Source organism: Serinus canaria, chromosome 14 (genome assembly GCF_022539315.1).
Source record: "Serinus canaria isolate serCan28SL12 chromosome 14, serCan2020, whole genome shotgun sequence".
In the NCBI taxonomy this organism is placed as follows: domain Eukaryota; kingdom Metazoa; phylum Chordata; class Aves; order Passeriformes; family Fringillidae; genus Serinus; species Serinus canaria.
The window spans coordinates 411,306-476,525 of NC_066328.1; the positions used below are offsets into that span (position 1 = coordinate 411,306).

At 50.3% G+C, this 65,220-nt stretch overlaps 2 protein-coding genes across 6 annotated transcripts; both read right to left on the minus strand.

Annotated features, from left to right (window-relative positions):
• Positions 1-15,892: 15,892 nt before the first annotated feature.
• AMDHD2 (amidohydrolase domain containing 2) lies at positions 15,893-34,281 on the minus strand. 5 transcript variants are annotated; one of them, XM_050979885.1, is made up of 15 exons: positions 33,851-34,281; positions 33,122-33,258; positions 32,316-32,455; positions 31,914-31,968; positions 31,296-31,508; positions 30,175-30,263; positions 29,074-29,218; positions 28,715-28,822; positions 27,949-28,017; positions 27,404-27,505; positions 21,403-21,543; positions 20,541-21,214; positions 18,977-19,064; positions 18,720-18,866; positions 15,893-18,596 (listed from the first exon to the last, which is right to left on the minus strand). In XM_050979885.1, the coding sequence occupies exons 1-15, from the start codon at positions 33,931-33,933 to the stop codon at positions 18,409-18,411; spliced, it is 2,379 nt and encodes a 792-aa protein (XP_050835842.1). In that variant the 5' UTR covers positions 33,934-34,281; the 3' UTR covers positions 15,893-18,408. The 5 variants fall into 5 exon arrangements, with proteins under 5 accessions (XP_050835842.1, XP_050835841.1, XP_050835843.1 ...); XM_050979884.1 differs by having other exon boundaries at positions 18,977-19,067; XM_050979886.1 differs by lacking the exons at positions 31,296-31,508; positions 31,914-31,968; positions 32,316-32,455; positions 33,122-33,258; positions 33,851-34,281 and adding an exon at positions 30,755-30,770 and having other exon boundaries at positions 18,977-19,067.
• Positions 34,282-39,776: 5,495 nt separating this feature from the next.
• ATP6V0C (ATPase H+ transporting V0 subunit c) lies at positions 39,777-50,925 on the minus strand. Its single transcript, XM_030229581.2, has 3 exons — positions 50,611-50,925; positions 41,680-41,863; positions 39,777-40,607 (listed from the first exon to the last, which is right to left on the minus strand). The coding sequence occupies exons 1-3, from the start codon at positions 50,684-50,686 to the stop codon at positions 40,403-40,405; spliced, it is 465 nt and encodes a 154-aa protein (XP_030085441.2). The 5' UTR covers positions 50,687-50,925; the 3' UTR covers positions 39,777-40,402.
• Positions 50,926-65,220: the final 14,295 nt, after the last annotated feature.

Here is a 65,220-nt window from a genome sequence, read left to right on the forward strand (position 1 = left end):
GCAGGAAAAGGCACACGTTGTGACTTCAACCCATCAGGAGATATGGTGCAAGGCAAAACACAGCCGGAGGTTCAGAGAATTCACAGAATCACAGAATTACTGGGTTGGAAGAGACCTTTGAGATCATTGAGTCCAACCCAACCCCAACACCTCAATTAAACCCTGGCACCCAGTGCCACATCCAGGCTTTTTTTAAACACATCCAGGGATGATGGTGACTCCACCACCCCCCTGGGCAGAAAATTCCAGAACTTTATCACTCTTTCCATAGAAAACTTTTTCCTAATATCCAACCTGTATTTCCCTTGGTGCAGCTTGAGACTGTGTCCTCTGGTTCTGTCAGTTGCTGCCTGGTGAAGGAGACCAACCCCCGCCTGAATACAGCCACCTTTCAGGAGCTGTGCAGAGTGATAAGGTCACCCCTGAGTCTCCTTTTCTCCAGGCTGAGCACCCCCAGCTCCCTCAGTGTTTCCTCACAGGGTTTGTGTTCCCAGCCCCTCAGCAGCCTCGTTGCCCTCCTCTGGATGCGCTCAAGCCTCTCAACGTCCTTCCCAAACTGAGGGGCCAGAACTGGACACAGCACTCAAGGTGTGGCCTCACCAGTGCCAAATACAGGGGAAGAATGACCTCCCTGCTCCTGCAGGCCACACCATTCCTGACACAGGCTATTGATACAGGATGATATGTTCTTGGTACAGGATGCAGTTGGCCTTTTTTGGCCACCCGGGCACACTGCTGGCTCGTGTTCAGCTGGCTGCCAACCAGAACCCCCAGGATGTCAGGCCAGCTCTTGTGCTCTGCAGTTCCTTGACCCATGGGACATGACAGATGGACAGAACTCTCAGCAGACAGGTGTCACAGGCTGTGGCCAATTCGCCCCTTCAGCCAATGCAGTCATTTATAACAGACAGTGTGTGCTGGGGGGGACATTTACCAGCCACAGCTTTAAGCAGTGTCAGTCTGTAAGACATGGTCTGAAGTTTCCCTCATTTGCCTCATGACCGTCCCAAGGACAGAGACTCAGACCCTGAAGACCCTGACTGGAGTTCTGGCCTGGTTGAGGTGGATGCTTCCCAGGTGACTGTTTGTAGCTGTGCTTGCTGTGTCACCATGGTCTTACACCTGCTTCACAATCCCCACTCCTCTCAACAGCCCAGGAATTTCCCCATCTCCTGGCCAAATGCCACCCGCTTTAGAGAAAGTTTGATTTTCTGGGGTAACTTTAGTGATCCCCCATGGAAAAACCCTCATCTGCCTCATGAAGCTCCCCCCCCAACCCCCCACCAAGAACTGAGACTGAGACCTTTATAATTCTAACACAGGGGTGCTGGCCTGACTGAAATGGGATGTCTGTCAAGTACTGCCTGCAGGTGTGTTCGCTGGACCAAGACTGGTTTCCCATGGGAACCAGTCCTGACACAATGGGTCCTGCTCACTGCTGGGACTGGTTTGTCCTGTTCAGAACTGGACTGTCTGTACTTGTTCTCAATGGACTTATCCTGCACTGTCCTGTGCCCGCTCCCTCGATGTACAGTCCTGCTCCTCTCCCAGTGGAAGAATTAACCTGAGTTAACCAAAGACTTTGAGATCCTCCCCAACATGACCACATGGATCTATTGGCTGGACCACGAGGATTTTGTCTCTCTGTTGGTAGCTATGTTTCCCCCCCACCCCTTTCTCTCTCTCTCTCTCTCTCTCTCTCTCTCTCCTTTATTCCTTTCCAATCCTTCTATTGCATTTGCTGTGGTCATTCAATAAAAGGTGCATTTGTTTTGATTAATACTGAAATCCCCTCTGTGTTGTTTTTTTTGCATTCTGAGGTCAGTTAAGGAACCATCATGACCCCCGCTTGTGCTGGGGATTGTGACACAGTCTCAGGCTGAACATCTGCTTCAGGCCTGAAAGAAGAGAACCAAAGCCAAACCAGTCAGTGAGTGGGGGATAATAGCTGCAAACTGAAGAAAGGAAAAACTACAGTGGTGCCACCCTTGGAGAGAAGTACACTGTCACCAGTGGTCTCACCTTGGTGTTCATGGGCTGAGGATGCAGCAGTTCAGCCCACCCAAGGCCTAGGGAGCACAGAATAGCTTTGGGACAAACTAGTCACAGAGTTCTTTGCTCACTTACAGCTCCAGCTGAAATGCCCATCTTGTCACTGGTGCAAAGTCCAAAGCCTTCAGTCCCCCAAGCTGAACCTTGCAGCAGTGAGCTGTGACAGCACAGTGAGCTGCTGTGAACAAGCAGCAGCCGCAACAGAGCATCTGTCAATGCCCTTTCCAGCATGCAGGGCTCAGTGCCCACTCCTGAGGGACTTCCCAGCTGTGAAAGGCTGAGCCTGTCCAGTGAGTGCTTGAACAGACTCCAAAGGGGATTGACACATGCACAGAACCCTTGGCACCAGGAAGCATGAGGAGTTCTTGTTTTCTGCTGCATGTGGCCCTGACAGAAAAGGACACCTCCCTCTCTGCTCAGCAGCTCCTGGGAGATAGACTTCCAGAATATACTTCCCTACTCTACTCTGGGCTAAAGCAGACAGGAGGGTGCCTGAGCATCTGCACCTGGACACCAGCTGAGAATGGAGTAGCAGGGCTGGGCCCTGGCTCCCTGTTGAGACTCAGGACATGGCTTTGCCAGCAGCAGTACTCTGGGGAAGCAGGTCCCATTGATCCACCTTCTTCCTGATGTGGTGGACAGGGGCTGACATGATTCACCAGGGTCCCATGTCCAAAAGTCTGGTGCATCCCTCCTCCCTGCTCCCCATTTTCCTCTGAACTTCAGCCTGCCAAGGAGAGGGTTCCAATTATACATCAGCAGATGTTTTGGATGCCTGAGGGAGGTTATTTCAGCTGCCAACATAACCTGATGCTTGGAGACTGGGTCAAGTCTAAATTGCTATGACAGAGCATTGGTGTGACCTCCCTGGCAGAGCCAAAGCAAGGTTTAACCATGTCAGTACATAGAGGTAACAGTATATAATAATATACATGTATACAGTATCCTAATGCACTATATGCAGCTAATGTATATACATATATTTGCGATATATAGGGGATACCTAAATATAAGTGTGTTTCTTCAACTGTGCTTACTTCCTTGAACTCATCACAAGTGTTAAACCTGTGCTGGAGAAGGTGGGAGAGGATGCTCTAGCTAAACACACACACACAGATCTATATGTGAGCAAACATTCCTCGATGCACTGTTCATCATACTGGGCACACAGCACTACTACAAGGTGTGAAACCATCTCCCCCAAGCTCTGGATTACAGGACATTCTCAGACTGTATGAGCATTCCCCACTGAAACAAAAAAGAAATAAAATCCCAAGGAAAAGCTTTTTAATGGCTGAAGAACATAACAAACATTCTTTCTTTTTCTATAAGCCCTATATCTCCCTTGCCCTTCTCCTTTTTTTCTCTTCTTGCTTGGCAGTAGGAGCCCACACTGGGTTTCCATAAGTGCCATTTCTTCCTTTCCTGTCACTTAGATCACTCAGGAGTCTCTGGTGATTGTGGGTCAGGATGAGGACTGCCACCCCCTCTTTTTTGCATGTGGCCCCACATGCAGCCAGAGCCCACCCCCGGGCACACGACATGTGCTGTGTGCCAAACGTGCCAGCCACAGAGCCACATGATTCCAGGGTTATCTGTCATGCCACTGACCATCCTACTGAACCATCCCTTGGCATTGAGCCTCATTAAACCAACGCCCAAAGACAGCTCTTTGGTTTGCTGTAGGTTTGCTTCCTTCAAAAACAAATGGGCCACAGGGAAATGTCCACTTGCCTGATGGATAGTGCAAGCACTTAGAGCTGGACTCTGGATGCTAAGAAGGACCCTGAATACTTGGTATGCAGATATTCATGCATAAGATGACAAAGCTAGGAGCAGTGCCCATCACTCTTGGCTGAAGTAGCAGAAGCAAATGCCTACATGGGAGAAGATTTCAGCAGCCACAATCTTGTTTGTTTTGACTCTCCAATCTCTTCCACAATATTCTCAGTGTTTCCAGAAGGAGTGTTTTTTCCTGCTCAAAAACAAAACAAGAAAGGAATAACCCATCAAGAGCCCCTTGACCTGCCCCGTGGATCTGAGAGAGGAAGAAGAAAAGAAAGACACTGAGGTGCTCAAACATGTTCCGAGAAGGGAACAGAGCTGGGGGAGACTCTGGAGCGCAGTTCTGATGAGGAGCAGCTGAGGTAGATGGGTGGGGCTCAGCCTGGAGAAAAGGAGGCTCTGGGGGAACCTTCTGGCTCTGCACAACTCCCTGACTGGAGGGTGTAGCCAGAGGGAGTTCAGGCTCTGTTCCCAGGGGACAAGGGGAAACAGCCTCAAATTGTGCCAGGGACATTTAGGTTGCATATTGGGAAAACTTCTTCACAGAAAGGGCTGTAAAGCACAGGCTGCCCAGGGCAGTAGTGGAGTCACTGTCTCTGGGGAGTGTAGAAGACCTAGTGGATTTGGTACCTGGGGACATAGGTTAGGGCAAGCAGTGCTGAGTTAATGGTTGACTTGATGATCTTAAAGGTCTTTTCCAACCTTAATGATATCATGTTCTGTGAATCTATGGTTCTGTGAAGCAGTGGGGCTTTCCTGGTCATAGCTCTGATTAACACCAACACCATGGGGACTGAACTGTCACCCTCCTGCTCTCAGCACCATTGTGACTGTTTTCAGACACCCCACCCAGCAGTGTGGTTGCCAACCCACCCAGTCCAAGGCCTTCAGTTATGCTGCCGTGAAATCACATGAAGAGCTAAGTTATTCTTCAGAGGGTGTTTTTTTTCCTTAAAACAGATAACTTTCCTTAAAAGATAACTGTACAAATTGGCACTGTTTCCTCCAGAGTTTGGAAAAAAGAGCAAGAAAACACAGTTCAGTCTTCTGATAAACACCACTAATGTGACTGACATGTGCACAGAGAACAGTGCTGCCCCCAAACCAACAGAGTTATTGTGAGTGATTTGTTTCAAATAAGCAAATACTAGAGATTTCTGTAAAACAAAGGAGTAAACTCTGAAAACATACAACTGTTGGCACTCAAACCCATCTAAACACACACTGTCCTCCTGCAGCTGCATCAGAGCTGCCTGCAGTCCAAGTCTTCAGGAGCTGGATCTCACCCTCCTGCACTGAAAGAACAGATCAAGAAACCTGCTCACTTGGACCTGTAATGCCTGATGAAGCTTTCCTAAGTCCAGCTGAATGATAAATGCAAATACCTCAAAATGTAGATGTCATTTTCTAATCAATTCAACTCAGCAGCCACAGTATATCTGGAAAAAAGGTGAATTTGGAAAGGAAATGGGTAAAATGATCCTACAAATTTCCTCAGGGGTTGAGTTTATCAATGGCAAGACTGATTACATTGATCCGACAGGTGCTGCAGGATTTGATGCTTTGTTACTTGGGATAACAAAGGAAATCACAACACAGAGTTCATAAGGTGGCAGCAAATTTTAAACATTAAGTAAAAAATTAATTCAGAGAGAGAAAAATTAAGAACCTTTCAAAAATCATAATAAAGAACCCTTTTTGTGATCATAAGGGGGAAATAAAAAAACTGTGACTTGATTTAATTTAGATGAAACCTATCACCTGTAGTCCAGTGCTATGTCAAATCCCTGCTGGCACTACCTTTTGTGCCCTCTGCTGTTGGTAGTTTCTTGCTGGGCCCTTTTTTCCATCAGTTTGGGTGCTCACTGTTCTTTCCCTGCCCCCCACAGTATCCAGCTCAGAAAATCTCATGTCTTTGGTAGGAAAAAATCTGAATGCAGTGCACAAATCTAATTTTAATTAATCACAAGCTCCCTACTAGAGCCATACCTAAAGCTCCCTACTTTCCACGTTGTCTCACATGTCCTATACCTAACCTGGTAAAAGAGGATGAGTGAGGGAAGAGAGCTGAGCTGGAGCATGATCCAAGCACTGGGAGTAGGTTTGCAGGTCCAAGGGCTGAAGTTTGCTTTGCTCCTCCTCAGTGACTGCAGGTAGCACTGACAGCATTCAGCAGTCTGTCCACAGAGCAGAGCTACACACCAGGAACTGTACACAAGTGACTTTGGAGCTCTCATGCTAAGGTTGTATGGGAGCATCCATGTTAAGGTGGTTTTTGATTGTTTTGCTTGTTTTGATTATACAGAATGGGCTGAGTTCAGACTGCAGGTTAGAGAAGGGGATTCCCCTCCTCTACACTGCCCTTGTGAGATCCCAACTGCAGAGCTGCCTTCAGCTCTGGGGTCCTCAGCACGAGAAGTGCCCCAGTTCTAACATGTCCGGAGGGACCATGGAGGCGCTTCAAAGGCTGGAGCCCCTCTGCTTTGGAGCCAGGCTGGGAGAACTGGGGCTGAGAAGGCTCCAGAAGACCTTAGAGTCCCTTCCAGTACCTAAAGGGGGAGTATAAAAGAGAGGCAGGGCAATTTTTTACATAGGCAAACAGTGATAGGACAAAGGGAATGTATTTAAACTAAGCTGGGAAAGATTTAGAATGGGTATTAGGAGGCAATTGCTCCTTGTGAGAGTAGTGAGGCCCCTGCACAAGTTGCCCAGAGAGGCTTTGGTTGCCTCATCTCTGGAAGTGTTCAGATTGGATCAGGCTTGGAGCAACCACATCCCATGTGGCAGGACCCTACGGCGTCATGGAACAAGATGAGCTTTTAAGGTCCTTTCCAACCCAAACTCTTTTGTGTTCTGTGATTCTACACCCTGGCACTGGTACTGCAAACAGCTGACAGTATTTTGGGTCACAGACAGGCTTTCCTGTGAGCAGGTACCTTTTAGGGACCACTCTTTGTATGCCTGAGAAATTACTCTTTCTGAACTCAGAGGAGCTCCTGGAGGTCACCAGGTTTCTTTGTACGTGAGCTGGTGCAAGATCTGTGCTTACTGGAACAGCCAGTCTGAGCAGCTGAACAGACCTGACCCTTGAGCTGCAAGAACTCCTGTTCAGCATGCAGACCTCCCTGAAGGCAATGCTTGCTGGGGGCCTGCTATGTGGCCTGTTTGCTGAGCACTGCCTTACCTCCAGAGCGGTATTTGAACTTTACCACCCATCCAAGGGCTTTAAATCAACCAAACAGACCCCCTGAACTACCCCAGGGAAAGGTTGGCTCATCTGGGCTTCACTCTCACTGTCCAGCATCCAAACCCTGATGTTCCTTGAGCAGGTGAGAGGGAACAAACAAACAAATGGAAAAATACAGAACAGATGGGAAAAATCATATCCAGTTAGCTTCCAGACTGCACTTTCCTTCTGGCAAAGGTGTGCTGTGCTTAAAGGACTGCCAAGGACTGCTGCTTTCAGCTGGGGTATCTGAACGGGTCATACTGGCACAGTCCTGCATTCCTGCAGGGGCCTGACTGTAACTCAACACTGCCTGTGTCAGACTGTCCATACCCTGCAGCAGCCTGCCTTTGGAAGCAGGATCCAGGTCATGGCAGATCCAGGTGCCCCAGGAATGGCCCCTTGGAGGGGGCAGGAGCAGCAGCCTGAGGGCATTGCTTAGACAGAGACAGGTTGTAAAAAACAGACAGGTTTTCCAAGATTTTTCCAAATGAGAGCTGTGGGTTTCCTGGGAACACCATTCAGTGGAGATGCCCACAACTTGAGGCCAGAAGCTGAACAGGAGCAGATAGGAATGAAGCCAGAGAGATGCTCTGAGGGCTGGAGTCCCTCTGCTCTGGAGACAGGCTGGGAGAGCTGGGGGTGTTCATCTGGAGAAAAGAAGGCTCCTGGGAGATTTTAGATCCCCCTCAATGCCTTAAAGGAGCTCCAAAAGAGCTGGAGAGGGACTTTGGACAAGGGCCTGGAGTGACAGGACAAGGGGTGCTGGCTTTAAGCTGAAAAAGGGTGACTAGAGATTGGGTACTAGGAAGAAATTCTTGGTTGCGTGTGTGGTGAGGCCGTGGCTCAGGCTGCCCAGAGCAGCTGTGGCTGCCCCTGGATCCCTGGAAGAGTCCAAGGCCAGGCTGGACAGGGCTTGGAGCAACCAAGTGTAAGTGGTGATTTGCTCCATCCTTCCTCAGACTTACTCCAAGGGATCAACACACTGCACCTGAATGCTCCACCAGCAGCTAAGCCAAGAGAAAACAGTTCCTGGGGGTCACCAGGGAGGGGATTGTCCTGCTCTACTCTGCACTGGGGTGGCCTCACCTCAAGTCTTGTTTGCAATATTAAAAAGACATGAAGCCATTGGAGAGCATCCAAAGGAGGCCATGAGGATGGGGAAGGGTCTGGAGGGGCCATATGAGGAGCAGCTGAGGGTACTTGGTGTGTTGAGTGTGGAGGAGAACTGAGGGGAGACCTCCTTGAGCTCTTCAACATCCTCCTGAGAGGCAGCAAAGGGGAAGCTCAGGGTTTGCACATCTAATTTCTAGGTGCCTATGTTTGCACACAGGAATTTTCCTCCCACGTATGTCTTGCATTAGACAAATTAAAGGTTAAGGGTCATCTCTTTAAAGCACTTGCAGGCTGTTCAGTGTTGAAGACTTACTCCTGAGCTGCACATCTACACTCACAACTCTTCCAGTGGCAATGCCATGGCTTGTTGGAATGGTGCAGGCTAGGGGCCAGCTAATGGAAGGGAGTTGGTGTATGGTTAATTAATTGAGGTCATTTTAGGAATTTTACTTTTGCTCCGACCTTCAGTGCTCCAAACCACACCTCTCTCCCAGTGCACCTACATTTAATGTCTGCACTAGGTAGTGTGAATATGCCTGAGGCCACTTCTTCTCACCATACGAGGTTGGCAGGGATACAGCTCCTGATACTTGGAGCAGAGTACAGAGAACACAGTGATCAAAATTCCCTCACAGTTAAACAGATTCCAATTTGCCAAGGGCTGGGATACTGTCACTGTGGAGCAGAGCTTGGACGACAAACTGCTGACATGAGAACTAGCAGGGCACACTGGTGGGCATGACCAGCTATAAGGATGAAACCAGGCTGTTTTTGTGTATAGTAAGAGGTCACTTGCTTGTTTATGGTCATTTTCTCCTGCTGCTCTTAACTCCTTTTGGGGGGGGTCTCTAAAGCACACTATAAAGTCCTATTTAACAATCAGAGTCAAAGACAGGAGCACTGAAATGATCCCCAGATTTGACATGGCAAATGTGACACAGATGCTATGACCTTCCTAACCCCAGCTGGGAAAGAATAAACAGGTTGTGCCATGACTGGTAGTACCATAAGGGGTGGAAAAACTTTAGGTGACAGCTCAGCACTAGCTTAGTTGCAGGGGATGTGCATTAACACTGCCTGATTCAAACAGCCAGGAAAGGAAACAAGAGCTGGCAAGACTCTTCCAATGAACTCTTTTTTATTATTTCTGCTAAAATAACATCAACTTTTTCCACTCTTTTCCCCAAAGAAAAGACCATCTTCTTGAATAGATATGTTCTCTCTCTCTTCCTTCTCTTTGACTCACCCAGGTCTCTGAGCACATGCCACATGATTAAAAACACCTTAGCACAAAGCCCCACAGTGATACCAAATGGGCAACATATGCAGCAATACAGTCAGCTTATGAATAACTTGGAGGTTGAAACTTATTTACACAATGTCCTTGAACAAATAAAATCAAGGGGGCAGAGCTCTTGGAGCCTTTTGAGAGCTAAGGTCCACAGAGGGCTGTAAATATCCATCCTTTGCCATTTCAATATTTCTACTAATTTGTGACTTTATACCCTTAAAATTTGTGACTTTATCTCCCTTAACCTGAATCCTATGTTCACTCTGAAATGGGAAATCAATTCAACAAGGCTAAAAATGGAAATGTGCATAGGATGCCAATATTGACTCACTTATTCTCTGAATATTCTTTTATCAAGTCTTGAAAGCAAGTCCACAAAAACCTCCCACATGCTGCCTAACAAAGCACAAACAATCAAGTGCTCCTCTCAGTTTATCAGTCCTTCTCTCTGAATGCATCAGGTGCATCCACACACAGATCACTGAGTGCTGGCTCACATTACAGACTGCAGGGACAAGCTGGGTCCTTACAGAGCTTCTGAATCACACAAAAACTGTGACACAATTAACTGTTCAGCCAACTGGAAGCTAAATCTTTCAAGTAAAAGAAATCTTAATCTTCTAGACTACAAATATAGCTGTTACTTAAGTGCCACCAGCTGCTAAGGTGGGAGAGATTGAAGGAGAAGGAAATTCTGGCACTTGAAATAAATGCTTGTTACTTGCGATGGGCTCCAAACCTATTGAACCTCTGATTATTTTGCTGGAAGGCTCTAGGTTTTCTCACCAGCAAGAAAAAAGAGGGTAGAAATGTCTCCTCATGTTAAAAGAGACAATTAGAAGCTCATTCTGCTTGGAATATATTTGATTAAAAGTCAGGGTTGAGGCACTAACGTGAAACTATTTTCCAGATACACATCCTGCTATCTGCCTAAATTACTTCTCTGAGATTAGTGTGTGCTAGAGGGCTAAAGAGAGTGGGAAACATCTAGATGCAATACAGAGTTGGAAGACTTGAGGAGAAGCAGAGACTTCAGAAGAAACAGTGTGTTGTTTTTCCTGCACAAATGCTCAATTTTTCTTATGTTAAAGAACATCCAGTATCCAGATAGAGATACTAAAAATCTGACTGGATGTAGCCCTGGGCAAAAATGCTCTAGCTGACTGTGCATTGGTCAGGGGGGCTTGAGTAGCTGATCTCACCCTTCCCACCTCATTCCCCTCTGTAGTTTTACAAGAGACAACATGGGACAAAGCTGTGCCAGGGGAGGGTCAGGTTGGATATCAGGAAAGGTTCTTCTCCCAGAGGGTGCTTGGCACTGCCCAGGCTCCCCAGGGAATGGGCATGGGCCCGAGGCTGCCAGAGCTCCAGGAGTGCTTGGACAGCACTGTCAGGGATGTCCAGGGTGGGATTGTTGGGGTGTTTGTGCAGGGCCAGGTGCTGGGCTGGATGATCCCTGTGGGTCTCTTCCAGCTCAGGATGTTCTATTATACATAGATCAGAGGCACCCTGAAACACTCATGTGGCAGACAGATGATCTTTCCTGAGAGCAAATGGTACCTTTCAGGCAGAGAAGCTGCACAGGTGTAGTGAGAGATATCCTCTCTCTACAAACCTCTCTGCTTTGCAACACAACAGCTGTAACACAGACCTTCCAGAGTAGTGGGATGGCAGAGCTTGAGAGGATTACAGAAACATCCTAACTATTACCTCAGGCAATGTCATTTAAGGTGTCTATCACTGCACCAAGAGATCCACAGAGATTTAGTCACATGACTGTCTTAATCATCCACATAGTTTTCAGGGCCTATGATGGGCTGAGGAAGTGGACTGGATCAGGTGATGGACTGAAGGTGCAGAGGCTCTTGCAACATAAAGAAAACCACACAAAATCCGCCAGGGAACTGCAACAGGAATGAACTGCAGAAAGTTTGCTGCTCTTGTAAGACCTGGAGAAGTGAGAAGGCCCAGTACTACACAATAGCAGTGAACCTAGTGCAGGTGAATAATCTTTTTTTTCCTCACAACCCTGTCCATTCTGCTGTGCTCACATGAATCTGTGCTGATACTCACCATGAGGATTCCCATGGATACAACTCAAAGAAGCTGTGGCTGCCCCATTCCTAGAAGTGTTCGAGGCCAGGTTGGATGGGGCTGAGAGGAACCTGGTTTAGTGGAAGGTGCTCCTGCCCATGGCAGGGGTTTGGAACAAGATGGGCTTTAAGGTCCCTTCAGCACTGGAGATTGCTGACTATGAGACACTTCCTGCAGAGGCTGACCCATGTCAAACTCTGCATATACAATTACAGGCCCATCAGAGCTGGGCAAGCCACCATTAACTTACCCAGTGGGTATTTCCCAGTCCCTGATGACACACACTCCAGGCAGGCATGCTTCTGTTGAACTCCAGTTCTTGCTGTGACAGGACACAGACCCTTTGGAAATGACTCCCGACTGGGGAATTGCACAGACCTCCTGTTCTTGTGGGGCTCAAAACTGGCACTGTGGGTTTTCTAAATCCATGGCTATGTAAAGGGTTCCACTCTTGCCTTGTCCCAGCGGGCACATGTGCTCTGCCACCCATAGCATGTGCTGCAGACTGGCAGGCAATCTATTTTTCCAGCATGTGGGAGGCCCATGCCTCTCTGCCATCTGCCACCATTCCTTTCTTGTTACTTCTGAAGCAACCTGAAGCAGGAAACCCTCTGAGTAAATTTATTTCCCAAATAATCCGCTTACTGCTCTATCACTCTTGCTGTGTGTGACAGACACCCATCTTATCCCTCCTGCACTTCTGAATCCATTCATTTGTTTCTGTTTTGGCTCTAATGAGTGGACTACCCAGTTTCCACAAGAACAGGCAGGAAGTGGGAGTGTGGAGGGGAATCTAGAAAGGATTTTTAGATCATAAGGTATAGCAACAAATAGGAATTCTTAAGAAAAGATGAATTCTAGCCTACTAGGCAAAAGCTTAGAAATTAATGACAAAAAAAGTCCCTGTCTGTCCCTGTCTGCAGGGAGGGCTCCGAGCAGGGACCAGGCTCTGCTCCAGGGCCCAGCACTGGGACAGGAGGCAAAGGCAGAAACTGATGCACAGGAAGTTTCACCTGAACATGAGGAAAAACTTTCCTGTGCACTGACCAAGCACTGAAGAGGCTGCCCAGAGAGGGGGTGGACTCTCCCTCACTGGAGATATTGCAGAACCATCTGGATAGAATCCTGTGTCAGTGTTCTCCGGGATGACCCTGCTTCAGCAGGGAGGTGGGACCAGATGAGCCACTGTGGGCCCTTCCAATGTGAACTGTACTGTGATTTGTGTTTGAAAACTTCCTTTTTCTAAGCAAGTGAATGTTCCCTGAAGCTAGCTAGCACTAGATTAAACTGTGTGAAAAGTGATCACAGCACCTTTTCTCCCCAGTCTGTATTCTGGAAACATCTTTAACCATAGCAGAAAAATAAGCCAACACTGTTACTTTGCAACATGATCCATTTCTACAATGAAAAATCCTTGCTATTTTTTCATCTGTAGCAGATCTAATAAAATAGCATTTTCTTCAGTAAATTAAACTGGCTGCTAAATAAATTTGAATTACTAAGTAAACTTGAATTACTCTTCCTGCCTATGTGCATTGAAAAACAGGCACATATTTTGTGTATCTGTCCCTCTGCCTTCAACGGGCTGTACTAATCCCCTCAGATAGCTCAGGCAACTCTGGAGGATTTAGGAAGTTACAACGTCCTAGCTCACTGCAAAGGCTGTTCACATCTGTCCCTTAATTCTTGAGCAGGCCACCATTATTGACAGCAAGGTCTCCTCTGCACTGAAGGCTTCATGGTGGCACTCCCACGTGGACCCAGGAGGTGCTCCATGACACAGTGGGGCACTGGCACTAAGGGATCCATGTCTCAGGAATGAAGAAGAGAAACAGCTGCTGGATGGGGAGAAAGTGGGAGAAAGCTGCTGGCATAAAGTGCCACAGCCTCATGGAGCTGCCATGAAAACTGTCATCTCAAGGGCAAAATCCGATATGTTGCAATGAACCTAATAATAAAAATACAGAGACCCGCATTGTTCCAGCCCCTAAAAAAGGGCTTTGGTCAAGGCAAAAAGAATTTTTCAGGTTCCCAATAGTGCCTTTCATGTTTACAGAGTACCCTGCATGATCATTATGCACAGAAGAAAAATCCCTGAAGTATTTCCTATGGCTCAGTACCATGCAGTGGCCTCTAGATAAATGTCTGCAGAGCTCCTGTACTGTACCGGGCCAGACCCTTAGCTGGAAAAACTGGCAAAACACTGCCATGTGAGGCGAAAGTGGGAGATTTGTAACAGCTGAAGAGCTGCACAATAATTTCTTGAAGTAAGAAATTATGCCTGTTTCTGTGGGAAGGAGTAATTTACATAATAGTTACACGCACATGCATAGATGCTAATGCCAACATTTACATCTTTCACGTGTAACATACACACCACACGAGTCACAGAACTCTCACTGGAAGATGGCATAATGTTGAAATAAGCAGTGCAAAAATAGGAATGCATTACCTTCAAAATAACAAGACCTTCTCCCACCTCTTCCCCCTCCAAGTTCATGGACTATGCATTTCATCAGGATTCACTGTAGGATGAACGACCCTAGCCAGGAGCTCTACCTTGGGTTGAGTCTGAGAGTCATTTTAAGACTCCTACCTGAACTTTTGTGTAGCCTGTGAGATGCTGAGTGTCCCACCTCCTTTCCTGACTGTTCCTTAGTTTCTGGCACAACATCAGCACTTCTGTGATAGAGGGACTTCTGATCATATTGGCCATCCCTTTTTCTGGCTTCTGTGTCAAAGAAGACATGGTTTAGCTTCTCCAGATACTTATCCAGCTCTTCTTGAGTACACTCCTGTTGTTTACAAACATTACTGGGGAAGAAGAGGGTGGCAGGGACAGTTTGCTTTTCCTCTCCTTTCTGGCTTCTTCCACATCTGGGTTTTGTTTCATTAGAATAAGCATGATGGTAATGGGAGATACACAACCCAGACTTCTTCCATTATGGAGGTGAGATATCAGGAGCTGGTCATGCCTGTTGATGTACTCACAGGGAAGAAGCCAAAAGGACCAAACACTGCCAGAGGTCAGAACTCACCAGCTACCAGCAGGCACAGGAGGACTGGTGTCAGGAATCAAGCCAATGGGGATGTCACAGCTGGATTTTCTAAAGCAGCATGTCTTACAAACCTTCCACAGTTCTAAAGATGAAAGCAGCAGAAACAGTGAGGAGCAGAAAAACTTTAGGCAGCAGAAAGATACAAGATCATCTGGCACAGTTCTGTATGGTCTTAAAATAGCAGCATCTCTCCCCTTTTTTTGTTATGGAGCTGCAAGTTAATTGATCTTTAACTCTCCTTCTGTTAGAATTTTCCAGTTTCCTGAAGTGGTAATTTCCTCCTCTTTCTAATTCAAAGAAAAGTTAGGATTTCCCTCCCCAAATGAAGATAATGTGTTACCCTTTAGGAGTGATTGAATGCTAAGTCCACAGCCTCAGCATCTAGAAAACTGAAGTGAGACAAGGTAACATCAGTCACCTGAAACACAGGATCAGCAGGACCAATGTTGGCTTCTTTCTGGTCTTGGGAGAGGAAGTCTCTGCTGGGATTCTGAAAAAAATTCCAGCTGCACTCTGTAGAGATGCCTTGGAGATTCTTTGTGGGCTCTTCCTTGGTGACCCTGCCCCCTGGTTACTCAGAGATGGGCAGCCCAAGGACCAATAAATGTATTTCTACTGACCAAGCTCACGAGAAGGGGTAGTGTCCAGGGTAGCAGCCAAAATGCCAACTGGGACCGGGGCCAGCCCGGGGCGGGCAGGCCATGCCTTGAAGGCAGAGTCTGCCTGGAATGGAATTGCATTTCCTAACCTTTTCTCAGGGGATCTGTTTACAGAGGAGGGTGCAAGCCTAAAAGGAGCAGAGATCACACCCAGATTTGTGCTGCCTCTGTGTGCATTTTTGGCCTCACCCTGCCACAGAAATAACCCTAAAATTCTTCACTTTGCTCTTGAAAGTGAGACATTTCTCCTGTTTTGCTACAGTGAATGGTCTGAAACAAGTCACAGTGTCCCTGTAGCCCCCTATTCTCTTTAGAAATTGATCCTCAGCTTTTAGTTCTCAAAGACTGATGCCGTGAAGCAAGTTTAGCTCTAGAAGCACTGTGGTACTTCCCATCCCTTTTTGCCTTGTCTTTAATTCATTCCTGAGCCCACAGCTGTGCTGGATACTTCTGTAAACGGTTTGCTGCCTACAAGCCTGGGCCTGGCACTGCTGCTCTACATTTAGGTGGCCAGTCAGCAAAGAGATACAGTATTCCCAGTCCAGTCACCCTAGTGAGTGGAGGCAGGCACAAAGTTGAGGAGAGGATGCAGAAACAGGCAGATCAGAACTGAGCTCAACTTTTTATCAAAACTGAGATGCATTCCTTAAAGCAAGAACAGTGGGTCAGAGATGTCCAGGTAGATCAGAATATCTCCCTTCTCCCTCACTGCTATACATCCTTAATGCCTTGGGGCATTGACCACACCTCCAACCACAGGTATTACAGTTACTAGTAGAGCAAAGCCCTGATCCAAACCTGACATTGCTGTAGTAAGAGACATCACCGAAACCCTAAATAGCACTAAAATCCTAAAGAAAGAAATGCTAAAAGGGGAAAACACAGCATTTAAAAAACATCAGTAACACTGCACCGGGGCCCCTCTAAAAGGGGAAAGGATGGATGGAGCAGCCATGGAATTTCCTAACTTCTAATATCATTGCTTGCTTCCTTTCAAACAAATATAATACAGCAAAGCTTAAAAGTGAAGTACAAACTGCTGTAGTTTCAGACACCTCTTCAAGATACAATCACTAATGAAGTGACTTGGGCACATCTATCAAAAACTCAGGAGGCACCACCTTGACTATAAAAGATTCCAAGATTCCATGGCTGACTCTTGGAACCAAGCCGACAGGACACGCAGGAACATGATGTATCACACTGATGAACCTCTGCCTTCCTAAGTCCTCCAGTAATGGAGGAACAGAAAAAGGAAACAAACTGGTTTTACAGGTCAGCACTATTCAGACCTCTGGAAAACCACAGGAGTTCTTCTCATATTAGAATGGAGTTTTCTCTGACCCCTTTGAAGATAACTGATGGATCGAGTTACACCAAATGTCCACCTCACTGGTATCTTTAGTTTAATTGTGATTGCCTGATGAACAGCATGAACATGAGGTAATCATGTAAGAATGCTTTCCAGAATACTTCTGCATCCTTCTGCAGCTGTAGCTTTACCTGACACATGACAAGGAAAAAAAATAACTATTTCCCAGACATCTCCTGCATAATCAGCCAGGGAAGCAAACAGCTGTAGCTCCAAGGTCATGTAGATGATGCTCTTGAATCTCAGTAAACAGCATGAAAACATGAAAAGCATGACAGGGACACAGTTTTGTATGTTGAATGTAAAATCCTGGAAATAAAAAAAAAATACTGTCTAAGATTGTTCTATACATTCAAAGTAACAGCTGTGCTCCTTGGCAAATAAAGTGTGCCTACCTCGATTTACAGTTTTCATCTACTGACTTCCAAAAGACAAATTCATTTCTACATGTTCCTCTTCATCATATATGTTACCCAGGTTCAGTTTCTTATTATGCCCAGACAGGAATTCTTTAAAATATTCTTTTAAAATATTTAAAATTTAAAAGAAATAAAAAAGTATTGCAGATGCAACTGCCTGCCATCAGAGCATAGTAATAAAATTAATTTTTTAGAGCCACAATCAGGTTTTTAGTGTTTCACAGCCAATGTCTTTCACCATCACTCAGCTGCTCTCAGCATTCCCTGGAATCTGGCTACACTCACATTTCCCACTTTTCACACAGGCTGACTGGACTATAAAAGGCAGGAAAGCACTGCTCCCTAGGGACACCTGATACCATGTAGCCTTTCACAGCACTTCTCTTCCTTCAGCATTTTATATGCTCGGTGGGAAGATCTTCTGCATGAACTTAAGAGATGGCTTCAGTGACTCAAGCAGTATTGACTGGAGACACACATTCAAAAAGCCAAAATTTAATACAAATCAAATGGAAGAGAGTCTTTGGGCTGTGACAGTTTATTTTACCACCACCCAAGGCTGGTATGCAGCTAATTTTCCCTCTGAGGCACTAGTGGTTGTAACTGAGCTACTAATAAAGTAAACTTTATTTAAGAGTTGACTGTACATCCTTCCTAGCTGTCCAGAACCTGGCTTCAGCAACAAAAATTTTCCCTGTTTTCCTGAAAACAGCTGTCCTTACATCTCTAGGCTGGATTAAATCATGATGTGCAGTTTTATTCTAGGTCTGTACCTGTCAGTGAAAGAGATGAATGAGCAAAAACAGGTCTCACTCACTTCTCCCCAAAGACCCTGAGCTCGTGCTCCTCCATGTCAGGGATGACACACTGCTGGTATTTGCTGGATGCCAGAAGCTGCATTCACACAGACTCGGGGAGTGGAAGTACCCAGCTACCCACTGCTCTAGATCTTGATTCCACAACATTCCCTGTTGTACGCATTGCCACCTCAGTTGCTAGAAAGGCTCTGCTCTATTTAAAAGCAATGGATGTGTCTTCTATACCATTCTCATGGTATTGAAGACAGATTCTACAGTTAATGTCAATTCTACAGGAAAGAAAGCAGATCCTTCCACACTGCTGACCCTTTCAATGGTGCCTCTCTCCAGTGTGAGCACACTTATGTAGGCTGAATTTTGGGGTCATATGCATAGTAGACAGATCTGGTTTAAACTTCTAGATAAGGCACGCTGGAAGAAGATCCAGAGATTCACACATGACATTTCCTACTGCACAGCACCTTTCCACCATTCTTCAGTTTGCAGATCTGACACAGTTTTAGTCAAAGTGACTTTTCTAGAAGAAATTAAAGTGAAATTCTTGGGGAGTTGTGAAACTGAATAAGCCTGTGTTAAGTGTCTTGTGTGCCTCTGATTCTGCTGAACCTTGGCTTTTCCTGCAAGCTCCCAAGCACTTCCGGATGAACTGGCCATTCTTCTTGAGGATGCTTCCCTTCAACTCCACGATCCTGGCAGACTGTGCAGCTTAAAGAGGGGAGGAAAAGTAAGAGACGTTCAGTCATCTCTTATAGTGAGGCCCCAGCCTGTAAAGCATAGGGCAGGATTGAACCCGTTTCTTCTCCTCCTCACCATGCAAAGTTCTCCTACCTGTTTCCATATGCTTCAGCTCTCTGCACAGCTCGTCCTGCATCTTCTTCCTGTAGTCTCCAAACATGGATCTCATGAGCTGACGCTTCTTCACCAGTGGAGCCTTGTCACTGCGCAGCGTCCTGATTGCCCTGAGAGCCTCCTCAGCTGCAGCAAAGGAGAAACAACACACAGGTTAAGGCTCCCTGCTGGCTCTGCCCCTGCATTTCTGCCAATGCTGCCCCCAGGAGAGAGCTCTTCTTTACTTCAATACTAACCCTGCTTTGGAGTGGGTTTCTGTGTCTTCAAGCCGAGTTCCAGCTGGCTCACACACCAGTCCACCTCTTTCCACAGCTGCTCATCTGACTGCTACCAACATGAGACACAGTGAGCAAGAGGAAGTAAATCACCCAAAAATTACAGCAGCAGTTGCTACACAGGATGAAAGGGAACTCCATAAAGTCAGGACTATTCCAAATATTACGTTCTGGTGATCACTTAATAGACTTCATGACATTTTCCCTCTAGTGTTTTTCATCAGATAAACTAAAAGCACTGTGCAAATGTTTAGTTGCAACTCACTGTCTCTATTAGATGGATTTAATGTGTGGCTGCCATTCAGAAGGTGCTATTTTCTGGAAAGCTGTTCAGCTTTCAAAGAAACTCACAGATGGGAGAAATAGACATTAACAACAAAAAGCCCCTATCCTCAAACCTGCACAAAATCAAAAAAACAAACAACGGACAAAATCAGAGTTGAGTCTTTCTTCTCAGCTCCTCTGAGCTTGCTCAACCAGAAATGCATGAGGGACAAGGAAGATGAAGCCCATGAAGATGAAGGAAGCCAAGTGCATTGAGCAAAGCCAGCCAGCTAACTCAGTAGTGGAAAAGGGAAAAAGGGCTCACCATGGGACTGAAGCAATTCTTAACTTTTATGTACATGTAAATACAAATGCCCTCACACTGTCTCCTTTTACCTACAACAGTGTGCTTCCAAAGGACTGCAAGAGCTTTTCCTGACCTTCAACTCTTCCTATGTCTCTGTTGCTCAGCAGTGTTTATTAGTAGGACTGCAGGTGAAGCAGACTTTTGGATGAAATGTTCCAGAGGCAGGTGAACACTCAGTGCAATTTCCTTGTAAAATATCAAGAAAATGAAGGTTTTGTGCAATCTTGTGTTACAGTATGGATCAGCTGGCACTGCTTGTTAGTAAAACCTACACCAGTGCTGGAAAGTAAAATAAAATTAAGACCTTGACCTTAGCAGAACAGAGACCTCAGAGTGTGCCTTAATGTTGTGTTTACATGTAACTTGCAATTTCAGTTGATTTCTGGGCCATGCCCTACAGAGGAACCTTCTCAGAAGCACCCTTGAGCTCTACCACAGGTCCTTGGCTAAACCAGGTGGCAGTTCTGTGCCTTGGTTTTTCCTCCTCGTACTACGAAAGCAATTCATCCTGCAACACACACATCAGAGCTACAGGGCCTGGCTCAGCACCCACAGGCACCAGCTTGGCACCAACTGAAGACAGTTACCTCCATTTCCTATTTTTATTTTCTTAAAAAAAACATGGCATCCAGCTCCCCAGTATTAGCTGTCACAAACCTAAGCATGAAATCTTTCAGCACAAATCTGAAGGAACATTAACTTCCTTTGCTCTGGTCAGGCTCCTCAGCCATGTAGAAGAGAAAGCAAACAGCTGCTGGAACATGTAAGCAGCAAATGTAGTCTTTCAGCTTCCATCTCAGGGCAGTATGCTAATTGTTCATCTGTGCAAAGAGATAAAGTGTCTCTTTAGCTCAAGGGTTTATAAATAATGAGATCCCATCAGTGTTTCATTACCTGAGAGGTCTTCTCATCCTGATGGGAAGTATCTGTATTTTGACAGTTGTTAGCTTCTGCCTTTGCCTTCTTGCTGGTCTCAGTTTCTTCTGTTTTGTTTTTACTAACAGATGCTTTTTGTTTCTTCTTTTTCTTCTTCTGGGCAGCTCCACCACCTGTTGATTTCTCTGTCACTGCCGCATCTGCAGGCATTGTCTCTCTCTGGGGGATCTTTGATGTGACATGGTTTCTATCTTCTTTGGGTGCATTCCCTGTCATTTGAGTCACTTCAGGCTTCTGCAAGGCTGCAGCCTGTGGTAGAGTTGCTGATTGAGCAGGCAGTGAAGAATCTGCTGTGTCCCCTTTATGCTGGCTCGCTGGAAGTAACTGAAGATGAGGACAGTCTTCATCTGGGATGGCAAAGTTGAAAGCAAACTTGGGTTCTTGTCCAGAGGCAGCAAACCTCAAGGGACCATTCCAGTTCTCCTGCCTGGTGGCTCTGGCATTGTTTTGTACCTGCTTAGCACCACTGTCACCAGCGTCAGCTTCTGGGTAGGTCTTGGAAAGCGTAAAATCAAATTGGAAGCTGCTGCCAGATGACGTGAACAACTCTGGCTTTGCCTCAGGGGTTGGGTTCACACAATCTGCAGCCTGCCCTTTGCTTGGCTGTACGTCCACAACATCAGGGATCATGCCTAGAAAAGACAAAGAATATTGTTTCAATACTGGTGCTCTCAATGAACCAGTTTCCTACCATGCGGGCACCACTGCAGCTTCCACTCTAAGGCACTGCCCAGAGAAGTGACTTAATTAATGCTGCAACCTAGGAATCTACAGAAAAGAACCAAAACTCACCATCCCCCGAGAGACAGCCCAAGCTCACCTTTCTCCATGCTCTTCTGACCCTCATTCATCTTGAGATGACAATCACAATTCCCAAACTCATTGCTCATCACTTGTTGCTTATCTGCGAGAGGAGTCTCAGGGGAGTGCAGGACTTTGAAAATGTTTTGGGTCTCTTCTGCTGCACTCAGAAAACACCAAGAGAGACAAGAAGCAGTTTATGGTGGGCCTTAAAATCCCCTTCTCTTAATGTGCTCTGTGTTCACACCACCTCTAACTAATACATAACTAGCATTCAATTAAAAGGGAACTCCAAGTGCTTCCAGAAGCTCAAATACTGTGAGATGTTTCTAAGTGGGGGGGAGTGGGGGAATCTTAACTGCTTATTACTTACAGTCAGACTCTTACACTGCAGTAAGTGCACTGCTAATGGCACAGAAGCTACAGAGGGCTTAGCAATCTTTCCCTCAAGTGAAGACAAATCCCAGAACCTAACTCAGTCTCTTCTCTGGAAAACATCAAAATATATCCTGAAAAGCAGGACTCTTGCTCTTACTTACAAACCAGCCTGAACACAACAAGAATCCAAAGCTTTGGTGTTAGAACAAATTCTCTAAAAAACAGAGTTGTTCTGTGACAGTGGTCCTCAAGACCTCAATTTGGAAACACTAAATATAGTCTTGTAGTGTTTGTTCCACTTATTTTAGGCCACAGAACAACCTGAGAGTAGTACTGTGGAATAGAAACATCCCACCTCTCCCAGCTGCAGTGCCCGACCATCCTCTCAGGAAAGAACCTCTCCCTAACATCCAGCCTAATAATCACCCCCTAACACAGCTCCGGCCATTCCCTCAGGGTCTCTGTCCCTGGTCACAGAGCAGAGATCAGAGCTGCCCCTCTAATCCTCCTCAGGAGGAGCTGCAGCCCCAGTGAGCTCTGTGCTCCATCTCCTCTCCTCCAGCTGAACAGGCCAAGTGCCTCAGCTGCTCCTCCTATGGCTCCCCCTTGAGACCCTTCCCCATCCTCATATCCCTCTCCTTGGAGACTCTCTAACAGTCACAGACCCTTCTGATATTGTGCTGCCCCAAAGTGCCCCCAGCACTGGAGCTGGAGGTGAGGCTGCCCCAGGGCAGGGCAGGGCAGGACAATCCCTCCCTGTTTCAGTCAATGATGCTGGGCCTGATGCACCCCTGTGGTGGGACAGAAGTGAGATGTACCTTCACAGCATCTGGGTGTCAGGGTCCTGACTCCACAAACTCTTATTTCAAGGGGTTTGGCTAGCTGCAATCTAGGCGAGTTAAAAAGAAGAGCTAGAGAAAGCTCCAGGGAGTTGCTTCCCTCCCTCACTTGGGAGTTACTCTAAGCTGAGTACCTCATGCATACAGTGCTACAGCCAAACAACTCATTGATCCACACTCTGAATTCCTGGCTAGATGTTGGATCTGCCTCCTCACCAGACTTCTCCAGCAACTGGGACTCCAGGCAGAGCCTGGGTACCATCAGCAGCACTGCTCAGCTCTTCTGGCTCAAGCACTGTGCAAAAGGGTTCTTTTCTGGCCACGGCACTGCTTCTGCTGCCTCTTTCCTGTGCTCAGCTCCTGCTTCCCCTCCAGGAGCTGCCCTCCTTCCTGCTGGGCACTGGGGACCAGCACAGGACTAAATTCTAACAAAATGGTCTGATCACAGAATAGCTTGGGCAGAAACTTTTAAGCTCATCCACTCCTGTCATGGGCAGGGACACCTCCCACTGTCCCAGGTTGTTCCAAGACCTGTCCAACCTGGCCTTGGACACTTCCAGCAATCCAGGGGCAGCCACAGCTTCTCTGGGCACCCTGTGCCAGGGCCTACCCACCCTCACAGGGAAGAATTCCTTCCTTCCTGTATCTGATCTAAGCATTATCTCCAGGAGTGAGAAGCCATTTCCTTTTGTCCTGTCCCTCCATTCCTTGTCCCAAGTCCCTCTCCAGCTCTCCTGGAGCCCCTTTAGGCACTGGAAGGGGCTCTGAAGTCTCCCCAGAGCCTTGTCTTCTCCAGGATGAACAATCACAACCCTCTCCCAAAAGTCTTAATTCTTCTTGGAGCCTGATGCTCAAGCACAAGGTGTAGGCATCTATCAGTCACTGCTCCATCCTCATGTGGATCACCAAACACTCACCTGAGCATCTCACATAGGGTTCACAGTCCTCTGCCAAGGTTAGGTACTGATCAGCAACAGGACAAGTGTCTGCAGCTCTACAAATTGGACTAACGAGATCAAACTATGACCTTACAGATTTTTATCTTCCATGTAATTTTTCCCTGGAACAGGCTTCACAAAAATAAACCTACTGGTGTTTGAGGACCAGACATGCTGGCACAATATTTCCTTAAGATGAAAAACAAAGGCAGAGCTGTAGCAGAACCAAACAAGTCATTATACAGGGAAAAAAAGAACATGACAAAGAATAAAGAAAACAGGGAGAACAGACACTAAAAGAAGGAAAGAACTGCTTGCAGAAACAAAGTCCTTAAAGCCCAGTGTTGTCCTGTGTTTAGAACAAATCCCAAGTAACACAAGAACAGGTAATATAAAGGAGAGAAGAAACAGAAAAACAGCCATATCTGCTAAATCACACCCAAGGCCAGAATATGGGGGGGGGGTGGGATGCTAAAGAGGAACATACCTAGTTGGGGTGTGGAGTGAGATGGAGCTCTGCCTCCACTTGTGAAATGCACCACACCAGCTCCTCCTGGAACACACCTTGGGGAGCCTTGGACATTGTGTGGGGAAGGCAGAATGATTAGAAGCACAAATCTCTCACCTCCAAAACTGATTCCAAAACTGAGCTTTCTGAGGCCTCCTCCCCTCTCACGGGAAATCAGACCCGGCTTTACATTGGAGGTGTGCTGTGTAATAGTTCATTCATGCCATAAATCAACACAGCACAGGGACACGTGTTCTGTGTGGAGAGCACCAAATGAGCCCTGTGCATTACAAAAATTACAGCTCGTACTAGCAGGAAACCTTACCACTCCCGGCAAGCCAGGACTTCCCACAGATTTATGGTTTTTTCGTCTTTTTCTCTACCTGTCCATTTTTAAAAGCCTAAAACGGGAGACTTCTCATTTTTTCCTGAAGCTTAGGCAATGACATAATGTCTCCACAGCAGGAAATTTCCCTTTAGCACAGCTCCGGTAACACAAAGAATTTATCTTTAGCCTAAACACAAGCCCTTGAGGCCCCATGTGCTGTACTTCTACGCTGGCAGCCTCTTGATAAGGAGGTGGAAGTTAAGGTTTGCAGCCCGCCTGGGGACAAGGCACACTAAAACACTGGGAACGAAAAGAATGTTCAGGATAAGGAGATGAGCAGGACTTGGAAAGGCACCAGAGCTGGGAAAGCCTTTAAGGAGAACCTGCGGGAGCTGGGCCCGGGCCCGGGGCGGTGAGAGGGGCTCGGCGCGGCCGGGCCTTACCTGCTCAATGCCGGGCTCCCCGCGCCGCCGCCGGAGGAAGCGGCCCCACCACACCGCCCACCTCCGGTCACGGGCCTCGCGTGGGCTCCGTGAGCAGCCCCGCCCAGGCCGGCACCACCAGCTGGAGCTCGGGGCCCGCTCGGGGCCTCTCAGAGCCCCCCGGATCGTCCGCGGGGCCTCTCCCCGGCCCCGGCCGCGGGCTCAGGGTGGGTGCGCCGCGCTCACCGCTCCGGCCGCTCCCCGCGCTGCGGTTCCTCCCGAGAGCGCCGGGCCCCCGAGCCGCAGGCCCCAGCGCCCACCTCGGCCGCGCGTTTGTGACCCCTGCTCCTCCCTCCTGCTCCCGAGCCCCACACTGTGCCGGACACACGCGTGCCTACGGAGCGGGCCGCGGGTATCCGGCGGTGCCGCCTTCCCTGGGCCAAAACCCACAGGAGCGCCCACAGCAGGCCTGGCCCCTCACGTGCCAGCCTGACAGAGCCATGGCAGCAAGCACCAGCGCGGGCAAAAAAGGTTAATACACACCTACTGGTACTGTCTAATCCCATTTCTGTTTTAGATTTCCTTTTGATTACTTAATTTTGTAAATAAAAAGTTAGACACCTTATTTCATAGGCATTTTTCCCTATTGGATTACTTCCAACAACAGCCAGAAGATCCCTGTGAGGTCAGTACTGCAGCAGCACAGTGTGTCACTGCACAGGGTGGGGTGTCTCTCAAATGCTTCAAACCATGGAGGTTATAATTTTTCTTGAGATTGGCAGTTGATGTTAGAAATTCTCCAAGGCTGACAGAAGGGCTCTAAAGTGCTGGGGAAGCACTTCCAAATGTTGCTGCTAAAGATTATAAAATAGTACTGGAAAAATCAGTACAATTCTGCCAATCCTAACCAAACTTCTGTCTGCCTTACAATCTCCACCCTCAATGAGACTTGGCCGTTGTCTGAGCCCTCTCCTCAGTACAAAAACCACCTCAGTGGTTTGAGCCTTACCCAAGGTTGTCTTGAGACTTTATCTCAAGGCTTATTCTGAGTGGTTAAGTAGTGTGAAAATCAGCCTCAACCTTCGTATACAAGTATCCCAACATCAGGAAAAAATCTGACAGTCAAGTATTGGAGAAGATAATGAGCACAAAATAATGAGCTATGGTATCTATTTTGAAAGGCCAGAGTCCCACCGCAGTTTTCCTCTCCTTCAGTGCCTGAGCTGGACTGAAGGCTTGTGAGACTGTCACCACCAGTCTGGATGCATCCCCTAAAGCAAAGTTTCCCATCCATAGCCTGAGGAATGCACAAACCCATCAGGCAATGTACAGGCTCTTCTTGGTATGGCTGGCACAGAGCCTGCAGAACCCATCCAGACAGAGCAAGGAGTGAAAGGAACATTGTTTTTGTGGTAGGACGCTGTTCGTATCTCCAGCTCTGTGGACTCAATGCCCATGCAGGGAAAAGGCACAAAGGACCAGCAATGCCTTGGTATTCCTGTGTTTGATCTCTGCCCTGAGGATTCAGCCCCACAAGGACACTGAGTAAGCGAGCTGTGACAGCCTTGCTCTGAGGACACACGACGGAAGGGCTGTCAGGAGTGAATGTGATCCTCAGCTTCTGCTTACACAACAGAAACCTTGTCACGGGAAGAGCTGTGAGCTGAGCTGGTGGAAGCTGATGTCTAACAAGTCATGGCTGCCTGGGAGCGAAGCAAATAGCAGGCAGAAGAATTGGAATGGCTTGAGTCTGCCTCAGGTACAGAGCAGGTTAGTGTGTGCTGTATAAATTGTGCAAAGGCTGGGACCACTCCTCACTTCTGTCAGATGGTGACAGGAGCACCTGTCTGGGGGCAGGACAGCTGTGCAGTCCTGAAGGTCACTCCAGGACTGACATTCCTTGCCAGCACAGAGCTGCCTTCTTTCCCCATACCACCAACTGAGCACCAACAAATTCGTAGCAGGCATGGCTGTAACTGGAAGCTGGAAAATGCAGCTCTTTGGTATGAGGCTCCTTTGAGAGAGTTGCAGGAAGGAATTGGGAAAAAAAAAAAAATCAGAAGAGACAAGTGAGGTTGTTGCCAGAGCTGCTAACCACAGTGCCAGTGAGCCTTGGAGGGCCCTGGGACAGCCCAGTGTCACATGCCCAACACATCCTGTCGCCAGACTTCCTCGCCGGCAATGTACGTGGCTTGAACATACAGGCTGTCATTCAGCATTAGGAAATCTGTGTTGGACAAGAGAGAAAGAAAGCAGCTGTCAGAATGGAGCTGCTGAAGTTGGCTGGGGAGAACTGAGATCACTGGGGAAGGGCTTCTCCCCACGCAGGATGGCACTGCAGTGCAATCCTGGCAATGGCAGCTCTGCTTTCTGCTCACCTGAGATGCGGGGGGCACTCCAAAGGGTTTCCCAAACACCACCAGCATCCAACGGAAAAACCACTGGAGCAAAAGCCCAGAGCATATCCCAGGTGGAGCAAGTCTCCCTCAGTTCCCACCAAAACAGGGGATGAGCATAGGCTTACAAAGCAGCCCTGCTTTGCTCCAGCACTTGTCAGCCCTGACACTATTATCTCCATGCCAGTATGTGCTGTGCCCACACCAGTACCTGCATCGGAGTCATAATTCAGTGTCCCCTTTTTATGTTCAATCCCCAGGAGCTGAGCGGGATGCAGAGACGCCGCCTCCAACGCGGTCTCTACCGAGCACCCTTGGACAGAGAATTGGGGAGATGTTAGGGCAGCCAGAGCCCCATTGCCAGAGCAGTCCAAATCCCCCTGGACAAGGCAACACCCAACCAGGCAGTTGACGGACCCAAGCGGGAACACCCTCAGCACAGCCAGCTGGAGCTGGGAAGGGAAATATCCCTACATGAGAGAGCAGGCATAGGAAAACTGAATACCTAGGGTATGGAGAAGAGAAAACCATTAACTTTTGTGAGGAAGAAGCAGGAGAGTTCACCTCTCATTAGTTCTATGGGTTAAAATGCAACTTCCCCCTCAAAAAGGGGCTCATCTGAGGGCACTAATCCCAGCCCTTGCCATGTCTCAGGTGAAAGGGAACATTCCTGGTGGAATGGACACATCTGGCAAAAGCAAGACCTCCTCCCGTGTCAACATAGGGAGCAGCAACTTGTGGACAAGGCTCTCTTACCAGTGGCTTCTTGGAAGTGTCGCACACAAGTGTCCATGGTCGCCACGCTGCCGCTCAGGGTCTTTGTGCCTGGGAAGAAACAGGATGGCACTGAGCAGCGCCCATAGCTCACAGCAAGAAGGAGGGCACTAGGGAAGTAAAATGGGACCAGAAGTGCAGAAGTTCTGTGTGGCAGGAGGAGCAAACTGAAGAGCCTGCAGCCACTTCCGTGCTGGAGCACAGAAAGAGGTACATGGGTGTTATCCCCAGCTCCAATATCAGACCAGCTGGACTGGGTGAAACCAGCTCACAACACAGGCATCTGCTGCCAGAGGAAGGGAATGGAGAAAGGAATGCTCCTTCACTGAAATACCTTCCCAGTCTTCATCTGCTTGGGAATTTGAAACTTAATGAATTTAGCTAGCAGGAAGTGGTAGTGTTATAATGAAGAAAAGGGACAATAAATATCTCTTAAGACTTCTCTGTCCTTACTGATGCCCTGAACATCTAGCACCCTTGACACTGGGCAGTGAAGCTTTCAAAGGTGTTGCAGACAGCTATAACTGGCTAGATTCCTCAACGAGGGAAGCACACTTCTCCTCTTTACCAGGAGTTTCATTATCCCCAAGGCCAAGTCACTGCAGATCCACCAGGCATCAAAACCCAAGAGGGTGCACAAATGCTGCCGCACACCGACAGGGACAACAACAAGGTGTGCTCAGCTCCTCAGGAATGGTGCCAGTGGCAGCACTGTCCCCAGCTCTTCAGCAAGAGGGACAGCACTTACCTGCGATGTACGTGTTCAGGCCATCGATCTCCACAACCTGCTGACCCAGTGTGTGCCGACCCGGTGCCAGCCCCATGCCAGCAATTGCATCTGTCACCAGCACCAGCCCTGCAGAACACGAGGAAAGGGGCCTTGTCAACACTGCTGCTGATGTTACTGCAGCTCCAAGCACTGTGCCCTGTTGACCCTCCCAGAGAGGAGCCAGATGTCTCCAGCCACATCACACCAAAGTGATAGGATTGAGGGATCAGCACATGTGGCTGTGATCTTCCAGACAGCAAGGGCAGCACAAATGTCTTCTGGGAGATGGTACAGTGCCCGGAGTGGCCGGTAACACTGTGGGGACTGCCATGGCTCACCTTTGGGGTGGGCTCGGTGGGCGATCCGCAGGGCAGCGGGGTTGGTGTGGATGCCATCAGAAATCATGCCATAGAAGACCCTCCGCCCAGCAGGAATCTTGTCACTTGTCAGCAGCCCTACAATGCCAGGGTCACGGTGGTGGAACTGCTCGAGGGGAGAGAGGGGAGAAGCTGTGGAGGACCAGGACACACTGGCTGAGACTTCACTTCAGGGATGCAGCGGCCATCTCTATCACACAATGCCTGGCAGCTTTACCAGGCAAACGTGGGCATTGCCTTGAATCACAGAATCACAGGTTGGTTTGAGTTGGAAGGGACCATAAAGCTTATCTTGTTACAACCCCTGCCATGGGCAGTGTCACTTTCCATTATTCCAGGGTGCTCCAAGCCCTATCCAACCTGACCTTAAATGCTTCCAGGGACAGGACAGCCACAGCTCCTCTGGATGCCAGGGTCTCAGTACCCTCACAGCCAAGCATTTCTTCCCGATATTCCATCTAACCCTGCCCTCTGGCAGTGGGAAAACATTCTTCCTTGTCCTGCCACTTCAGGCCTTTGACTAAAGTCCCTCTCCAGCTCTCCTGGAGCCCCTTTAGGCCTTGGAAGGGGCTGTGAGATCTCTCTGGAGTCTTCTCCAGCTGAGCACCCCCAGCTCTCCCAGCCTGGCTTCAGAGCAGAAGGGCTCCAGGTCTTGGAGCATCTCTGTGGCCTCCTCTATACTCACTCCAGCAGCTCCAGGTCCTTCTGATGTTGGCCCCAGGGCTGGAGGCAACTCTGCAGGTGGGGTCTCACTGAGTGGGGCAGAATCCCCCCCCTTCCCTGCCGCTCACAGGACGGGGTCTGGGTGCACACAGCAAGGGCATGTCCAGCTCTCACCCACCAACACTACCTAGTCCTTCTCAGTGATGAACTTCAAGAGTCTGCTACATCCTTGACTCTCTTTGAGATCCAGCAGTAGGAATGTGAAGCCAGAGGTTCAGTGCCAAAACCTCATTGCAAAGCATGGTACAAAACCAGCTGGGGAGAACACAGACCTATGGGAAGTAGGAGAGAAAGCCCAAAAGCAGCCCTGGAGCAGGGCAGGTGCCTCTGGGGACTCACCGGCAGCATGGCATTGAAGAGGTGAGTGATGAAGGTTGCTCCGTGCTGCACAGCCTCCTCAGCCTGGGACAGATTAGCCACTGAGTGACCTGGGAACACAGACCAACCCTGATTCCTCTGCCCATCCTTCCACTGATTTCCGTACAGGAGCAAAGCCACTCCATCACTGGACTATGCTCTAATGCCCACCCTGGCCTGAGGTCTCAGATGCAGCCTCAACACAGGTGTGTCTGGCCATGACCCACGGGGACTCTGGGGGTGGGTGCTTCACCCAAACTCCTTCAGTATTCACATCACAGCTGTCACAATGGTGCCTTGCTCACAGCACATTGTCTTCAGGCTGAGTTTGAGGTCCAATGATACACCTTTCTGCTGGCCTCAGATACTTAAATGTTTTTTAGAGAATTATCAGAGGACACCCTCACAACAGTGGGAACTTTGTCAGGAAAACATATGGGAATCAAACTATCCAGCTGTTTCCCCAACAGGACAGCAGCTCTGTGGGCTAACCTTGCCTTTCTAGTGTTCTTTATGTGGCTTTGGGATAAGAGATAATCTGCTGTATGAATGCCCTTCTCACCTGAGGTTTAATTTCACCCTGAAGAACTTCCTCCCTTTAAAAAAAAAAAAACACTTCTTCAATGATCTGAGACAAAGAAGAGTTTGTAAAGCAAAGGAAAAGAAAAATGCAGCCAGTTTTTAGTCAGAGGCCAGCCAGATGTTGGAGGGAGAGGTTCCTACAGTACTTCTGGTTGAAAAACAGAGTTACCAAACCAACAGTAACCTTTGGAAAATGATTTCGCCTGTCACATAAGGTCTAAAGCTCTGGAACTTCAGAGTTTGAACCTTCCACATCATCAAACCTCCGACTAAGACTGCTATTCTTCCCTGTGTTAGAACAGCACCCTGTGTTTACTGCAGAGGCTCCTAAGTTGATACAAATTTTGGCCCTTGCCATGACAGACTGACAGCATCAAGCGAGGTCCCCATTTGTAACAGGTCTCTTGTCTCCATCCAGAATTCCACCCGGCCCAGTTGCACTGAGACACTGTTAGAGATGCCACAGCCCCAAGGGAGGTGCGGACAGAGCTCCCCTAAGCCCTGGGTGCCCCAGCCCTTACCCAGGGAGACGCAGATACCCCGCTTGGTGAGTTCCTGGATCACCTCACTGCTCCTCCTCATTTCAGGGGCCAGGGTCACTATCTGGACACAGTCCAAGGAGCCATAGGTAGCAAGCAGGTCCTGGAAAGCACCTGCCTCAAAGGTGCGGAGGCAGTGCTCTGGGTGGGCACCCTTTTTCTCCTTGCTGATGAACGGCCCTTCCAGGTGGGCTCCTGTCCAAACAGGAACAAAGAACCATGACCCTTCCCCCCTCTGCCAAGGACCAAGAAACCTGTTGTGTCTACTCTGCTCCAGTCACACTCTTGCCATTTTTCTGCAGCAAAACACGTCTCAGGCAACTGTGAGCTCATCACAGTGAAGATGCAGTGCTGGCCACTGGCCAAGCCAAGCCACCCCACTGCCCTTGCTCCAGAGGCCCCACAGGGGCTGGAGCAGTGTGTACAACAACAGAAAACACAGTAAAAGCCAGGAACAGACTAAGGTGGGTCTGTGCCCACCTGTGCATCCCTCCCACTGAGAGTTCCAGCCCCTATCTGTGTTCTGTAACTTCTTTCACCTCAGCCATGAACAAGATAATTGCACCTAAAGTAGCACCACAGAGGGACAAATCCACTTACCCAGGATTCCTGCTCCGTGGGCTCCACCATTTCTTACGCTGATCTGAGGGAGAACCTAGAGAAAGGGGTTTGTCAGACATGGCAACATAGACACAGCCACCCAGCCTGCCAAATCAGACCCAAATGTCAGGTCTGCAGGGAGATTTGTAACTGGACCACTTGGGACCATCACAGTCCACAAAGGAAAAACTGTCTCCAAGCCTCGGTGTGCAGAGCTCCTTTTGGACACGTGGCTGTCTCAGCATTCTAAAGGCTGAGGGCAAGAAACCCAAGGTAGAGTCCAGCTCCTCATGCCCATGGCTTTTCTGCCCTGGCAGCTATCCCAGTCTTGGCCTACCCACCTCCTGATACCAACCTAAGTCCCTGATCACCCTGCAGATGGGAGAGGAGAAGGCCCCTTACCTGGTAGTACACAGATGGAGGTGAGGTCACCAGGGTGGGACAGAAAGAGGTCACTCCATGGGAGAGGATTTTCTGACTGACCAGGTCAATACCTGATTTGAAGTCATCTGTAGCCAGAGAGAAGTCCACTCCAAAGCCTCCTGCACCACAAACAAAACGGAGGTGAAACTGCTGCTTCCCCAGTGGGTGTGCTCCACCCAGAAACACTGAAGAAAGACTTTGTGTGATTGGAGGGAGATGTTCCATTTGTAGGGCACCGACACAGAGGGCTCCACCAGCACTTCTGTTGTACATTCCAAAGTTCCACAAGTACAAATCTCACCATCACTGCCCCCACAGCACCCCAGTGTTTTCCAAGCACAACCTTTTTATTTTGATGCAGGGCAAAATGTGACAATTCCCAGCTGAAAAGAGAACTGACTTCCAACTTTAGCTACTATAGAATGAGCCCCTCTTTCCTTCTGAGGAGAGCTGTTGCTGTTAAATTGTTATTGTTCCTATGGGAAGTCTTGCCCTCTCCTCCCACATCCTGGAAAGGGTAAGGCAGGGATCTTGCCAGTGCAGGGGCAGGGTAAAATATAGATAAAAATAAGTTCAGAGAAAACCCTCACCTGGCCAAAGGGGATCACATGCGCAACAGCAGCTACCATAGGCAAAATTGCTCTTTGTTATTGGTTGGGTGACTCACACCTCCCTTGAGCAGCTGAAAGCTGGCCATGGGCAGGACACCCACAGTAGGGCTGGGGGTCAGGGATGGACAAACCCGGGATGTCCCCAGACCATGAGTGCATGTGGCTTCACTGTACCATTGATCTGGACATCGATGAAACCTGGGGCGATGATGCTGTCCTTGCAGTCCAGCTGGACATCAGCAGAGCCCTTTTCATCAAAGAAGAGTTTTTCTGGGTTGAGGATCTTCCCCTCTCGCACCCACAGGTCCTCCCTAGAGGGACAGTCACATACACCAAGCTCTGGTGCCATCTGCAGCACGTGGAGCAGTGGCTGTGCCCCAATGACAGTGATCCAAGCAGATCCCACCGGCACCTCCAGCCACGGGCTCTGATGTCTGTCAGAGCACAGCTGCTCCTTCAGCTGGGACACAGCGAAGGAGCTGTCTGGCTCTGGCTCTACAAAACTCTGAAGAGTGGGATTTTCATGGGCTGGCCCTCAAAGGTGGTGGTGATGAAGGCCAAAGCACCAAGGGGCTGGCAGAAGAGGCAAAACAACAGGGACCATACACCACACCCGCCCCATCTCCCTCCAAAACCGGGCAGAGGGGACACGGGATGGTAGAGCGCGGCAGGGGGAGGGCCAATAGCCGCTGCACAGGGGGAACTGGCGACTGCCCCTCGGTGCTGCAGGCGTCAGGTCAGGTCGGCAGCCTATCTGGGAGCCCCCACAGCCCTGGTACCGCGGCAGCATTGGTACCCACGGACAACACGATACCCCCAGACAGCCCTGGTGCCGCCGGACATCACGGTACCCCCAAGAGCCCTGGTACCCCCCAGCCACTGTGGCACCGCCGGTACCCTCACCTCTGGAGCTGGTGGTCCCTCAGAATGCGGCAGTTGGTGAACTGGACGATGGGCGCGTCCGAGACGGATTTGTTGGACGGCATCACGGGGCAGCGGGAGCCGGCGGGAAGCGCGAACCCCCTGGCGGCCGGCGCAGGGGGAAGGAACCGGGCGTGGCGAAGCGAGGCCAGGCCACGGCTCCGGTGCGAGCGGCTGCAGCGGGACTGGACTGCCGGCGAGGGGCGGAGGCACTGGAGCACCGCCCCCGGGCCAGGCGGAGGGTGAGCTCCCTCCCCTGCCCGGCGCTCTGAGCCGACGCTGTGAGGAGCAAGCCCCACGAGCCCGGCCGGGCGGACGCCGCCGCGGCTCCCGATGAGCGGCGTGCCCAGGGCGCTGTCCCACCCCGGGGGCACCAGGGCCGGGGGGCGTGGCCTGGGCGCGGCCTTGCCCCGCAGCACCGCCCACTCCTGGTCACGTTAGCTCGCTCGGCACGTGCCGGGATTCCCCACCCGCCCTGCGGCACGTGACCGGCGCCGGAGAGCCGCCATCACGGGAAGGGTGCTGCCATCTTGAGAAGGTCGGCGGCGGCGGAACCCCTACGCGTCAGACACCATCGTGGGACCCCCGTTGTGAAGCCATGCTGACACCCCATCCATCGTGAGACTCCATCCTGAGATCCCCATTCTAGACTCCATTGTTAAGACCTCACGCTGAGAACCCATCTTGAGATCTCCATCCTGACACCTCCATCCCAAGATCCCCATTGTGACACCCTGGGCCCACTAGCCCCTGTGTACAAGGGAAGCTGACAAGCTGGGAAGCCACCCAGCTGATGTGGGCTCTGGCACTGCTGATGAATCTCTCCTAAGAAAGAAAAGTGATGGGGAATGTAATTGTGTATGAATGTAATATCCCTGTCTGGCCTGGAATTGGATTTTTATTAGGTTTTAAGCCATGCTTATCATTCCATGATGCCAGTGCTTGTCCATGCTACAAGCTGCTCCTATTGTCAGCAGGGTGCTGGGAAAGGGGCCTGAAAGCAAGAGATGGGAATGATGCTGGAAAAACAATGTGCAGCACTGTTTTGGGAATTTGAGGCTAAGAATGGTTTCAGGCCACAGAGATACTCCAAAAGCTGAACCCCTCTGCTCTAGAGCCAGGCTGAGAGAACTGGGGGAGTTCACCTGAAGAACAGAAGGCTCCATGGAGCCCCTTCCAGGGCCTAAAGGGGGTCCAGGAGAGCTGGGGAGGAACTGTAGACAGGGGCCTGGAGGGGCAGGACAAGGGGAATGGCTTCTCACTCCCAGAGGACATGGTTAGATGGGATATTGGAAAGTAATTGTTCCCTGTGAGAGTGCTGAGGCCCTGGCACAGAGTGCCCAGAGCAGCTGTGGCTGCCCCTGGATCCCTGGCAGTGTTCAAGGCCAGGTAGGATGGGGCTTGGAGCACCCTGGGATAGTGGCAGGTGTTCCTGCCCATGGCAGGGGGTGGAACTGGATGAGCTATAAGATTTTCCTCATGAAATTATGCACATCTGATACACCCAGCACTGTATTGCTGGGAATAATTTTTAGCTTCATACAGGTGGAGATGAGGAGACCCCAAACTTAGAAGTTGTGAAGATGAATTCTAAAAACAGCTCTCAGCCCTGCTTATCTCTCTGTGAAGAAGAAAGGGCCCATCCAGGCTGCTAAATGGAATTTGGATGTCAGAAGGCATGTATAGTACCCAAACTGCCTGTGGCCAAAACACAAGCTGACAGAGCTGTGACAGTAACTTGAGCTGGCGGTGGAAGAGATGCTGAGGTAAAGGCAAATACTGACTGCAGAGATAGGAACACCCACCATAAACATCCTGCCTTGAGCCCACCTGGAGCAGTGACAGAGCTTCACCTCAGAACCCTTCAGCCACACAGATCCTCAGGCTGCCAGTCTCAAGCCTGGATTAGAGCGCTGAGACCTCCTGTCTGTGCTGCTGGGAGAAGCCAACAGCCTGTGCCAAGCAACGGGCATCTGCTCCTGGAGGCTGCAGGTATATCATCCAGTCCAGCTTATGGCATGTTCTGCTCAAGTCTTAATCCTTTGCATGTTCTCCTTTTATTTCTCAGCATTAAATTAGCCCTGCCTTGCATCACCAATACTGCACACTCCCCTAATAACAATTCCATATTCTTTCTCTTCACTGCCCCAGTAACAGGCGGAAGGAATTACAGGCTGTTGCTTTGCTTGCATTTTCTTTAGCAAACAGAAAATGCTTTCTTTTTCTTTTTTTTCTTCAGGTTGAATCATGTTTAATCTGGCTCAATTCCCAAATTAGGTTCACTGCCTGGCAGCAAGAGCTGTTGTACCTGCACACTTGAGCTGGGAAGCACATGGAGCAGCTGCAGGAGCACGGCAGGGGCCAGCACTGCTGCTGCATGAAGGGCTGTTGAAATATGGCCTTGTCTTCTGATTTTCACAGGCATTCACAAAGATGTGTAAGAAATTGTCCCAAGGCACACAGGAGCCATGGAGGCTGCTTAGAACAAACTGCCAGTCTTGCGAATATACATGAATTCCCAAGATTTGTCTATCGCCTACCTCATGCAGTCATTAGAAGGTGGCTGAATGCACTCTGCCATTAAAGTCACCCCTTTCCCCTCTGCCAAAGGCAAAGGAAGAAAGCACAGGTGTAACAGCACAGACAGGGCTGTTCAAAGTGCCAGAAAAGGCTCTGGAACTTAGAGTCCCTGGTTTCCCCCTGATGAATCCTGAAGAGCAAACCTGATCCTGTGGTGAGGGCAGCTTGTCCCTCAGCAAAAGGAAAATAGCAAAGACAAGCCACTAGTCCTCCAGGAGCTGCATCCTGCCCAGCTTGTGCTCTCTCAGGTCTCAGAGAGCTGTCAGGGGTCTGTAGGTACCTCGTGGGTACTGTGTGGGTGGCAAAAGCCTTAGCCCCTAAAAACTCTAAGGTCAGGGTAGGATTTTTCCCTGTATGCCTTTGTGTTTCGACACAAGAACCAACTTGGCTGAAAACCACTGATACAAGTTGCAAAGCCGTGGCTCTCAGGAGCTCACTGAAGAAAAAATAGCAGCATTTATTAGCCTTAACAGGAACAAAAATGGAGAAGCATTTTGGGACAAAATCCTTTGACTGTGAAACAGAAAATTCCCACTCCAGGGCAAGTGGCATTGCGAAGATGTGCTCTGGGTTTAATTTAGTCATGTGAAGAGAAAAAGATGGTTAACAGCTGTAAAACTAAGGCCAGAGGTTGCAAGCTCTGTGCATCAGAGACAAGTAACTCTCACCTGAGCACAGTGATGGTTTGGACAGTACAGCCAGCTGGAAACAGCAGAATGCCCTGCAATCAGTATCACAAGGCCAGCCTAGGAAGGAAACAAGGTTTACTGAGAGCTGTAATCATTAGCTCCACTGTTACTCTGTAATTGAAAACAGCAACTTGGTCTCTGGGATCAGTTTCTCATAACAAGGTCTTTATTTCCCCAAGTCTTATTTTCTTCTCCAAGTTACTATGCTTCTCTTTAAGCCAGATCTCCCCAGGAAAGCCAGTCTCTGAGCAATCATAGATAAAATGCTGGTACTGAAAAATGCTTCTCCAACAGCAGTGAAAAAAAAAAATGCAGCCTTTGGGAAAAAACCAAACAAAAAACAGTGTGAAAGGGTTAACAAAGAACAAGGTCAGCAGGCTCTGTGGAGGTATTGTCTGTGCTGGCAGCTCTGGCATCTGGTCCTGAACCTCCCGAGCCTGAGCCTGAACCAACTTCGGATGGCACTGTCCCTGTGGTGCAGCTGCTGCAGAGGCCTCACTCCACTCCGCAGGGCTGACTCACTGCAGCTCTCCCAGCCGCGCATGGAACACAAAAGCACCATGGCTGTGCCGGCACAGCCACCCCCTTCCCCTCCTCCAAACCGACCACCGAGTCAATCCCTGCCAGCTGAGACTGCCCTCTGATCTGCCATGCTCCTGGCAGTAAAAGAATTTCAAAAACCCCAAAGGTCCCTCATACTCTTAATGCTTTGAGAAATGTGCTGATGCAATAGTACCAGCAAAGAACTTGAAATGGGAGTTTTCAGCCGGGAGTCACCACAGAGGATTCAGAGCATCACATGTCACGGCTGAGGCACTACAGACTGTTAATTTGACTCTGGGTGTATTTGCGGGTACTTAGCACAAAGTGATCCTCCCCCAACCGATGCTCACCCCAGCTCTATTCTTCCTGCATGGGTTTATATATTATTGACAAAGGTTTCATGTTCTAAGGCATGAAGTAAAATGCCATTGAAGGGATTTTCCCTGCACGGGTTCTGCAAGTACCTATTAACTGTCTCTGCATGATGTCACCAACCTACAAGGGACCTCAAGGTCCCTTGGAACTGGGGGCCTTTCAATTGCTTATTGCTTTTGGAGATGAGAGCACTTACCTGCTCTCTTAAATGCAAGACTGGCAGTAGGGTACCCTTACAGAAGGTAGAACAGAATGTTAAGCATATTTGCAGCCCCAGACAGGGCCCTCTCCTATCCTTCCACCCAATTTGACTTGCCAAATTCAATTCCTCTCAGCAGAATGGCAAGCTGGATGCCGCATCCTCTCCAGAGCCTGGGTTTGGGATTCACCCCTCAGCTGCAAGCTGTCACACCGCACCAGGAAAGCCCTCTCTGCAGTCAGTGTGAGACACAATTAACCTACAGATTCCATGAACATTTATGACCCCTGAGGAAAGCCTAAGTCAGAGATTTACTCTACTTTTGCTGATGAAAGGAATGACCAAAACAATTCAGATCAGGAATTTCTCTTTCTGCTGGCCACTGCTTTAGCAGGCATGCAGGATTTTCCCTTCAGTCAGCTTACACCTTTGTACAGCCCCACCACCACCCCACAAGGCAAAGCACTGCCCAAGCAAAACCAGCCCAGCATCAGCTCACTAAGAGGTGACTGCATAGAGATCAGTGTTCTAGCAAACAGCAAAAAGCAAGTCCATTCCTTTGTTAATGATTATTGTTGACCCTAACAGGACAACAAGCTCATAGCTATAGTCTCCTGAACACCCAGAAGGTGCACACAGTGGCACCAGGCCTGGGCTGGGCAACATCCTTGCCAGATTAGAAGCTGCAAACAGCTTCAGTGAATTCCTTATGTTGTGGCCACAGCTCTTCATGGTACTTGCACCACTCACTGGAGAGGTACCTCAGTGAAACACAGATGTATTTTCATTCTCAACCAGGTGAAACATCCCTCCAAATACATCAGCTTGGTTTGATGCCAAAGGCACTGCTAGGTGCACCAGGTGTCTGAGTAGTAACATTTTGGCTTTACCACTGAAAGGGTATCACACATATTTCCCATATAAGCTTGGCAGTACTCAAATCCTCAGGCCAGACAAGGCTGCTCCAGCACTCAGCAGCTGCAGCACCAGAATCTCCGAACTCAAATGGTCCTGTGATTTAGAAGATAAAAATACAAGATCTTGACTGACGCCATTTTGTTGATGAGACTATTGTTGAGGTACTTCAGAGGCAATTACTATTCATAGTACAGCTTCCAAGCAGCTCAGCTTCTGCAGGGCCAGCACAAGGACAGGCTGCTTGTTTCCTGACAAGGCAGCTAGTCTCCTAGTCCCAGGCTGCAGCCTTCACCCTCTCCCTGGCCCTTGGTACAGGCTGCAGCTCCCTGACCCCTGGTTACAGAGCACCACACTGAGTGGTGCCCAGATGTGATCAGGGTGAGCACAGCCTTGCATCCCTGCTCACCACGAATATGGCCCATGGCAGCAGTTAGGAACCACACTGACACAGCCCAGGAGAAAGGGAAAGTTGTGGCAGAGCTGGCAGCATCACTCTGGCATGCTGCCCAGTCACTTCAGGAACCTGCCTGTCTCAAGAGACCTCACCATCTTCCCAAAGGAGCAGCAACAGCTGGAAATCAGAGGCAGGGACTCAGTACAGCAATGTAGTGAGGAAGTTTTATTTGGAAACATGGTAGAAGTTTGTAACCCAACACTGGGTGCACGACTGATGCCGGAGCATACGCAGTTACTATTGAAACACAGGAGTGTTTCAGACAATTGCTGTAATAAAACACAAAATTCTCATACTCCAATACCAGGACACTACAGCAATCTTTAGAATCAAAATTACATCCAAGGAATTCTCTGCACTTACAATTTACCCCACAGTGTAATCTACCTATATATAAGATTAATATATATAGCATGGGAAGTTGAAAATCCTTGCTCCATAGATGTATGAACATGTCAAGTCTTTTATAAATAAACATCCAGTGAAGAGAAAAAATTACATTTCTAGTTCATATTTATACATAAAATACTAACAGCAATGGGTGGAAAATTGCACACGGGCCACCCCAAGCCATGCAGCAGGCCTGGAGCAACCCATCCAAGTTAATATTGAAGTACACACAGGACAGACAAGTCACTAACATATATCGCGCATTTACAAGAGATCAACTACCAAATTGGGACAACTGTACACATTGGAGAAACCATTTTCATTCTGGAGCTTTTTTTTTTGTTAAACGTAGATTTGTTACATCTCTTTACATCATACTGCAACATTTACTTCGTGGAGAGGATAAGGGCAACAATGAGGCCATAGAGACCCAAGACTTCAGCAAAGATCAAAATGAGGATCATCCCCACAAATAACCTGGGCTGCTGTGCTGTGCCCCGGACACCTGCATCGCCCACGATGCCAATGGCAAAGCCAGCAGCCAGACCGCTGAGACCCACGCTCAAACCAGCGCCCAGCTGAAGGAAGCTCCTGTGGGACAGAGATGGAAGAATTTCAGTGGCAAGCAACAAGACACCCAGCCTTAAGCCCCTAACTCTTTCAATAAGCCCAATGTGTCTCAAAGCAATGCTTACTGACACTCCCAACTCTGACACTTAAAAGATAGGCAGCAGTGAAGGATCTTCACCTGATGTTCATGTGTGGCTCATAACACAAAACTGAGTTACTGGGTTCATCTGGCCACCAGCAGGCTCAGTGTGTTGTCAGAACAGCACTTACTAGCACTTGCAGCAATGCCTGTCCCACAGTACTTTGCAGCCTGTTAACAGCTGCTCATCTCCAACCTTGAGCAACCTTATATACAGCCACAGCACATTCAGGTGTTTTGCACTGCAGGAGCTGGGCAGGAATGGTCTGGTTTTCCAAGATGGAGAGCAGTTTTGTGGAGCAGTCCCTATCAGTGTCTGCTCACCTGGTAATTGCAAAGGACCACTTGTATCTGCTGTTTTAGACCATGTCTTGTTAGGCCAAGCACACTGCTCATAGGTCCAGCAACACAGATATGTGTCACACTTCAGCAGCATTGTTTAATTCCAAGAGGGCTCCATCACACCAGTTCCAGCGGTTCTCAGAAGCCAAGAGCAGACTAAATTTCAGACTGCAGCTGCTAAAGGCCCAATGTATAGCTCAAGGATTGATTTACCACAGCAAAAGCAATATTAATTATTTACTTGCATCTCCCAGGCAACAGCAGATCCATTTAGACAGTTCTGGAAACACCTGTGCATCCAGGTCTAGAGTCTGGCATCATGACACAAGCTTTGCCTCCTATGCCAGCGCTGCCTGTACATAGCTTCTTTCAAGACACAGCCCCACCACACGAGCAGTGGGATGCCCAATTGATCTGTGACAGCCAGTACAGCCAACTCCACTGGGGCTGAGGCATCTGCCAGGACAGCTGGAATCCAGCCCATGCTCCTAAGCCTAACCAAGCACATTTAGCACTGCCAGCCCTTCCATGGGCCTTGAGCCAAAACCACCCCCACACAGAGCATCAGTGACAGGACAGTCTGAAACAGAACTGCCAGATGCAGCAACTTACTTGAATAGCGTGATTTCAGGTGAGAGGGCATTGGCAATGAGCACTGCCACTACAAGGCCGTAGATCGCTATAATACCCGCCATGACCACAGGGATGATGGACTTCATGATCAGCTCAGGCCTCATGACAGACATGGCTGCAATCCCTGTGCCACTCTTTGCTGTTCCATATGCAGCTCCCAAGGCTGGAAGAGAAAAAAAAATGCATTACACACATCCCCAAATACCATTTCTTTCACTAGGCTGCAGTTAGAACAGCTAAGTCAGCACAAGGAAGGGTTGTGCAAAACTAACAGTCACATGACAGCCAGGAATACACCCGTAAGGGATGAGGAAGTGACCTCCCCAGAGTCCTATTCCAAAGATTAATAAGAGGTGCCCTTCAAACACAACTGATAGCAGAACATCTTCCCAGGCCAGCTTCACAGCAGGGCACATCCCCAGCAGCCATCCATGGCCCTGCTTAGGGGACAAAACTTAAAGTCCCAAGGGGAACTCCAGTGTGTGTCCTCCCAGAGTCCACAATGCAAGGCTGAACAAAGCACATCTGTCTACCCCAGCAGAATGCAGCTGAGAGCTGCACCACCTGAACTGAGTTCAGCTGCACAGATCTCCTTTGTGGGGCCTGTTCTCCCACCAAACCTATTTGCCAATGCTTTGGCCCCGGAGTTAAATTTGCCATTGCAGCTTCATCAGACACACTGAGATAGAAATCAACTCAAATATTATTGCTCCATGTCATTCATTGGAGAAAGGTTTTGGCACATGGACAGTGTGACCTCACCTACGAAGGATTCCAGTCCAAACACTTGTCAATCCAGCCACTGGAACCACAAAGAGTTTGGCTTGTAGGTTATAGAGGACCACATCCACCTTACACCTAATGTTTACTCATCATCTCTGTCAACACTTGAGCATGCAGAGACCTGCACAGGATGATGGGCTTATCACCTGTACCTGAGACCTGCTTGAAGAGTCCAAAGCACTACCCCTAAGTAACGTCTGCCTTGAAAACTTTTTATTAGTCTCACAGAAGGTTCCTCAAATACCTCATTCTTTGATTCTGCAGTACTTGAAAAGACACCTTTCCTTTCAGCCTTACTGGGGAGTACTCTGGGAACTCCACAGCTTCCTACTGTATTCACCATGATCCAGAGATGATATGCATGTCAACTGCCAGCCAGGAATAAGCACCTGAAGCAGCAGAGACAGGCATATGGAAGGGCAGCCAATCTCCTTTTGACACCAAGACTGTCCTCAGAGGTCAATCCTATTTGGCAAAAAAATTTTCTTGCATCTGTTCTAAAACACTGCTGGATTGTACTTAAACTGTGGGCATTTAAAGTCTTTGTACTTTTTGAGGCCAAATAGTTAAGTCTGCTCCACCCACAGAAAACTAATGTTTCTCCAAGAGAGACCTGCTTGTTCCACAAAGATCTGTCACTGCCTTACACCAGTATTAAAGCGTGAGATTGTACACCTTATCCTGAAGAGTTGCTGGGAGGTACTTGGAGGAGTTTGGTTACATACTTCCCTGCTTCTCACTCAGCACGTCCATAAAGCCCATATTTGGCGTAGTCATCCTCCTGGCTTGGCACACCATTCATACAAGCAGCACCACTGCACTAACACAAGGTTCATTCTCAGAAGGAAGTTCAGTTTTAGTTTAAAAAACAGGAAGGGAAAGTCTCATTAACTACCAATTTGTTCTGTGCTAGCAAAGCTCTTGAACCTTGACTGGCATCGAGTGATGTAAAAGGGCTATTTTGGGCTATTCAGAACTAGAACACAATTTAGGAAGCTTGAGCCAGGAGCAACTTCTAGCTGCAAATGTAAGATGAACCTGGAAATTAGCACATGGACTTAATCAGCCATTTCAGTAATGGCTCTGTTTAGGGTCCAGCTCTTACGAAGCCTAGAAAGAAATCACTGACTTGAACTAGGAAACCTTTTTGTTGGATGAAGCACCTTCTAAGAGCTGGAACTTAGCCTGAATCCTGGTTCCACTGTCTACCCTGGGTATAGAATTTAGCAGAAACCACTTCTCCTGTCTGCAATCTTTTACGAACCTCTCAAAAAATGCAGAGGCTTATGAGGGAAGTTCACTATTTAAAGTTATATCAGTCATCACTTCCTCCACGCACAAAGCTACTTGAGGGTGTTGCAATTAATGCAGTGAGGGATTACAGAAGGTGATTTTGTAACCCCATTTACATTTCAGAAAGTCAGCTTGCTCAAGCTTTTGTGGAGGGGCAGTGCAGTACAAGTCTGTCAGTTCCCAGTTAAAATCCCAGAAGAGGCCAGATCTTATGTCTTGAACTTGTTTTAGATACAGTTGGAAAGAAAGCCTATGTTTACAAGTCTCCACATGACAGTCTTAGATGTCACTGAACTCTACTGAACTCCCACTGGTAGCCACACAGAGCTTCAGAACTTGGCACATCTGCTCCCAAGGAAGCCTTTACCACCACCCCAAGCAAGAGACATCTCCAGAACCTCACAAGGCAGCTTTACTAGTCTGGCAAGCTTACTAGCAGCTTCACTAGCCTGGCAAGTAGTCCTTGCATCTTTGACATTATCTCAGTATTACAGGCAAGGTGGCAAAGACAATACCTGCTTCCCACCATGATGCAGCCTCTAGCGGCACAGCCACTCAGTTTTGGGCTATGGAGACCCTGGACAATATTCCTGCCCACCTCCACCTCGACCAGCAGCTCTAAACAACTGAAGCACGTATACTTCATATGCTACATTTAAATATCCCTGATTGATTGGAAGGATGTGTTTTCCAAAACTTCGGCAAAAAGGGTTTGAGGAGATCTCTGAGGCAGACACTGGAAATGGGGCAGGAGCTGTACCTCTGCTACACACCAGGACTCTGGGTTTCTGTGTCAGCTCATCCAGCTCCCTCACCTCTAACATAGAGGACAAGCAAGCTCTGAACACTACCTTTAAAGAGGCAGACCTGTCAAAACATTTACCTGTGAGGTCAAAAAGCACTCCACCTATCTAGTTCACCATAGACAGAATTCATGCTGGTCTCTAACCAGGAATTGTGCCATTTGGAAGTTCAATGGTGTTACAATACAGAGAAGTTGCAATGCACATCACTCAAGACCCAGTAATCCTGTATCAAAGGTTAACCCCCTTGGGAAATATTTGATTTACTCCTTGAACTCACAGCCCAGAGTTGATTTATGTACTGCTCCTGGGGGCAAAATGCCCTCCCCTCACAGCTGAGGATATGCTGCCTGGCGCCTCACCTATCTGTCCCTTTAAAGGTGATAGCAGAGGGAATGAGGCTGTTCAGCTCCAGGATCAAGTATAAACTAGGCAGACACTTGCCAGTAGGCTGTAGTGTCAAAGACTGAAGACTAGTTGTATTCTTGACATTGCCACAGCTCTCCACTGGGCTCTGCCAGCATCCTGCTCTTTAGGTCAAGGGCAGTCTCAACATCAGAACCAACCTTTTCCAGCTCCAGCAGGTAACTCTGCTCAGTCAGATCACACACCAAGAAGAGTAGCCTTGCAATTAAATCAAATGCAAGTCACTCCCTTAATACAGAGAGAGGCTGTGAGGAGCCTTCCAAGTCAGGAGATCCAGTAGCACAGATCCAGTTTCACACAGGCTCAGCCCAGGAACAGGCTCAGAACCAGCCACATACACTCCAGCAGCATTTGGTCCATTCAAAGCCAGGGAAAAAGCCCACGTCCCACCACAGTGAAGCAGATTTCCACACTGCATGTGAGATATTTCCAGAGCACTAACATGCAGAACTTGCCTGCATGAGAAGTGAGCTAGTAATAAAAGTCAGCTTTCCAAGTAGGATACCACTGGTTACCATCACAGCAAGCATGAAGGACCATTTGGGATGAGCACTTACATCTGAAGCCTTTTAAAACTAATCATTATCAAACAGACTGCCCTCTGCAGTAGGCAGGCTTCCCTGGGAGCAGACAGGCACCAATTCACCAACATCTAGTCATCCCTGAGCAGGCTGTTCTTAAAAGGCTGGAGAAATGTTAGAGGTGACATCTAGGTGAAGTACAGTCCTCGCTTTGCCATAGCAGAAACCTGGACACTTCCAAAGAAACAGGCTGCTTCCCACAGGTTGGCCCTGGCCCTTCCCACCCCACCACATTCAACAGCTCCACCTCAGGTTACAGTAACAGATACTTTTGGAAAAAGCCTGCTGCTTTGCCCAGGTGCATCTGCACAGAACAGACAAGCTTCCTTAGGGGAACTGTACTGGAGCCTATGCAAATTCCCATCACACTGGCTGAAGCCTGTTCCCCAATGAAAACCCAAGGAGTCAACAGTGAAGCTGCCCTACAGGAAGCTGTAAGCTCTGAACCCTTTAGCAAGTCACCTGTTTTAGGATTAGGGGTAACTTTTTGTTCTTTCATAATGTAATGAAAGGCTGCTAGTATTGTCAGCCCACTGCATTATCAAAAATTCTCCAAAACTGGCAGGCCTTTTACTTGGGTCAGTATGTCTGAGAGCTTAAAAACTTAAAAAATCACTAGCTCCTTTAGACACTGCTGTAATTGCAACAGTTCAAGGAAAATAAAGGATCTGCCAGTCAACTGTCCAAGAGCTGCTTCAACTGGCACTCTGGATTGTCTGACACAGCACACAGAGCTCTTCGATTTTTTTAAGTCTGGTAAAGCAGTTATGCCATGGAGCACAGGCTTGTCCTTCTGCAAGCAGCAAAGTCCATCCAGACACTTGTTATATATCTTTATCATCAAAGAGGCTCTCTCACAACACCTTAAAAAGATGACCCATTTCACAAACCAGGTGACCAGTGTATTCCAGCTACTGACTGGCAGAGCAGTGTGTTACACCACTTAGCAAGACCCCTTCTTAACCAGCAGGTCTCAGCGGAGCTTAGAACACTCAGCAGCACCCACAGCTCTGCCACCCCATTGCTGTGGCATGGGACAGCCCATGTCCCCTGCCTGCACCCAGCAGACACTCCTGCGGCCACAGCAGCTTGACCCAAAGCCTCGTGCTCATAGGATTCAAAGTCTGAAGGAAGTGAGTCCAGCCAGTTATGCCTCGCTGGAGAAGCACACACTGCTGTAAACCATTGCTTGAAGGAGTACCCAACAGCCTGGTCACGCTGGGATGTTGTTCACTTTGCAACATCTGTGTGCAACCAGTCGGGCTCTGGAGATGGAAGAGGCCTGTTCTAGAAAAGAAAAAAGCTGACCAAGAGGTCCTGAGGCAGCTGTCATTCAGGTCCACTGCTGCTCACAGCATTCCCACCTGTGTAGTGACTACAGGCTGTGTAGCAACTCCAGGGTGACACAGGGATCCATCAGGAAGCCACAGTACAAACTGCAGCATAACTGCTTAAGCCATGTTCTGCAGAGCCAATGGTTTATAATGATGATCATCTCATTCTGAGATGTTCCCAAGACTGGCATTTACTGAGAGGAAATGATGCCCTTGTTGAGATGCCTTCCCTCATTCTCAAGCTGTAGAAACATCACCTACCTTACTTCTGTTACAGCACTTAGGTCTTAGCCACCACTGCTTTACCTGCTGTAAAGGAGAAAAGCTTAAGCTAATCTCTATTGCAGACAGTCTAATAGCTCACACACCTGCCCACATCACAAACACCCTCATTTGGAGCAGAAAATTACCTTGAGCTGCACTCCACCATTTCATTTTTACCTGCAAGCAGCTCTTCTGTTCCACCTCCCCACCCCTCAGACAGTATTTTGGGAAGCACAGGTGCCATTTGCCTTTGAGGATGCAAGCTGTTTATAGTCATGATGCCTTCCAGATTCAGACTGTGCAGGGCTGTCAGCTGCACCACACTACATGTTCTGAGCCAGCTATTTCACCATGGAGGTCCCTTAAAAGCTAACCAACTGCTATGAGATCTAAAGCCCTAGTTTAAGACAAAAGTACTATTTCATTGCAGCAAAAATTAGAAGACACAGGGACTAATTTAACACGGGTGGCCTAAGTCCTCTTCATGAAGAATCTTCCAGCTGCTTGGCAGTGCAGCAGGTATTGAAGGCACTGAATGCCCAGCTGGAGTTCAGGCCTAAGGACAACTCTTCTCACTATAGAGGGCACAGTAGGCACACTTGTGACAGCTTTGCACACAGCACCAGCACACACAGAACCAGACAGCTCTGCCCAGCACCATACTTGTCCATTCTGTTGTGCTCAAATCAGATGAAAAAGCTACAATAATTTAATCACTCAACAGCACCTGACCCACCACATTTCACACATGGGAAATAAGGAACTGCAGCAATGAGAAGTTGTAATCTGCAAATAACCAGACAGGCTCAAAGATGGCCAAGGTCACAGCAGCCTGCTCTTGTCTCTTGCTGACCAGAACAAGTTCTGCTATCTATTTACCATCAGCAAGTAGTGCTCACATAGCACGTAGGACTGCTCCAAGTTGCTTGTTTTCACATCAAACTAGCCTGGACAGTACAGAACCTGAACATGTTTACTAGAAACATGTCTTGGAACTACAAGCTCCACAAGAATGTGATCTTTAGATATAGCATGAGTCAGACATGATTCACTGCACTAATTAACACAGATCCAGGAGAATTTTAGAGTTTTAACTGCTTGTCCAGATCTAGCTTCTTAGTTCAAAAATCAAGGGTTTTTCTAAAAACTACCATCAGAACATGCTGTGATGCAACATGCCTGTTACAAAAGCTACATAACACTACAAGTTTTAGTTTATCCTCTGTTGACACCTCTACCATATTGCCTTAAAAATACAAACTGCTTCACTGAACAGCCACACGTAAGAAACAATTTCCCATCAGCACTATCTATAAACTGTTGTCCAGCACCTGAACATATCACTGGCCCTGGCAAGAGTACCGGCACAGCTCAGACCTGCTAGTATTACAATATCACTGAGGTCAGGAAAGATCTCTGCGCTCACTGAATCCAGGACTACTTGACACATTCTGCATCAAGGACCTCTCACAAACCAGCTGCAACACAACAGATACCAAACCTTCATCAATACAGCTTATGCACTGACTTTGCATTCCCCAACTCAAATCTTCCCCTTGCAATCCCACCATGCTGTCATGCTGCAGCTTCTAGGAAAGGCTTCTCTGCTACCTGAGACACACCAGCACCACTCCAAATTCCTGTTAAAGCGCTGACTCAAGTCTACATCCCTCACTGATGTTTCAGCTGAAGCACACTCCCACGTCATAAATGTGGCGTCTAAAGCCATACAGCCATGTTCTTTTGCTTCTAAAATCCATTCTGCAAGAGGAAATCAGCAACTCCTTCCTTGGAAGGAAAGCTCACTATTTAGGACCATTTTGCAAAATGCAGTGAACCATTGACTATTTTTCCGCAACAAGTAACTATGTCTTAGTTTCTTCCGCCATTATCTTCAGTAGCCAAGAGGCAGGTAGGTCAGCAGTCCCAACTCTGGCTCCTACATCATTTCAACCATTGAGCTTTCAGGAAAATTTTTACCTGTCAAGCATGAGTTCAACGTCTGAAATCCAAGGTGGCAGGCCAGTGACTGTCCTCAGCATGGACATCTGCATCCCACCACCATGTACAAACTAAGCAACACTAAACACACCTAACCAAGCTTTTGTTTTATCAAAAATTAAAGTCACAAGCATAGCTGGTGTGGAACCAGTCCATGGTGCCCAGACCAGCGTGGCTAGACAGCTTCCTCTCGAGCACTAATTTTAATGCACTGTCCACTTGGCTCTTTGCATGATTTGATCTGCCACACTCATTAATCAAGAGCAGCTTCCCAAAATCCATCCTGCAGACCCAGCCACCATCTCAGAGGCCGTATTAACAATGAGATCTAAAGCACCTCAACAGCACTTACACAGCTTGAGCTACAACCAATTCAGGACTAGAAGGGAGCCAAAGAGAGCCAAAGACCAGTAAGTATGTTCATGTCTGTGGAGACTTGGGCTAAGCCTTCAGAAGGAAAAGCCAGATTGGTTCCTAATTGTTTTATTCCCCATCACTGTAACACCTGCCTTTGGGAAAAAAAACAGCTGAAGCCTTCCCCATGTTAGATCCCAAAGGGAACAGCAAGTCTGCACCCATCAGAGACCAGCAAATGCTGTACAGGAATAGCAGTCACCTTCTGTAGGTTTAACAAGGCTCTGAGAGACGATGCATTAAAGAATGGTCTTTCTGGTGTAAACCAGCATTTATGGTCCCTACATCTGTGCTCCTTCAGTGGAGAGAGCAGTGCCGCAGGATGACCCAATTTACACCGCACTGAGCTCGCTGCCTGGAGCCGCAGAGGGAGGGCCATGGAGTAGGGCTTCCCCCGTGGCCCGGCATCCCCGTTCCACGGGGTAGCTCAGGAGCCCGTCCATTGCCTGCAATGGCATTAACGTCTCTAAGGCGGCCTACTCGCCAAACAACCACACATTCATGTTTAATCCCGTTAAAAACCGGTCTTGCGTTATCAGGGGAATGGTTTAGACACCACGTCCGATTCACTGTGGAAGAAGCGCCGCCGCCGCGGAGGCCAGGGCAGGCAGAGCCGAGGGGACTCCGCAGGCAGCCGGCGCCAGGGTACGACACCCCACCACCACCGCGTCCGCGCCCCGCGGGGCCTCGAGGGGACCCCGGCCCACGGCTGCCCGGAGGGAAGTCGGGGGTGGGGGTGGGGGCCGGCCCGGGCGGCGCCGCCGCAGTCACGTGGCCTCGGGGGCTCCGCCGGCGGTGACGTCACCGGCACAGACCCTCCGCTGCCCCCGAGAGCCCGGATGGAGCGGGGGAGGGGGCGCCCCCAGACCCGAAGAATACTAGCCCCTGCCGCCGAGGGCGCTCGCCGGGGCAGGGGAGAGACGGGCAAAAAAAGAAGCCGCTTCCCCCACACCGTGCTCCCCCTCCTCCCCACCCTCTCCCCGGCCCCTCCCGTTGCCGGTCGGTGCTCACCGCTGAAGACCATGGCGGCCGAAGCGCCCATCACGGCGAAGAAGGAGGCGTACTCGGGGCTGGCGCCGGAGGACATGGCTGCGCGAGCCGGGCCGAGCCGAGGCACCGCTAAAGTCGGAGCGCGAGAGGGCGGGGGAAAGGCGGAAAGCTCCGCCGCGGCGCCGGTCCTCGGCGGGCAATGCTCGGCCACAAAATGGCGGGGGAGCGGGCGGGGCAGAGAGAGCCGGGGTGGGGGCGCAGGGCGGGCGGCGGCGAAGCCCGGGGCGCGGAAGCTCCGTCCCGTCGGGAGTGGCAGCGGGGCGCGCGCTGCGCCCTAAATACGGCCTCCGCAGAACAAAATGGCGGCGGCCCGCCAGTCACGTGATCTCTCCCACCGCCCCCGCCTGCCCCGCCCACGGCGCACACCACGCGCGCGGCAGGGGGGACGTCCGCTCGCGCGCTCCTCACTCCTTCTCACCCCGCCCAGATCCCAGTTCCGTGGTGCGGCCGCCGGTGAGGTCAGCGGCATCCGGGCTCCTCCGCCCGTCCCCAGGTCGCAGCGACGGCGCTTGGCTGCGCTGGCAGCCCGACTCTGATGCCCTCCCCTCGATCCCCCCTCCGTACCGCCTGTTTGAGCCCGTCCCGCCCGACGGCCGAGGTCCGCTGAGCGTGATTCAGCTCTCATTAGCATAAGGGGCTTGTTCCGTCACGGCCCCGCCCACGCGGCGGCAGCCTTGCCCCGGGCCTGTGATGTTCGGGTCGTGTCCGTGTGTCTCGTGCCCCTTTCCTGTCCCCCTGTCTTGTCTGGGTGTCGTGTTCCTGCAGCACCGCCCGAGCCGTGTCCCGTTACCTGACCCCAGGACGCGGTTCCTGCCGCGTGTCTCCGTGTCCGTGTGCCGGTGCCGCATCCCCCACGGTGCATCCCGTCGCCAGGTGCCGTGTTCCCCGTGCCATGTCCCGCGTCCCATGTGCTGTGGTGCCATGTCCTCCCTGGCACATCCTGTGTGCCAGGGGCCCCCTGGCCTGTGCCTTTTCTGCGTGCTGTGCCCCCTTTCCTGTCAGGCCTGAGCTGTGCTCACCTGTTGGAAGCTTCCCACGAGCCATCAGCTGTGCCCGTGGGGCCTTGCTGCGTGGGGTCCCCCCTAGGGCCTTCCAGCCCCTGCACTCCACATCCTCCGAGGGTCCAGTACCAGCAGCATCTGTTGGAGTTCTACTCCCATCTCATCCATCGATCCTGCTCCCTTGAATGTGACAACCAGCCCCGGCCCATCCTTTTCCCCGGGCCTGAGGTGAGCAGGTGGGCTGGGTCTACACTGTGGTATCATCCCTCCATAGGCTCTGCCACCTGCTCTTTCCTACAGGCACTCCCCTGAGCCAAACCCATCCCAAAACATCCCAGGGGAATGTTCCTACAGCCCATCCTGGAAGGGTGACTCATGCCATTCTGTTACCCAGGATTTGGGGGGTCATTAACAGTTCCTGCTGCCACAAATCTGGCTGAGCTTTCCATGTCCCAAAAAACCAGGTCTCTTAATTACTCAAGGGCCACCTGCCTTTTCCCCTGTGTTGCCACTTTTCTGGCCCCCTCAGCCTTGTTGGAGCCCACAGAGAAGCTGAGGACAGGATTTACTTTGACAAATTCCTTGCTGCTGCTTGAGCACAAAGGGGCCTGGCACTTCAGTGGGCAGAGGTGGCTGGCATGTGCTGGGGACTGGCAGCAGGGCACTCTGGTTCTGACAGGGAGACTGTCTTGTGGCAGACTGTCACCAGGACTTCATGGGGACATCCAGCACATGGCCGATGGCAGAGGTTGGCTGGAGGCACAGAGAGGAGCAGTGGGCTGGGGGTCAGAGCCACAGAGGTGGACCCTGTCCTGAGCCCTGGCAGAGGTGGGTGCAGGGGCTGTGCATCCCATCTGGGGAGCACACTGCCACCAGCACTATCACCAGCAGCACCACCACTGCCACCATCATCCCTGCTGCCACCATCATCATTGCCACCAACACCACTCCCCCCATTGCTGCTTTTCCACACTGGGACATGTTCTTTTTCAGTTGTCATCACTCTGTGGTGGTGGCTGTCACTGCTAGCAGTGTTTCCAGCAGCTCAAATTAACCTTTCATTATCACAGGACAATCCCTGCCTCTAGGCTCCAGAGCAATTGGTCACTGAGTGAAATTCTCAGTCCTCAGGCCACTGGCAGCAGTTTGTTCACCAGATTTGGGCTGGTGAGGGGAGATGGGGCCTGGCCTGTGGTGCCTCATCCCACCCTGGTGCTCAGGTCTGTGCCCTCCTGGTCTCCCCTGGGCTGGGCCTGGCCATGCTGCCACCAGCCCTCACCTGGAGGGGCATCTCTCCCAACACTGTGCGCAGCCTGGCTGTAGTCAGGGGACTTTGCAAGGTGCAGAGCCCAAAAAGAGAGTGCCATGAGCATCCTGGCTCATCCTGGCAGGGATGAGCTCAGATATCTGTCCCATGGAATTTATCTGTGGGTGACGGGCGCTGTTGTGTTGTTGGGCGAGAGCTTCGAAGCCCCAAGGACACCAAGAGACTGGAGCAACACCAGCAACAATATTTGGAGCAGGGACCCAGGGCCCAGGGTGGATTTTAAAGGCCCCTAAAGAATGCTCTTCCCCCTGTGCCTGCCCCCGCTGCCTCCCTGTGTATCTCCCGGGCCCTGGCTGCCGGTGGAGCGCTCCGTGCACACCGCGGTGCTGCCGCCTCCTCCTCCCGGGGCAGCTCCGCGCCATCCTGCTGCCCCTCCCGGCTCGGAGATCATCCGGCCCCATCCCGCTCGTCGCTCCGTCTGCCGGCTAGTGGCCGTCCCGGCCGACAAAGGGCCTCCTGTAGCTGTGAGCTCACGAGTTGCGGCGGTGGTGCCGCTTTGGGGATACCGTGTCTCCGGAGAGGCTGAGCAGCGGGGCCCTGAGGGCCGAGCTCCCCCCCCTCCACCCTTTGGAACTGCTGGGAGTCTCCCTGCCCCTACATTGTGGTCCAGCACCTTGAGCCAAGCCCTCTTCTCCTTCCTTCTCTGCCTCCCAGGCTCTTCATTTAGGACTCACTCAATGTCTCTGGGCCTCAGTTCTCCAGCACTAAAGGTCCAATAAATTGTTTGGGTTTCACCTGAAATTGCTGATTCACAGCAAGGATATTTTTTTAAGCTTTTGGCAATAAAATTTCCTTTCAAAACATTGCATTTAACATTTTCCCTGCGTCATGTATTTATTCAGCCTCCTCCTACCCACGTGGAACCATGAAGGTCATGGTGGAGTCAGTGTGGTTCCCCCCTGCACATCCTGGTGCCAACACTCTTAAGGATTTGCACAGAGGGAAGGTCTGAGTGCTGGAAATGAGAGCATCCACCTCCTTTCACCCACCTGGGACTGCCCAGCCCTCCTCACTCTCTCCACACCCTGCTGGACTGATCAGGCCAATGGAGGGACTGTGAGCCAGGCATCCTGAGATGCCCGTGAAGCCACGCTGGTGCCCTAGGTGTGGCTAGGATCAGTGGAGTGAGGGGACACAGGTATGCACAAAGCCCACGTGGGCCAGAGGAGGGGAAGGACTCATTGGATACTAGTGACAACAGCACATGTGACCTCTCCGGGCTCCCTGCCATGCCTGGTGTGTTGCAGCAGGTACCCAAGAGTAACTGAAGTTCTTCCCACAGCTGGGCTGTTCGAAAGCACCGTGGCATTCCCAGCCCCAGCAGCACTGCTGCTACAGCTGCACCTGCAGGCCTGGCAGTGCTGGCACTCTTGGCTCTCAGTCAAAGCTGGCTCTGTTCTGGCCCCATGCTTGCTGCACACAGCCAGCCCTCCCCAGGATGTGGCTGCCACCCCTCAGCGGGGACACCAAGGCTCTCATGCCGGTTTTGCTTCTGCCTTGTGGAGCAGCAGGGGTATTTCTTCCTCAGGGAAAGGGCAACGGGAGGAGGGACAAAATTCAATGCAAACTGGGAGGCGAAAACATCAAAGGCATAGGGCCAGAGCCTGTATGCGGAACAACCCAAAGGAATTCCTGTTCCCACAGCAACCAGTGCTCACCCCCTCGCCCCGGTGCCAGGCACTCGCCAGGCTGGCACCAACACGCTCACATTCGCCAGGGGGACTTGAGTGTGGCACCTCCAGTGCTGCCTTTTCCTTTTGAGCTGGATTCACCACACGGCATGGCACGGCACCACACCAAATCAAACCCAGCCTAAGAGAGATTTTGGATTGCCTGTTCCCATGCCAAGGAAGGAGCAGAGGGATGAAGTGGGCTTTCCAGTGGGTGCAGGGGAGAGGTGCCACTACCTTTTGGGGGGTGTTTTCTGAGTGGCCTCATGGCAGATGACTCTCCTGCTGCCCTAGTCCTTGTCTGTGCATGGACCAAACACCTTGGAGAGCAATTTCAGAGGTCTACAGCTTCGGTCAGCTGCTTCCAGTGAGCAGGAGCTGGATGCTTTCTGTTCCATGCTACATATGGGATTCCAGGGATGCTGACCTGCCCTGACCCAGCTGGGTTTTGGCAAGTTGGAGAATTGTTTGCCAGGGGATCTATTTCTAAAAGCGATGGCAATGGTGGTGGTTTTGCCCATGTCATGAAGCAAGGTGGAAGGCATCTGTGAAGCCAGCCGGGAGCACCCAGCCCCTGCAGGACAGGTCTGGGTACAGAGATGGAATTACATTGTTGCAGGACAGGCAGGGAATGCTCTGGCCCCTGGGTACCATGAAAGAATTTGTGCTAAGGTGTTAAAAATGCAGCTCAGCTCAGGACAAGCCCAGGTGGGCTTTCAGTCTGGAGGTCTGATAGACAAGCCGAGCCGAGCCGAGCCGAGCCGAGCCGAGCCGAGCCGAGCCGAGCCGAGCCGAGCCGAGCCGAGCCGAGCCGAGCCGAGCCGAGCCGAGCCGAGCCGAGCCGAGCCGAGCCGAGCCGAGCCGAGCCGAGCCGAGCCGAGCCGAGCCGAGCCGAGCCGAGCCGAGCCGAGCCGAGCCGAGCCGAGCCGAGCCGAGCCGAGCCGAGCCGAGCCGAGCCGAGCCGAGCCGAGCCGAGCCGAGCCGAGCCGAGCCGAGCCGAGCCGAGCCGAGCCGAGCCGAGCCGAGCCGAGCCGAGCCGAGCCGAGCCGAGCCGAGCCGAGCCGAGCCGAGCCGAGCCGAGCCGAGCCGAGCCGAGCCGAGCCGAGCCGAGCCGAGCCGAGCCGAGCCGAGCCGAGCCGAGCCGAGCCGAGCCGAGCCGAGCCGAGCCGAGCCGAGCCGAGCCGAGCCGAGCCGAGCCGAGCCGAGCCGAGCCGAGCCGAGCCGAGCCGAGCCGAGCCGAGCCGAGCCGAGCCGAGCCGAGCCGAGCACGAGCCGAGCCGAGCGAGCCGAGCCGATCCGAGCCGATGCCGAGCCGAGCCGAGCTAGCCAGCCGAGCCGAGCCGGAGCCTGATAGCCGATCCGATCGCCGATACGAGCCGAGTCAGCATGCCTAGCCTCAGAGCCGTATCCATCCGATCATCCGAGCTATCCTATCAACTATCCTATCTATCTAAGCCTATCCTATCCTATCCCATCCCATCCATCCCATCCCATCCCATCCCATCCCCTCCTATCCCCGTCTGCCCTGATCTAGTCTCTTTCCCTTGTCATCTTTCTGTCCAGGACTTCCCTACCCTATGTAAACCCTCTGATCTTCCTCTTTTTCACACCATGCTTCTGTGTGAATGCAGCTGGGAAAATATCTGTGTTCCTATAGTTTCTTCAGCTCCTGGGAATGGTGTGGAGAGAAGCTGGGTTTTTTTCTGCCATCTTTTTCCTGAAATGCCCTATCAAGGACTGCACACTGTGTGGGGCTGCTCTTCATCCTTCCTTCCACAGGGGATCCATGCTGGCTCCCAGCACTCAGCTGGCAGTGGGGATCATCCAGGGCTTCTCACAAGGAGGTTCTGCCCATGGTTTGAAAATAGCATTTATTTGCTCTGGGTTACCATAGTTACTGGTGGAAGTCACATGGCTCCTGCTGTTGGGTTGGGAGATTCTCTCCATTGTGGCGTCACTGTCTGGTTCCACTTGCACGCATGGAAAAGGCAGGAATTTCTTGGGCATTGGGTGGGCTCTGCATGGGATACCCCCTTCCCCCTTGGCACCCTTCAGCAACCCACTGGCTGCATCTGCAGTGCTGTTGGGGATTTTCAGTCCCCAGTCACAGGGTTTGTATTTCTAGGAGGAGCCAATGTGGTTTTCCCAGCACAGATCCTGTTCTTACACTGCATCTGAGAGCTCTTGGAAGCAGACACTGAGACCCAGCACACCAACCTCCCACCATATCCCACCCTTAGTTTTTGGGAAGCTGGTTTGCAAATGGGGGCCTGGAACAGCTGACATATCCTGGAGAGGCAATTTTGGAGATTTGATGCTTGGTGAGCTGGACATGCAGCATGGGAGGGATGCTTGGTGGCTGGGAGCCATATGTGGGCTCTGCTCCAGGGCTCTCTGCAGAGACACCCAGAGAAGTACAAACCTAGTGCTCGGGTTAGCCTGCACTGGAGCCTTCCAGCCATGTTTTTTTCCTGCCAGAGGCTTGTGAGTGCAGGCAGTATTTGTTATCATCTTCCCACAGCCATGGCAGACATCACCCCACAGAGCTAGTCTGGGATGCCACTGGGACTCTCCTGTCTGTGGATCTTCTCCTGCTGCCCTGGTGTCACTGAAACTGTGGGAAAAACAAAAACGCTCCAACAACATTTTAATGTTAGAGAGTCAAGGCATTATTTTATTATCTGGCCAGGATGTAACACAGAAATCATCTCATCCACACATAGCCTGGGTGTGCAGAGAGAATCATTCCATGACACATACTTTTACAAGTTTTTCCCCAAACTTTATACAGTCAAAACCCACAGAGATACACTGTTTCAAAGTTCATTGGTCCAGAGTGGAGTAACCCCCAGTATTCAGTTTCCCATTGGATCCAAATCTCACCTCTGATGTTAATTAGATCTTCATTCTTCGATTTTTTATAAGTCCTCTCCAGAGGAGATGTCTCTAACTCTGCCAGAGGCAGAGTCTGGGGTAGGTGTTGGTAGATGGCAGCTGATGTTCCATTGATGGCCTTTTATCTTTTTGGGTATCTATGGGCCACTCCAAGTCCATCAGGCCTCATCTAGAGAAACAATGTCCTGGAAAGAAAGCTTCAGTTCCCTTCCCTAGGGCAAAGGTGAACAAACCTGGCTAAAGTTATATAAAATATTTTTTAAACTGTTATGTTTTCCAACACTGGGAGCTGCCCTGGGGACATGGGGAGAGGAGCATATTGGGGACAGGATGTGGCAGGACAAATCCAGGCCCAGGGTGCCATTTTGAGGATGGAGCTGCTGGCAGATGCTGAGAATAGGCAGCCACAGGGCACCAAAGAAGGGAAGGATGATTTTGGGTCATTGCACTCAGTTTTGGGGAGAAAATCCAGGTTAGTGAGGGCAGAAACTTTCTGCTATCCGGCAGGGACCTGCTTCAGAACCATGTGCTGCACTGCTTTCAATGTGTCCTTTGTCACTGAGCCGGGACAGTGCCATGGCTCTGCCCCCACAACCTGCTTCTTCTCTGTGCTGCCAGCTCTCCCTTGGCCCGTGGCCCTGGCAGGTAGGGAGGGAGATAAACCTTGGTTGCCTGGCAGAACAGCACCTTCCTGCAGAGCTGCTGAGCATGAGGTGCTGAAGAACCGCTGCAGCGAGATGCACCAGGGCAGGAGTCTCTTCTCCCCTCCCTGCCTGGCTCAGCACATATCAGAGTCCTCACTACCAAAAAGCCAATTAAATCCAATCCCTCTGTGTGGTATTCACATATTCTTTGAACAGAGAGAGACATAACTCTCTCTCCCAGGATTCTTCCTGGGGAAGGCAGTGAGAAAGCTCAGAGAGAGAAGAGAAAACAATTCTTATCTCTACTTGCGCCGCCTGTTGTTTGGCACATGTGGAATGTGTTATGGAGATTGTTTACCAAAAGGGATTTGTTAATTGGACACTAGTATGATATAGTATTAGCATAATGTAGTATAATATAGTATAGCTATAATAAAGCAGTTGTTCAGCCTTCTGAATCATGGAGCCATTGCACATTATTTCCTGGCTAGGGGTTGTCCTGCATCGATACCTCTGACACTTCCCAAATATTCCTACACAGCTGCTGTGCTTGTGCTCCTCCTGCCTTGGCTCTGACAGAGCATCACCTCTGGCATGCTGTCATGCCGTGACTGCCAGCCTCTCCTCCAGGTTCCCATGCCTATGGACGCCTCAAGAGCTAGAGATGAGACTGAGATGGTGTTGGTGCCAGTGGCAGCTCAGTGGCAGCTGTCTGGGAGCCTCTGAAGCTCCCATCCTCTGCAGTTCATGGATGCAGTGTTACCCCCACCTCCCATTCTCCTCCTGCACACATTCTCTCTTGAGCTTGACTAATACACTTAGAGAAGGATATTTTTGACTGGGTAAAGAAATTTGCCAAAACGGGGTCAGATTGTCCACAGGAATTGTTCTGTTCATGTGTTGGGGTGACCAGTTTTTCTGCAGATGTATTTCTGGGTGTGGGTACAGGCAGGGCCCCAGTCTCACTCTGCTGGTCAGGGGGACCACGGGAGCTGTGCTCTGACTCCTGGCAGCCCCCGTTAGTTCACACTGGGGCAGGACACCCCACGGCCTCCCCTCCCTGCCCCAATATCAGACAAAGAATATGGCAGCCAGTGCCTTTCCTGGCCGTGTCCTGCTGGCCAGGACCACTCAACCTAAAATGTGGGTGAGCCAACTTAACCAGCACTCAGTTATTACTTTGAAAAAAGACAAACTGAAAGGCAGACGGGATGTGTTTCCTTTGTTATGGCTATTCCCCTCTCAGGGTGTTGTTTCCTTGCTCGGTTTGCTGGGGAAAATCAAGCCCTGGCTGCCTCTGGAGCTGCTGCCAAGCAAAAAGGCACGAGACCTTTTTATTTTAAGCGTAATTTTTGTGTTTTCTGGGTTTAGCGTCTCCCTTGTGGGCAGTTCCTCTCCTCCAACCCCCTCTGTGACACGTCCCGCTGTGGTGAGAGGACAGTTGGCTAATCATGGGGACGAGGTGACATCTGCTTGTACGAGCCCCGCCCGGGGCGGGGAGCCCGCGGTGCCCATGGCAGCTGTGGGGACCAGCGCCTGTTTTCCAAAGGCATGGGCACCTCCTCTGGAACAAGCAAGTTGGAAAGGATCAAGCCTACTAGAAAGCAGAAAAAGCTGCAGCAGTGAGAGGGAGTTGCTGTTCCTCTTGGGTTGGAAGAAATGCTCACCCAAACCCAAAATTCATATCCTGAGACTGGGTACACTGGTCTGAGCTCTCAGGGTGTGCCCTGTCTCTGGCTTCACGTGCTGCCTTCTCCCCTAAGCCTCTGGAGACCGAAGTGCTGGTGCCTGCAGCCAGGGACATACCCAGCCTCGGGAGATGGAGACGGTATTTTAGAGCTGCCTTGGCAGGATGGAGAAGAAAAAACCATAGATTTCACTGCCAGCCCAGCCCCAGGGGCTGGGATTTGTCACACTGCAAAGGGGATTGAGCTCTGAATGTCTCTGGCTGCTGCAGATAGGAAAAGTGGGGGCTGGATGGATTGTGGGACCTCAGTATGGGGCTGTTTCACCTCTCTCCTGTGTGCCAGAGCCTGATTAGGATTTCTTCTGCCCAAGCTCATCATCAGCCATGGGTGTGGCATCCAACACCTCCTTTGAAGGAAGCGCCATCATGCCTAGTCAAAGATGGCCTTATTCCGACCTGTCGTAGCAAAGAGAACACACCACAGGGAAATTCAGAGACCCCCAAAGGCTCCAGTTCAAGTTTTCAGTAGAGCAGGGGGCAGCTAGTTACCTGCAGGTTCCTGCTGGCCACTTACACTTGTGTCATAGGTGCAACCCAGACCTCGGCCCGTGACCACCACTGCTGGCAGGAGATGTGCTGCTCTTGGGGCTGAAATACCCAAGAAAGATCATATTTGATAGGAGAAATTACTGTGTGCCGTGGACCTGCTCACGTCAATAACACCAAAGCAGAATATCTGGAAAATGACCCCAGGGTTTCCAAAGCCCAGTTCTCTGTTTTCTAGTGCTCTTTAGGCTGCCCATATGTAATGAAATTGTTTAGGTTGGAAAAGACAGCCAAGATCCTTGAATTCAAGCACTACTCTAGCTTGGCCAAGGCCATCACTAAACCTTGTCCCCAAATACTCTAAGCCTACTTGTTTCCTGAACACTTTCAGGAATAGCGATTCCATCACTACCTGGGCAGCCAGTGCCAGTGCCAAACCACCCTTTCCATGGAGAAATTTTCCCTTACACCCAATCTGAATGTCCCCTGGCACAACCTGAGCCTGTTCCCTCTCCTCCTGTCCCTGTTCCCTGGGAGCAGAGCCCGACTCCCCCGGCTGTACCCTCCTGTCAGGAGTTGTGCAGAGCCAGAAGGCCCCCCCGAGCCTCCTTTTCTCCAGGCTGAGCCCCTTTCCAGCTCCCTCAGCCACTCCTGGTGCTCCAGCCCTTTACCAGCTCTGTTCCCTTCCCTGCACATGCCCCAGCCCCTCCATGTCAGCCCTGTTGTGAGGATCTCAGAACTGACCCCAGGACTGGAGGTGCCTCAGCAGTGCCCAGCACAGGGAATGGTCACTGCCCTGGGCCTGTGGCCACATCACGGCTGGTACAGGTCAGGTGTCACGGGCTACTTTTGAACACAGGCAGCTGTCACAGGCTCTGCAGGCATTGACTACTGCAGAGACAGCTTCAGTCTGGGCTCCTTGCTGGGGCAGAGCCATGGCTGCACTAATCACCGAGTTTTGCAGAAGACACAGCCAAGATGGCGAAGTTCAGTGGCTGCAGATGAAAAGGGCAAGAGCATTTGCAGATGACAAAAGATCAAACAGGGATGTTGGCTCAGAAAAGGGGAAGAGGGAGAGAAGACTCAGTGGAAAGATGTGGGGGAGATATGAAAACAATTGGTTCCTCTTTCTACCATATCCTCTAAGTGCAGCACAGAAATTAAAGAGCAGCATATGTTGAACAGATTAAAATAAGCTGATTTTATACATTTTATTTCTTAGTTCAGAAAGTTCATGCATTCTTCAGAAAGCCAGAAGTAAGGACAGACATGGCACAAAGCAATAAAATAAAAAGTAACAATCAAGCACTGTGTTTTCCAGCACTGCTACAAGGGTTTAAAAAACCAAGAGGTTTTACAGTGAGCATAAAACCATCTTTGTGACTTCTTCTGGGAAAGGGGGAAACACCAGCACCTTTAGTTCCTGATGGAAACTGGAGACAGCAGGGATGAGTGCAGCCACACAATGTCCTCAGCCTGGTCCTGCACTGGACTCTCCCCTTCCAAACACTCTCCTCTCCCTGGAGTGAGAAAGCAGCTGGACACTCTTGGTGTATGCTGGGAAAGGGAGAACACCTCCCTTCAACATAGGTGGACTGTGTTTAGATTGCAGCCCCAGATCTAAGATCAGGACAGGGAGCCTCCACCCAGCCAAACATCTCAACCAAATCTCATTTTGGTCCCTCCTCCATCTTCCCTTCAGGATACACAAGGCTCTGTCCTCACCCATCCCTCACACACAGCTGGCTCCAGGCTGGCTGAGCCCAGAGGCGAGGGACAGCCTGCACAGTCTTAGGCCTTTTCAAGGAACAGCCGTTTCTTCCACACAGAGATTTTTTCCCATCAGCTGACACAAGTCAGGGTCACACGGGGAAGCTGAGCTCAGGAATAGCTGGTTATTTCAGAATGCCTGTACATGTGTATTAGTAATATCTGCTGAGGGACTGGCTCACTAGAACAGCCACTGCTTGTTCCCTCGTGGTCCAGCCCTCCCTCCCCATTTCTTTGCTTGCAGGAAAACTTCCAAGTGCTACAGCAGCCCTTGGATGGAGATCTCTGCATCTCACTGGGAGCTGCAGGCTCGGAGCTCCCGGCTGGGTGGGAGGTGGCAGCTTGATGTGCTGCATCACATCAGGCAGCCCTGGCGATGGCACAGCCTGCAGAAAGGCCAGTAGGGAGTATTTGGGATTAGGATAAAGAGATTCTTGGCCCCCGAGGGCTTTCACGACAGATCCATCTGTGGTTGCTTTGGTGACGGTGAGGGACCAGCAGTAGGGAGGATGGGCTCAGGACAAGGTCCTTTGGAGAACACCAGGGTTGTTTGGGGCCAGGGCAGGGCTGCTCCACAGGGGACAGTGGCTGGCTCCAGGCATCAAGGGGGACCTGTTGGATAATCCCCATTTCTGCAGCCTTGGGAAAAGGGAGACCCTGATCCCATGCATAAGGAGGAAGAGAGCTGGTCCCACAGCCTTGTTGTGACCAGGGCAACCAGCATTGCTGTGGCAGTGCCTGGGGACCACGAGAACTCACTGTTGGACATGGCTGCTCCTGCCCAGAGCAGTGTGTTCATCATGTGCTTTTCATCATCCCTCCCAAGTGGCTTTTCACACGGATTCACATCCCTAGATTTCACATCACCGCCCTTCTGAAAACCTCCCAGGCTGGAGGCACACAGGGGAGGACCTTGAGCAGCCATCTCCCAGGCTCTTGTAACCTCTAAAGTTCTCTTCAGTAGGGTGCAGATTAAATATTAACCCCCTAAAAACATCCCTTGCCTGAGAAAACCAGCGTAAAGGCAGGGCTGGAGCTGACTGGAGTGTGCCCTTGTTGTGTGTACAAGGAAACACAGATCCAGCGCCAGCAAGCAGGCTCCAGCTGCCTGAGGGACGGACCACGGCAAAGGTCATGAGCAAATCAGGCCAAAAGCTTCTGCCTGGTGTGTGTTTGTGCTGGTTTACGGGACAAGAGCCTGCCCTTCCTCCTCTGGGCAGCTCTGGACCCTCTTTGCAAACATCTCTCAGGACAGCCCAGGAGCTGAGACCGGATCTGACCCAGCTGGAGGCTGCTCTGACCAGGGAATAGGCTGAAGCAAACATCTGCTCCCACCAACCAGAGGAATAGCACATTTCCCTCCTAAATATGGGCTACAAATACTCCCCAAGATACTGGTCTGAGCTGGAGGTGTCTCCAACATTGTCAGAGGGTTGAGCACAAGGCAGGCAGCTGGTCTGGAGAGGTGCTCCCACACTTCCTCTGAAAGCCCTAACTTGCGCCTGCCTCCACCCCAAGGCTCTGTTGAACACATTAATAAGATTTCCTCAATGAGTCAGTTATTCTTCCTGTGTTTCTACTTCTGCAATTTCAAAAATGTGTTCATGAGTCTGTTATTGCTCATTAGGGAAGAAAGCCATCCTGAGGAGACCCACATCCTGAAGAATTCTGGGAGTTATGGCTCTGCAGTCCCTAAGTTGAACTCAGCTGAACTGTTGAGTTCAGTTTCCGAGCTGGAGTCAACTCTGGGGCACAACCCATGGTGGGCTGCAAGGAAAGCCATGACTCTGGGAAATACTTCACCCCACAAGAGCACAGTATCCTGCAGGAGCTGTGGCTGGAGTGCAAGAAAAGCCTAATGAACTTGAGAGAGAGGTTATGGCTGTTTGTTAGGCAGATCCTTCAGGAGCACCCACAAGTATTTCTGTGAGCTGTGGAACTGCTGAAATCCATTCTCTTCTGGCTTTGTCTGAAGGGTGGGTAACAGGGGGGGATTCTGCTCCCCAGCAGGGCTCCAGCCCCACCACCGCCCTTCCCTGTGGGAAGTAGTGCTGGAGTTCACTGCCTGGTTCTGTGGACAGGCAGCCAAACCTGGGGAAATTCAGATCTCTGAGACATTGCTGCCTTTTTCCCCAGTAACTTGGTCTGAGTGGGGCCATTGGGGAGTCCTGCAGCATTTTGGCTGTGGAAGCAGCAAGGAAGCTGAGTTCCACTGCTGCACTGTGCCCAAGGGTTATCCCCTTGTCCAGCTGAGGGGTGTGGGTGGCTGCGGTGTGCTGCAGTACAGACACAGCTGCTTGTGACAAAACTCTGGGGGTGCCAAGGACTGATGCAGATGTACCCCTTGTGCCAGCTGGCTGCCAGAACCCGGACTGCAGGGCATCGCAGCTCGGCAGGAGCCGCACAGCTGCTGGCTTTGTGCTGCTGGAGCTGGCAGGGCTATCCTCAGGCAGGTGTGACTTGCCATGCAGGAAGTCCACGGATAAGATACTGGCCTGGATGTACACCTAGACCCAGCTCACCAGTGATAGTTTGTGTAGTTTCAGCCCTAAACCTCCCTTGAACAAACCTAGACAAGTTGTTGCTCTGCAGGACTCACAGTGAGCAGCCAACCTTGTTTGAGTTGCAGTCTTTCTTGGGCTTGAATTCAAAGCATCATCAAGCTGAGAGTGCCAGAATGGTGTACTCAGACCCCTGCAGCAGGTAAGGATGCAAAAGGAAAAAAAAAGTTCTAGGAGAGGGATTGGCTCCCTGAGGCACAGTCAAGGGCTTCAGAGAGTGAGGAAGCAAAAGTGGGTCTTCACATAAACCCAGAGAAGTTTAAGGAGGAGGATTTCAGCACAAGGAGGATGTCTAAGGAAGAGGAACAGACTGTGCCCCAGCCACTGCCAGTGGGAGAGTTCTGGCTGCAGCCAGCTGGGCTGCTGAGCTGGTGCAGCCAATGCTGCTCTGGAATGCTCATGGATCAAAAACGTGTACTCTCAATCATTTATGGGACACAGGACCCAGCATCATGCAGGCTGGGAGGATG

Excerpts from the sequence above, each read along its gene's own strand:
- AMDHD2 (XM_050979884.1), bottom strand. The coding sequence starts at position 33,933 with ATGCCGTCCAACAAATCCGTCTCGGACGCGCCCATCGTCCAGTTCACC. Across the intron at positions 32,456-33,121 it reads CATCGATGTCCAGATCAATG|GAGGCTTTGGAGTGGACTTC; the intron begins GTACAGTGAAGC and ends TTTGTGGTGCAG. Across the intron at positions 30,264-31,295 it reads GGGTATCTGCGTCTCCCTGG|GTCACTCAGTGGCTAATCTG; the intron begins GTAAGGGCTGGG and ends CTGTGTTCCCAG.
- ATP6V0C (XM_030229581.2), bottom strand. The coding sequence starts at position 50,686 with ATGTCCTCCGGCGCCAGCCCCGAGTACGCCTCCTTCTTCGCCGTGATG. Across the intron at positions 41,864-50,610 it reads GGCCGCCATGGTCTTCAGCG|CCTTGGGAGCTGCATATGGA; the intron begins GTGAGCACCGAC and ends TTTCTCTTCCAG. Across the intron at positions 40,608-41,679 it reads CCTGAAATCACGCTATTCAA|GAGCTTCCTTCAGCTGGGCG; the intron begins GTAAGTTGCTGC and ends TCTGTCCCACAG.